Source organism: Phalangium opilio, unplaced genomic scaffold (genome assembly GCF_054372755.1).
Source record: "Phalangium opilio isolate 3A_F unplaced genomic scaffold, DU_Popi_V2 ptg000062l_1, whole genome shotgun sequence".
In the NCBI taxonomy this organism is placed as follows: Eukaryota; Metazoa; Arthropoda; class Arachnida; order Opiliones; family Phalangiidae; genus Phalangium; species Phalangium opilio.
Genome location: NW_028324179.1, coordinates 1,169,748 through 1,241,836, shown reverse-complemented (window position 1 = coordinate 1,241,836; position 72,089 = coordinate 1,169,748). Strand labels below are relative to the sequence as shown.

General features: G+C 38.1%; 2 protein-coding genes and 1 long non-coding RNA gene across 3 annotated transcripts; 2 read left to right on the top strand and 1 right to left on the bottom strand.

The window, feature by feature from the left end:
- Window positions 1-23,680: 23,680 nt before the first annotated feature.
- On the top strand, window positions 23,681-26,102 carry LOC149663454 (uncharacterized). Its single transcript, XR_016368530.1, has 2 exons — window positions 23,681-24,510; window positions 24,574-26,102. It is a non-coding gene; the product is annotated as an uncharacterized LOC149663454 (long non-coding RNA).
- A 30,500-nt stretch (window positions 26,103-56,602) lies between these two features.
- LOC149663453 (uncharacterized) lies at window positions 56,603-58,849 on the top strand. Its single transcript, XM_089842166.1, has 5 exons — window positions 56,603-57,006; window positions 57,074-57,297; window positions 57,352-57,482; window positions 57,549-58,012; window positions 58,071-58,849. Exons 1-5 carry the CDS (start codon window positions 56,628-56,630, stop codon window positions 58,847-58,849), a joined length of 1,977 nt encoding a protein of 658 aa, XP_089698292.1. The 5' UTR covers window positions 56,603-56,627.
- A 99-nt stretch (window positions 58,850-58,948) lies between these two features.
- Window positions 58,949-61,042, bottom strand: LOC149663452 (uncharacterized). The gene is made up of 3 exons (XM_089842167.1): window positions 60,368-61,042; window positions 59,826-60,286; window positions 58,949-59,768 (listed from the first exon to the last, which is right to left on the bottom strand). Exons 1-3 carry the CDS (start codon window positions 60,668-60,670, stop codon window positions 58,949-58,951), a joined length of 1,584 nt encoding a protein of 527 aa, XP_089698293.1. The 5' UTR covers window positions 60,671-61,042.
- Window positions 61,043-72,089: the final 11,047 nt, after the last annotated feature.

Sequence of the window (72,089 nt, the reverse complement as noted above, 5' to 3'; positions counted from 1 at the left end):
CATACGTCACTTTCTAGCACTGGTAGCCAGGCGGCGCTACTTTCGACTTGCGGCACTAGCCTACTTTTTAGTATAGGGAGTTGCACATCCTACAGAGCGTGGAATGTTTCATACGCGCATCCTTCATCCATGACTCCACGTTACACGTGGTCAGAAGAAAATCAGTTCTAAAATTACGTCATTGAATACTTGGGTATATTTGGCGATTTCATTGGATGTTAACTAGCAGGACCAATGACTGGCTGACTCCGATCGGGTATTATTAGCCCGATAAAATTCGTGTCTCAAAATTTAATTAATTTTAAATGAAGTTCATTAAAACACTAAATGTCACAAATAGTCTTTATATATTTTTTATTAAAACCAGAATTTAGTTTTTTCCAAAGGTACAAGAAGTGTAATGCTTTTTCTATACTCTAGTAAATGTCTCTTATCCCTTCTATAATACCCCTGCTTTGGAGAGACGTTTCTCACCTCTCGGCGTTGCTCAGCTATTTTCAGTTCTTCGCCGAGCTTTTATTTTTTTGAGGAACGCTGAGCAGGGTGGTAGTTTGTTCTGACTGTGCCACTTACCATGGTTGAAATCGGGTTTTATGTCTAATGAAAGTGAGGTTAATTTAATTAAATTGAATTGAATTGAAGTGAAAGTTTAAAGTTCCGAGAGAAGTGCGGACTTCTCTGAGAAGCCTTAATGCGCTCTCGGAAAGAAAGTGCAGCTTTCGTAGTCAAAATACGGAAGCCTTTGTTAGTCGAATAATTCAAAATTATGTGTAAACGTACCAACTGCTGTAGGAAAGAATAGGAGGCAGCGAAACAAGGAAAGTTATTTTCGTAAGAATAACTTAAACCATTGATGTTAGGCCTCAATGTATTTTAAATTTTTCAATATCGGGGTATGTTAAGAGTGGCTTTGTAAGCCACTTCTGTTACTTCGTTTGAAAATTGTAAATTCTGATTTGAAATCTGTTTCATGGCAAGGTTTCGTAACAACAAGTTGAAAACTCTTTTTTTGGAGTTTGAAAACAACATGTTCTTGAGATATAAAGATTTGAATATTGCAAATAACTAGGAGTTTAATCTAGTCTTTAGTTTTGCATATGTCTTGTATTCTGAATCGGTTTTCCGAAGTGGTTATATCTGGGATTTGAAACCTGTGTTTCGGATATACTGGGAATATTTCTGGGTATAGTGGCTCTTTTATTGGTCAAAAATGCCTGGGAATTGAAACCTGTTTTTAGGGTATTGAAACCAGGTTTTTGGGGAAACTTGAGATATCGAGGATTTGAAACCAGGTTTTTTGGGAGACTTGAGATATCGAGGATTTGAAACCAGGTTTTTTGGGAGACTTGAAAAATCAGGGATTTGAAACCAAGTTTTTTGGGAGACTTGAAAAATCAGGGATTTGAAACCTGTTTTTTGGGAGGGAGGACTTGAAATATCAGGGTTTTGAAACCTGTTTTTGAGGGGGACTTGGAATATCAGGGGGTTTGAAATCCGGATTTGGGAGACAAGGAATATCAAGGATTTGAAAACCCGGTCTTTTTGGGAGACATGGAATGTGAAAGATTTGAAAACCCGGTCTTTTTGGGAGACATGGAATATGAAAGATTTGAAAACGAGGTCTTTTTGGGAGACATGGAATGTGAAAGATTTGAAAACCCGGTCTTTTTGGGAGACATGGAATATGAAAGATTTGAAACCCGGTCTTTTTGGGAGACTGGGAAGAAAGATTTGAACCCGGTCTTTTAGGGAGACATGGAATATGAAGGATTTGAAACCGAGTCTTTTTAGGAGACGTGGATATTGAAGGATTTGAAACCGGGTCTTTTTGGGAGACATGGAATATGAAAGATTTGAGACCGGATCTTTTTGGGAGAAATTTAATATGAAAGATTTGAAACCTGGTCTTTTTGGAAGACTGGGAATATGAAAGATTTGAAGCCCGGTCTTTTTGGGAGACTGGGAATATGAAAGATTTGAAACCCGGTCTTTTTGGGAGACTGGGAAGGAAAATTTGAAACCCGGTCTTTTTGGGAGACTGGGAATATGAAAGATTTGAAACCCGGTCTTTTTGGGAGACATGGAATATGAAAGATTTGAAACCCGGTCTTTTTGGGAGACATGGAATATGAAAGATTTGATACCCGGTCTTTTTGAGAGACATGGAATATCGCGGATTTGATACCTGCTTTTAGGGAAACTGGAAATATGGGGGACTTGTTACCTGTGTTTGGTTTTAAAATCTCGGATTTGAAACCCTTAATCTTCGACTGGGAATATTTCTGGGGATAGGGACTCTTTTATTGGTGTATTATTTTCATACCAACTGGGGTAAAATTGCCATTTAGAAAAAGCCTGCTGCTTATTGTGTTTCCACATCCCAAAATACCTTATCTTTCTATATTCTCTCAATATTCCTGTCTACATTTGTGCAGACACATAAATCAGCATACTCTGTTATAAAAAAAACTGTTTTTCTACTTGAGCAAATATGGTTTGAGCTTATAATTTGGACGCAGACAATATTGCGGGTTGGCTAGTCCTCCCTCATTTGAGAATATTTAACTAATTTAGTTGGCCGTGTTTTCCCGCTTGGGGGCGCTTTTATTATCGTAAAATAAAAATAAGTTCAGCCTCGTGACCCCGTAGACCGCTACAATATTAGGGCAAGGCATACACGTAGAGCGGTGAAGCCGAGGTCGCGGATAGTAAGAAAATGTTTTAGAAAATTTCCGAAGACCTTTAGATCATGTGGGTGAAGGTACGATATGATGTATACCTATAAGTCCTATAAATTAGAAAAATATCAATAACTGAAACTTCAATTGTAACAATTTACGGCTTTGAAAGCTCTCTTGGTGGGGTTCCATATCTCTTCAAATGAAACAAAGCTCGGTACGTACCTTACTCTTAAAAATACTATGAAGTGTGATACACGATATTCCAATGTCATTCTCATCATCAGTGGGTATCTTCCTCTTCATCACTTCCCCCAGCTAAAAACTCTTGCACTTGGGGGATTTGCTGACAACATATAATGCCATAATTTATGGCAGATTCAGTCACTAGATTTTTAAGACTTTGCCGCATTAATTCTTCACTTTCTCTCTCATTACCACCAGCCTCTTCATGCACCCAATTAGGCACACAATTGCCACAAGTACAATTTTCTTTCATGCCAGCAATGTTAATGGCAATAACATTTTCGGGCCGAGGCCTAGCCTCTTCATCTCTAGCCCTGGATCTTTCGGCCATCTGTTCATCGGTATACTCTGGTTCAAACTGATAAGGAAGCCCCCTAATACCCTCCATAGACTAATATTTATATAACAAAACACCAAAGAAACAAATTTAGTTTATTACAGCACAGAAATAGACTTACTGGAGTGAACTGTAGGAAAAATCTTCAGAATTCTCCATGGTTTCTGCTAGCCTACTGCTAGAAAAATCGAGCCTTACATATCGCTAGTATTTTGGCGAATGAGAGATGCGTGTCTAGGTTTTAGCCACGTGATTGAAAATATGGCGCGCTTCACTCTTCAATTTTGTGGTTAATTAATTGGAGATTAATCGTGATTGTAGTAAGTTAATTTTTAAAGCAAATATTTTGATAAGTCCATAACAAGGCCTTTCATTTAATATACAATGTTGGGTACCCTGAACTTTTCCTTTAAACAATCATGCCAAAGATGTAGAAAGTCGTTATTTATACTTTGCCATTAGGCCTAAAACCCACAATTTCCCTCAGCCAATCAGAGCGTGATTGGTCACGTGTTTTCCGTTAGGAGAAAACCCGTCTCCTTTTTCTTTCCTCACTCCTCCGAAAGATATCATACGATGTAGATCATTCAATCACCCGGTCCATATTTTGTATTGCTATTTTTGTTAATATACCTCAGAATAAAAGGAATTATGCAGTAAGCTAGACTTTTATTAATTAAATAACCACAACAAAAGAAGTAAAGGGTTAAATAACCACAACAAAAGCAGTAAAGGGTTAAAAAGCTAAGGTTAAAAAATGAAAGGTTATGAAGGAGTAAAAAAATTCCTCTTATGGCATAATAAAACTGAATTAGCAACTTGAAGGGGTAAAAAAATTCCTCTTATGGTATAATAAAACTGAATTAGCAACTTCAAGAAGTTTTGTTTTACTAAATAAACAACAATGTTAAAATCTTATAATTAGTTTTGTTGTCCACACAATCGTACAAAAAGGTGCAATAAAAAATAAAAAGCCCCTAAAACAATTACGTTAATTTAAGGGTGAAACCTTTCTCTTTCATAAAATTTTTATAATTGGCTCCTAAAATATCAACGACAATTTATGGAAGACCCCTTTCGCAACGGTAATAAAAGCGCCGTCTAGTACATATATTGGGTGAAAATATTTTCTCTATGAAACTGGATATTTCCCCACATAAAAATCGACACTCTTGGGCCTAGATATCTCGGAGGCTCCGATCAGGACTTAAAGCTTCAGGGACATGGTCACTTTGGTATTTAGCATCGATCTGAAAATATGCATTCCTTGTTCCATGACTGGATAATTTTTGGTGGCTTTCTTTTGTAGCTCGTTAAAAACAATTTCTGCATTAGAGTTCATGCAAGTTGGGCTTGAACTAGACAACTTAAGTATTTTTTGGCGGCTAAGGCTGACTCCAATTTTAGTTCACATACTGGGACATATACTACTTTGTTCATAGAAGGAACAGCCCAATATGCCTTTTTCTCAGTCACAGTTACCTTCTCACGGAGATCTATACCGTAATTAACGGAAAAATATAACGAGGTAATGTAGAAGCGTTTCATCTATACCAGCCATACAAGTTCAATTTGCTACATTTGGTTGCGCTATCACCCAAGGTTTTAAGGGGTCTCATTAAGTCGTTGAGAATGTAAAACCTTGAAACGGAATTTAAGAATTAGTGAATGCAATGAGTATTAAAAAGGTATCGGAGCTAGAGAGGTACTTAGTGCCTTTCACCAAAACATGATCCGAAAACGTCTTCATTAAAACGTCGCAGACCAAACCACTACTAATATTATTATAAGAACCCAAATCTTATAGTTCTTGAGCTTTTCCTTAGTGTATTGAGATTTTCTATAAAACAAATTATTACAAATATATCCATAACTTATATATTGGAAGAACTTCTACAGCTTTTATAAAAATTTCAGGTTTCACTCGCAAAAACCCCTTTACTTTTAGTATATTGTTAATAAATTTGAGTTTTCTTCATACCTTAGTTTTACGTTAACGGGTTAAGATTTTAACTATTCAGATAGGTCCATATTCAAGTATGTTAGCATTTTAGCAATGATGAGTGGTTTGACCGACTTAGAACTTCTGAAAACGGTAATAAGTTTGCAAGTTGTACATGTATGGGGTAAATTGCCTTGAACCGAACCTTTCTTACAAACAAATCTAATCAAATACTTCCATTTCCCTTCAATTTTGTTGGTATGATCACCGGTTTCATAGTTTTTAAAATATGCGGACTGATTCACCTTCATGTGTATAAAGTCGGGCATTTCATCATAGGCTTGCCTGCAATCACTGTAAATGGTTGTACTGGACACGATCCACTTTTTTATGATCGGAATCAAGGTGGCTGCACTGCGGTCTTCTACTGGTACCATCAAAAAATCTCCTGTGTCGCGCTGAATACGACCAAACACCCAGGTACCTTTTACACTGTAGCCTCGCAATGCCAAATGCCTCAGCTTCGGACGCTGGGCTTGCAAAGCTCTCTGGTGCCAAAAAAAAGCGGGAGCGCCACAAAAATTAAACCTTTCGTTTTCATCGTACCAAGTCACTTTTCATATAATCTGAATTCCGGTACATTGTTGTTTTAGCAGATTCTCTACGTCCTTCCGCCTTACAGGATTGACGACCCTTGACGGGTGTCCCGGTACTGGTAACCCATGAATGAAAGCACTTAATGTAGTTACCGTCACTTGCCTCGGGTCAGTAGTATTAGAATGTTGGTAATTAAATTCAGCGATGTATAATTGTCATTTATCAAAGCTTGCAATATGGGTAATTCGTAGGGAAGGAGAGATAGGTCCTTTTTTTATTCCCTTGCTGACTTATGTCACTGACTTGGTCAGGGGCAAAGAGAACCTCATGTATCTGTGTCATAAAACAACGAATACCTTAATATAAACGAAAAATGAAATTAGAGAGAAAGAGCTTTCTAAATATTTAATTTTACATACATAAACCTTTAAGTCTAAAATTCTTATTAATCAAAAATGTCTTGATTAGAATCAAGTCCTAAAAAGTATCGATAAGACTGAGCTTATCACTTGACTGAAGGATCAGATATTAATTTTTCTTTTTAATTGAAACTTAAAGGCATGCTTAAGAAAAAACAACGTTCCATTACCGTTTTCCGTTGAAATAACTTATTTTACAAGTAATCAATTTCAAAAATTTACTTATCTCGGGTTTTCGGGCACAATTCCATTCCCCCAAAATATTTTATCATTACATTAAATACTTTTGAGAGAGTACGTGTATGACATTGAGTTTTAAAAGGTTCCCCCATTTGTGCCCGGCATGCTTCGCAGTGGATAAGTTTTAAAACAATGGCGGAAAATTAAGTAAGGACAGTTAGATTTTTACTCGTGGTTATGCAAAATGATGTAATGTCTAGTGTACTTCAGTCAACAGTCATACTGTTCATTCTCATAGCTCAGGACATGATTAATGCTGCTCACTATTTTTCTCTCTAGTTTCAAACAATGGTTAGAGACCATTCAGTGCCGCAGGTCGCACATGAATATATTTCAACTACAGTTTACATAAATTCTCCGTGGTCGTACTATTAGCGTGTTAAGCACTAATTTGTTCAGAACATGTCTCGAAAGGGTGCTTGTTGTAAGTTTTTAAAGCAGTGTTGCCAATGTGTGGGTAATTTCCCACATCGTGGGAAATTTAGGTTTGGTTTTAGGCTCTGTGGGGAAAAAGTAATATTTTTCCGAGATCAATCAAATGTCGGAATTTTCCTGTTCAAGGGTTAATAGTTCAAAATTTTCAAAAATGTACTAATTTTAACTGCACAGTTAAAATTAGTGCATTTTCGAAAATTTTATCCGGTTTAATAATTTCAAGCGACATTTTGAAATAAATTCGGTGATTTTAAGTTTGGCACTGAAAAAAAAAGGAAGCATATTTTGAGAATTTTAAAGCTCTATAGCATTTGTACATATTGTCAAAACCATGCGGAGTGATATTCCATATTAAACTTAGTATGATAAAATAGTCCAGATAAATATGACTGTAAAAGAGGGGGTGTGGGAAATGCGGCAAATTTTTTAAATGGAAGTGGGAAAATCCACTTTCTAACATTAGCAACACTGATTTGAAGTTTTTGGTCATGACTAAACAGACCGCTCATTCAGGTTTTTATTGTTTTAAAGCTTTTTTGACACGTTATCTCTAAAAAGTAATTAATGTAATGATAAAATGTTTTGGGGGAATGGAATTCTGCACGAAAACCCGAGATAAGTAAATTTTTGAAATTGATTACTTGTAAAATAAGTTATTTCAACGGAAAACGGTAATGGAACGTTGTTTTTTCTTAAGCATGCCTTTAAGTTTCAATTAAAAAGAAAAATTAATATCTGATCCTTCAGTCAAGTGATAAGCTCAGTCTTATCGATACTTTTTAGGACTTGATTCTAATCTAGACATTTTTGATTAATATCTGTTCCTTCAGTCTTCATTTTAATTAAGGATGTTAAGAAACAGTTTTACATTTTCAAAATCTGCACTAAGCAGAAACATATATAATTATAAAGGGGACCATAACTTTAGCTCAATCAGACATTTATTTATAATGATACTTCAAAAAAAACGTAAATCACTAAAAGTTTGGGTAAGTACCCACAAGCACCCGGGGCAAGAACCCACAAGCACCCGGGGCAAGTACCCACAAGCACCCGGGGCAAGCACCCACTAGTACCTACAAACACCCACAAGTACCTACATGCACGCACAAGTACCTACAAGCACCCACAAGTACCTACAAACACCCACAAGTACCTACAAACACCCACAAGTACCTACAAACATCCACAAGTACCTACAAGTACCTACAAACATCCACAAGTACATACAAACACCCACAAGTACCTACAAACACCCACAAGTACCTACAAGCAGCCACAAGTACCTACAAACACCCAAAAGTACCTACAAGCACCCTCAAGTACCTACAAGCACCCTCAAGTACCTACAAGCACCCTCAAGTACCTACAAGCACCCTCAAGTACCTACAAACACCCACAAGTACCTGCAAACACCCACAAGTACCTGCAAACACCCACAAGTACCTACAAACACCCACATGTACCTACAAGCACCCACAAGTACCTACAAACATCCACAAGTACCTACAAGCACCCACAAGTACCTACAAACACCCACAAGTACCTACAAGCAGCCACAAGTACCTACAAACACCCAAAAGTACCTACAAGCACCCTCAAGTACCTACAAGCACCCTCAAGTACCTACAAACACCCACAAGTACCTGCAAACACCCACAAGTACCTACAAACACCCACATGTACCTACAAGCACCCTCAAGTACCTACAAACACCCTCAAGTACCTACAAGCACCCTCAAGTACCCACAAGTACCCACAAGTACCTACAAACACCCACAAGTACCTACAAACACCCACAAGTACCTACAAACACCCACAAGTACCTACAAACACCCACAAGTACCTACAAGAACCCACAAGTACCTACAAGCACCCACAAGTACCTACAAGCACCCACAAGTACCTACAAACACGCACAAGTACCTACAAACACGCACAAGTACCTATAAACACGCACAAGTACCTACAAACACGCACAAGTACCTACAAACACGCACAAATACCTACAAACACGCACAAGTACCTACAAACACGCACAAATACCTACAAACACGCACAAGTACCTACAAACACGCACAAGTACCTACAAACACGCACAAGTACCTACAAACACGCACAAGTACCTACAAGCACCCACAAGTACCTACAAGCACCCACAAGTACCTACAAGCACCCACAAGTACCTACAAGCACCCACAAGTACCTACAAGCACCCACAAGTACCTACAAGCACCCACAAGTACCTACAAGCACCCACAAGTACCTACAAGCACCCACAAGTACCTACAAGCACCCACAAGTACCTACAAGTAACTTCAAGCACCCACAAGTACCTACAAGCACCCACAAGTTCCTACAAGCACCCACAAGTTCCTACAAGCACCCACAAGTACCTACAAACACCCACAAGTACCTACAAGCACCCACAAGTACCTACAAACACCCACAAGTCGGTAATCTGGCTAATGACCAGTCGTCGGTAATCTGGCTTAATTACCAGCCGTCTGTAATCCAGCTTAATTGACAGCCGTCTGTAATCCAGCTTAATTGACAGCCGTCGGTAATCTACCTTAATTACCAGTCGTCGGTAATCTACCTTTATTACCAGTCGTCGGTAATCTACCTTAATTACCAGTCGTCGGTAATCTACCTTAATTACCAGTCATCGTAGCGGCCACATCAACGTCACGACGGCAATATTAAAACCGTCTTATCACACTATCGATAGGCCATTCCAACCAAAAGGCAATAAGAAGAAACAATCTGATTATTATGAGGCAACTATACGTTAAAAAAGGCCAATATTGGTCACGCTGATATTTCCCAATAAAACAGTGTATAAATGCTAAAATATCGCAGATTGGGGCAATTTTTAAAATTTAAATTAAACATACTTAAAACTAATTTTTCTTAATAACAAGAAAAATGGTCCTAGATTATAGTGTAAAGTTTCATTTAAGATCGTTCCCAAAACTAACCAACGTATAGTTTTTCTAAATCACGAGGAACCGATTTGTTTTTTTCCAAAAATTTCCCATGTTATTTCTATGGGAAAAATTCCTGTTTTTCATCAAAAGGTGTGATTAATTTTATGGAAATGAAAACCACCCTTAGCATCTTTATTTTTTATAAATTAGACTAATTAATGGATCTCTTTGAAATTTTAACCACATATTGAGGGCCCGAATTGTAGTTCTGTGGAATTTATTCAGAACAATTAATGCAATACAAAAAAAACTACATCCAAACAAAAACCTTCCTTATACATTAAAAGCAGTATGAAGTCTTATCTAAGAGAGCTACCGCTCTCTCAGAATTTAGAAAAAAATCCCAAGGCCTATAGAACCTCGGAAGTTTCAACGTTTATCTATTTAATTAGCACATAAATAAAAAGAAAATAAATATAAAAATAAATATAAAAACCCCAAACATACAAATTCAGAAGTATCCGACCCCACAGATAAAAATTAAAATGTATCCGGCCCCACAGATTAAGAGGTACCCCACCCCACCTCACCTCACCCCGACACTTTAGAGATTAAGCTAAACCATAAAAACTCAGATTTTCTACCAAGTTTCTATGGCTCAGTGGTAGAGTGTCTTACTTCTTTGAGAGCAACCCGGGTTCGATTCCCGGCTGCGACCTGAAAACATTTTAATTAATATAAAATCTCTAACCGACCTCAGTTATCCCTATTGGTGGGTTGATGTACTATAGAGTTTCTTTTAAGCTAAAATCTGACGATAACGAAAGGGACAACCCCGATCACTACTACTACTACGGCTCGGGTCAAACTAAGAGCCTCATCGTATACTACGATGTGGCTGAAAAGGGAGCTCTTAACAACCCTATAACCCTTGTCCGGTTGTCCCGCTCGTCGGAGCCTTATCTAAAAATCAATATATTCAGTATCTTTCTTTCTTCTAATTTTCAAGAATAGCGAAAGTAGTTTTACTATAATAAACGAGAAGCTAAATTACTATAGAGCATCCTGCATGTTTAGACGACATAGAAAGAGAGCAATTGAAGCACTACTTTCGCTGATTCACCGATCTGTGATTCAAACGAAATAGAAATATAATTTGGTAAAGTTGCATATCCGAACTTGAAGTTGAGGAAGTTTCAGTAATATATAAATAAAAATAATTCAATGTGTATTATTCGAGCCGCGTCTAGGTAAATGTCACATCCGATATTTCACTTCACAACTTAGTATCACTTTTAGAGGCTTCTTTCTTTAGTTTCAGTTTATTTTGCGCCTCGATTATGTAAAGCGGATCTTTACAAATCTGACCTTTCGGAATTTGTGGGTCCAGAATTTCAGGCAAAAGGCAATCGTTAAAAAAAGCACAAAGTTTAGGAAGCATTACGTTTTGCCATAAATGCCCATCTCTCTCTATCTCTTCCACAAAAATTGGGTTATTTTCGTTTATGTACACAACGAATAAACACTTGTTTTTATCAACGATATTTAATTGCCCCTGAATTTGATAAAAAAAGGCGTGTGATCTCTTCAGTGTAATGTTCGTTTTCTGGTCCTCATCGGTTGTTAGGTTTAAAAATATAATTTTTTTTCTTTTTTTATGGCCTCAGTTAAGTTTAGGCCTATTGCTGATGGTGCCGTTTTCACTTCAACCAAAGCTTGTTCATCGTCTATGACGCCTGTAAAACCGAGATATATTTTTAAAAACCCGCTGACCAACAAATATTCCTTAAAAATTAACATACCATTAGGACTCGCTGCTAGGTATCCGTGTTTCAAGTCAACGTACAGACCGCTTGGTCTAACAAAATAGCCCGTTTTGTCTATGAAACATCTAATTGCCACAGTTTCGTTGGGTTTTCCGTATTCCGTACACTCTGATGAAAACGTATGCTTATACAGTATGGTCTTGACAAGGTTGTGAAACCAGGGAGTAAGGAACGTTAGAACGATGTGGTCGCTTTACGTTTTTTAGCCATATCGTAGTATACGATAGGCTCTTAGTTTGACCCGAGCCGTAGTAGTAGTAGTAGTAGTACTAGTAGTAGTCGTGGCCGGAGTTTTCGCTTTCGTTATCGTCAGATTTTAGCTTAAAAGGAACTTTATATTACCACAACCCACCCATAGGGGTTACTGGGCTCGGTTAGAGATTTAATTTTAATTAAAATTTTTTTGAGATCGCAGCCGGGATTCGAACCCGGGTCCCTCACGCAGAAGACGGACACTCTACCATTGAGCTATAGAGACTTGATAGAAACCCCGAGTTTTTTATTATTTATTTTTATCTCTAAAATGTCGGGGTGATGTGGGGTGGGGTACCTCTTAATCTGTGGGGACGGATACTTTTGAATTTTTATCTGTGGGGTCGGATACTTAATGAATTTGTATTTTTGGGGTTTTTATATTTATTTCCTTTTTATTTATGTGCTAATTAAATAGATAACGATTTTCCCCGTTTCCTGTTTCATGTGTTTCGTTCTCGTTCGGTAGCTTTCGCCATCTATGTTATGTTTGACTGGAACGTTTTACGGTTAATTCAAATGTTGGTTTAGATAGAGCTAACATAGTGTTAAAAGAGCGTTATGCGTTTGATCATTTTAGCATTGCTAAAGGTAATTCGAGGGGATAGTCACTAAAATGGGTAATCACTATAACTAAACTTTCTCTTTCGAAAGTTTCTGGGCATAAGTCCTTGTTAGAAATTTATAAGATGCGATAAGTGTGCATCGGCATAAGTCTATGTTGTAAACTCATCAAGGGGATTATCACTAAAAACTATCTGTTCTTCGATTCGCCGGAATATTAGAATTACAGCATAAGTAAATTTATACGGTTATAATTTAATCACTGTTTAGAGTAGGGAATCGAGGGGCTATTCACTCTGATTTTATGCACGGTAATACATTTAAGCATTGAAAAAGATAGCGCTATTCACTCATTAGGGTAAGGTATAGAGGGGTTATCCACTCATTAGGGTAGGGTGTAGAGGGGCTATTCACTCGTACGATATGGCTACTATTACGAGCCCTTGGGCCGTCTTGTTTATTCTCAGAAGGGGCCTTAAGCCTAATTTTCTTCAGTTTAAATTAAGAAATGGACAATTGGGGCTTAGATTATAATCCAATCCGTCGGAGATAATGTTTAAATTTAATGTAAATTTATCTGTTAAGCGAAATTTAATAGTTTGTATAATAACGCGTGCGATTACCCATAATAATTTTACAAATTTACTTAAAAAGTGCCATGTTCAAATATAGATGTCATCGTGTTAAAGAGCGCATCCGCCATGTAGAAGGATAGGAAGACCTAAGCCCTGAAAGCGGGAAGACTTATTTTAAGGTTAAGCCTCATAGATTTCAGGATTTTCAAGCGCCCATAACTCGGGTTCTACGCATTGCAGCTTCATCGCGTTTTGTTTTTCTTAATTTAGAGTGTCATTGCTAGGACATCATCGACACCAGCAAAAATTATCAGGGTTGCCACGGGGTCAGGGAGAACCTGGAAAAGTCAGGGAATTTGAAAATCTGCCGAAAAGGTCAGGGAAAGGACAGGGAATTGTATTTTAGTGGGTAAAATGTCTGGGGATAAGTCTTTATTGAAAGAGTAATGAAAGTTTCTCCTCATCCTCTCTTAACACACAAAACTCTAGCGCAATCCTTAAAAATGTCTAAAATTGTTTTTCCAAAGTAAATGTTCTCTAAAAAATCTGTTAGACTGTTGTTTATAGTTAAAATGTTTCTTAATCATTTTGGTGCGAAAAATACATTGGAAAACTTATTGTAGAGACGTTATTTAATTATAAGCACTTAAAACGTGCTGTAAACATTTACACTTTCGGCCTAAAAGGTCAGGGAAAAATCTCAGAAAAAGGTCAGGGAAAACCGGAAAAGTCAGGGAATTTGGTTCTGAAAATTCCGTGGCAACCCTGATTATCCTTCCTGTTCTTAGTCCTATTATAACTGCCATACCCGACCTCGCATAGTAATTATGTCGCCCACAACAGGGATAAAACAAGTCTTTACATACAGGGCTTCGCAAAAATCTCCGGCTTCAGCCAGTAGTCGGTATTCTTCAGCTCCGTTGATTGTCTTATTTCCTTATATATTTCCCGAAACTTTATCAGAGCAAATCGCTAATTTCTCATCGCAATTTGGGCAACCATAAATAAACCGAGAGTATAGCCCCATCTTTTGTTCCTTTTGAAATAGGAAATTACTCTGGTTGGATCCATTTTGTTTCACTTTTTTATATTTGTGATAGTGAGAATCCATTGTCCGAATTTGTTCATTAAGATATACTGGATCAACTATTCGTTTACCCTCAACAACATTTTCTTTAAGACCGGGGTCATGAAAAGTTTTGACAAAACCATGTTCTTCTGCTTCAGTATTTTCGTCAAATATAGGATTGTCACTTACGATATTGCTGCACATGTATCGGTAGAATGACGAGAGACGTTATTTATATAAACAAAGAACTCTTTATTAGGGAAATTTAGGATATACCAACATTAAAAGAAACTAAAGGGCTGAACTGACCGCTCAGGTCGAGTGTGTACGAGAGAGAGGGGAGCCCCGAGGTTGTTCGGTCTTCGAACATCATGGAAAAGAAGGGGGAAGGAACGGTTGAGTTGTGGGGGGGGGGTAGGTGGGAGGGAGGAGGGGCTGTCCCCAAAAGGGGTAGGGAGAAAGAGCTCGTTGCAATATCAATATTTACCGTTTCAACACCGAAATCAATTCGCCTTGGTACAACTTTATCCATAGCTTGGTCTTTTCGGTGTAATTCCAAATTATGAATTATTCTTGGCGTAGACGTGGTGCGAATGCTATTTGTATTCGGTTTCGCCTTATTAGCATTATAATTTAGAAATTAAGATTTTCATTAGATTGGCAGGCTAGGATTTTTATATTATTCGTTGAACTCTTACCTCCCGCTATTTAGGGTTCCAAGTGTATTAAAATAATTTTTCCGATTAGCCTATTTCACGGATCCCGCACTCTTGAGCCGTGTTCCCTTAGTTTTAGGCATAATATTAATAGATATTTTAAAATCTATCGATTCTACTTTCCATACTGAGATTTGACAGTGCCTTTCATAGACTAAAGTAAAAACTCGATGTTTACAGGGTCTCGTGAAAACCAAAATGAAATGAGCAAGAACTCCGCTTTTAAGGAACTATCTTTTCGTTCTATTCATAAGCTTGCGAACGCGCAATGTCAAACATTTAACAACACTTGTTGGGATTCCAAGTAAATCCTAGATATTCTTGAAGTTTGCTTTTTCCTTATATTTCAGTACTATATATGACTGTCTACTAAACGTATTTCAACATTTTCGGACAAGAAAGACCTTTCCCCTCTTTAGCCGCATGGCACCGCTAGTGAAATAGTCAAACTCAATCGTCCAATTTTCTAAGACTAATTATATAGTATTTCACTAAATCGTAACTTACATTTGGAAATTGAAATGGTCGGATAATACAATGCACTGTATAAAAACACACTATGCTAAATATTCGTTGAAACCATGAAAAAATTATAAAAATTCTCCAACTATTTCTTTGTGATCATTTAACCTTAGGCTTAGAAAGACAAAAAATAGGCTCAAAAAGTTTAGAAAAATCACGTGAACTTAATTAGAGAATCAAAATGGTGAAATTGGGGTTGTTTTATGATTAATGGCCTCTACTCCTTGCGAATTATAACCCGAAAAGTTTAAATAAATCTGAAACACTGCTATTGACACAATTTTCTTTTCTTTTGGGTTTTTTTTAATTTTTTTGTGTTTTCCAATTTTGTTATTTTTTTGGGGTTTTTAAAGGTTTTTTCCTGCTTATACTTTGGCCCCAAAGGAAATGGACCGTTTTAGCATTAACCCTTTCCTCCCATTAAGCTTACTTCGGCCACAAACATATGGACCGTTTCAGCATTAAGCTTTTTAACCCACTTTATACAATGAAAAATCCCCTGAACTCCATTACGTTATCTCTGCAGCAGAGACATCGAGGTCCATTGTCAGAAAGTCTGTTGGCGCACCTTTGATAGCACGAAGCATGATTGCATGAATGCATTGCATGCAGAATGACTGTATCTATAGTATGTGCCGTCATATAAGTACGACCTGGCTTAGCTGCAGTTACCGCAGGAAACTTCAACAATAACTGTTTCAGTTCCTGGATTTGAATTGGTGTCATAGTACTTTCCGCTACCGCAGGACTGATGTCTTGCTGTTCACTAGCCGATTCAATGGTACCAATTGAGATCGGTGGTGCTGGTAACAAAGAATAGGGGTTGCCTAACAAAGTTACCGTTACACTAGGGAAGTCTATGATAGCTAAATTTCTCATAAGGAAATCCGCGCCTAAAATGATCTCACAGAACAGATCAGGGACAATGTGGAAATAGTGTGTGAATGAAGTACCACAAATAGTGAATTCTAATTCTACACTACCTCTAGTAAAGAAGTACTGCCCGTTTGGAAAAAACGTGCAATCTTCGGTATTTTGTGTGTCAGGGTCTGTGTCATGAAGGTCCATAAGCATGTCCGAGTATGCCTTAGTTGATATAAAACTATTATCAGAACCCTGATCTACTCCAGCTAGAATAATTCAAGCATGGGGAAATTTCAAAGGCAAGGCAAACGATAGGCTGGTATGAGGGGAAACACTAGAAGAAGCTAAAATATAGGAATTAGGAGGGGTTTTAAAATTGCAATAAAGGGACCCTCTTCTATCCTCCTTGCTATCTAGTTTCCCTTAGAGAAACTGTTTCTTTTTTTTTCTTATTCTGGTTTTTTATGGAGCTAGGGCGCAGGCCATAGCAGCTCCGTGAGGCATATTTAAAATTAGACTATAAGAGTATCGGGAGAAACAGTGACATAGTTGGTAGGTATGGGCCATATTAAAAATATAAATTAAAATATACATCAGGAAATTAGGGTTAAAAACAGTTACATATTCGAGAGGTGGTTTTTTTAGCTAAAATTTAAAATTTTTTAAAGAGGGCGAGTTTACAATGTCATTGGGTAGGGAATTCCATAAGGGAACGAGCCAGTAAAAAAAGACTGTTTAAGTTACTACGTTAAGTCGTGGATGCTTAATGTATAGCTTTCGAGAGTGACCGCGCGTGGAGGAATGGTTAGCCTCAAAGTAAGGTTGGGAGGGATCGAAAAGGATATTGAATAGGAGGATGAGGTCAACGGTATCCCAACGAGAGTGGATGGAAGGCCAGCCCAACTCTGCAAGTCGAAGTTCGTGGGGAACCCCACGCAGGGCTAGGAGGATCATGGTGGCACGAGATTGGATTGAGACTAGAGATGAGAAGTCCTTAACGAGATGAGGTCGCCAAATCGGGGAGCAATATTCAATTATGGGCTGCACAAATTGGTTGTAGAGGAGGGTAAGGGAGGACTGGTCGAGGTAGGAGAAAGGAGGATGATTGTTTTGGAAACATTCTGTTCTCGACGTCTGCATCTGTCTGTGTGTTTGTGTGTCTGTCTCCCTGTTGTTACACCCCAGGGGATCGCGTTCGCAGTTTCCTAATCTAAACAACAGGGTTCTCAATTTCCGGATCGTATTCACAGTTCACGGATATCTGAAAAACTGTACTGACCACAATTCTATTAACTGTCATCACCAATCTTACTTCACCATTTTAAGGTTTTTCAGACGCTCGCGAAAGTGGCATACTCTAGGAAAAACGTCTCTTAAAACGATACAACTTGAAGTATGATAAATAACTTCAGATAAAAATAATTAAAATCATATCATTTTATAAATTTTTTGAGAAAAACCTCTCTCAACCGAAAAATATGTAGTCAAAGTTTATAAAGGACGAGTAACGAAGATTGGTTATGAAGTCGATAGATGGCATACATTTTAAGCATGGGCGAATACTCGAGTAACACGAATAACTCGATCGAATATCGAGACGAATAACCGTCTCTATATTCGATAAGCCCCATTTCGGGTATTCGAACGAATATCGAATAGTGAATTTTACTATTCGGGCCTGCTATTCGTTAAATATTCGACTAACTATTCGTTAAATATTCGATTAAATATTCGATTAACTATTCGAGAAAAAAAAATATTAACCCTAAAAATGTAATGGCAGTTACACTTTTTAATGTATAAGTTTCTATGGGAAAATAGGCCTGAAGTGCTACTACTCTATAGCGCATCTAAATTCTAAATATAATTTAAATTGATTTTAATTAATCCTTCTATTTCTAGGACTATTCGATAAGGGCAATTTTAAGTTAAGCCTAATTATTAGATATTCGGTTCCCAAACAACTATTCGTCTCGGTATTTGATAAGAAAATTTTTCACTATTCAATATTCGTCTCGACAGTCAAAAACTGGTATTCACCCATGCTTAATACATTTATTAGTTTGTATATAGCTTAGTTTCCACTTGACCGAAAACACGACGGAAACACTGCGTAAGTACCTCTACGGTAAAACATCTTCCGCAGAACGGACAGAATCGGTGTTCTATTTTTGACACAGAGGCCGACGTAAAATTATTTTCATAACCAATCAAAATTCGTTTCGAGATGAAGCTTCTGTTGACGTCATATTAGGGGAGTTTTTATCGCCGCTTTGAGGTTTTTTCAACTCGCCAGTCGCCATTGCCACATTTGCATGTTATGAACTTTTCAGTCTGAATTCTCTAATCGGACTTCATCGCGAGTGTTTGTATGTAATAAACCATCGATTTGAATCTCTGATCTTCATTTGGTAGAAGCAAGCTCCCTAATTAAGATACCATCAAGGGAAAATCAACGGCCAAGGCTTAAGTTCTTCTGGCTCGGAGTCCCAATTCCAACTCGTGCCACGTGACTACCGCTCCACCGCCCTTTTTGGTCTAAATTGTGTCGTATGTGTGAACCGAACAAAAATCTTGCCTTCGAAGGGCTGCGTAAAACTCAATTTTATGACGCAGCGCTTAAGTTTTCGGTCGTCATTTTCGGTCTAGTGGGAACCTAGCTTAAAGCGAAAAATTGAGACTTTACTACATTGTACCATGAAACTCTTTCCAAATTAATACAGGATGATTATTGATATCGTTAGTTAAATAACGGAATAGAGAATTCGTTTAGAAGTAAATGATCATTGATCAAAAGATGTTTCAAGTCTGACTCTCTGAAATATAGTATACGGTAGGGACGAGTGGATTTTTACTTCTCCTGAGAGACAGGCTTTGTACCTAACATGTCTGTGTTTTGTTTCAACTTCGCACTGTTGGTGATCCTCAAAGATTGTTTCACTTCCCCTTTTCACCTTGACCCTTTTTTTTACACTAACCCCTCTTTGTTCGAGTCTAGGGCGTTTAAGTTAAGATAATATGGATGGGTTTCGCACCAAGAATCGATGGCATCCATTTTCGAATTAAAGCTAGCATTATCTATTATCCCCTTCTGATATTACACATTAATTGTTGTTGCTTTTATCGCCATTTCGACGATACGGTAAGCCAAAGTAGTTTTCGAACCCAGTAATCAAAGACGTTAAGTTCTTACACACTTAATTCAGTTTTCCCTCTAAAACCTGGGTAATTTTGCTACTAGTTTAAGGTGGTATCGCGTGATCCCTATGGCGAAAATGTCACAGATATAATCTTTTTGGTGTTTGGAGGAAATTTTATTGCTATACAGTCCACTAACGTAATAACTATGGCTTTTTGGAATTGGGTTTTATCGAAAAGATTGTAACAATAAGAGAGATTGGCGATCTGATCATAAATAACTGATACGGAGAAAAACGTATACATGTTAAATTCTAATAAAAAATAATAGTGACAATATTTTAGATGAATGTCTACTACAAATAAAATGATCTAGATATTTTTTACAAAGCTTAAATTACAAAATATTACGCTAAAAGTTAGACTTAAAAGCAAGTCAATTTTAACCGAACAAAGAGTACTACCCTTTTTTCTACATAATGTTTTTCCGAACATTTTGCAGATTGAATACATTTTTCGGTTAAAATCTTAATAACATTATTCAATCTCAAAAAATATCACCTAAAATTGTTGTTTCGTTTAAATGAATAAACTTCTAAATAGTTTTCGATTATTTGTATTTTGTAGTTATCCGTATTTTTCGAAAAACGCGATCAAAAAACCCCGAGCCCTAGTTCCAACACCTTCTAGAGGCTCAGTCAAAGTTTGGCAAAGGCCGAAGACCATTTCCTTCGTTAACCTAAAACTCCTCTTAAAGCGTAGGTCGTCAAGCTCCCATGCTTCATTACCATCTCGAAAGACCCGTTGGACTCGTAAATCACGACGCGCAGCTCGATTACGATCATTAAAACGCAAACGTTCAAGTTAAAGTTGGAAAAATAACGCAGCCATTTCAGTAAATAAAATAGAGGCTGTTGATAAAAAACCTTTAATTGGGTAAAATTGAGGGAATGGAATACAAACGCAAGGCGCGTCCTTCGAAAAAATATGAAATTCGTAAATTTGGACATTGCAGGCTACTATTATCAATTAAATAGTACATATAATTAATTTTATGAATTTAACTCGTTTCAAAACTAATCTTTTCCTAAAGGTTGTGAACCATTTTATTGAAATTTAGTTTAAATACTAGTGATGGCCGAAATTGTTAATTAGAGGATGTCAGTACAAGTTTTCTTGAACTCGATGCAATTCAAATACTGAGGTCAACCAATTATCTACATAAAAATATAACCTATTTTTAATCTATATTTCTCTCATGAAGGTAAATTTTATTATTTTCTGACCCAAAAATTGGGAGTTTTCCCTTAATTCCCGAAGCTTTTTCTACAGAAATTTAAAGATTTATGATATTAGTGGACCAATGTAAACTTCAACTAGTTCTTCGTTCTTTTGATCTAGTTCTTATAGAGGAACACAATCTAGTTCTTATAGAGGAACACAATCTAGTTCTTATAGAGGAACACAATCAAGTATCGATAAAAGTAACCTTTCCGATAATAGATTTTACTAATAGAGACAATTGCTGAGTAATAATATTAGGTTAATGCTCCATAAATAATTTAAACGCTACTCGCAAATTTCGTTTCAAAAGCCCGACACGGCCCGGCTTGATAAATTTTTCAAATGTGGAGAGCCCGGCTTGGTCCAACCCGGCCAGACCGGGCTTAAGCCCACCCGTGCAGGACTCTGTGTCATCCTCGTCGAAATCCTCAATCTACTCGGGACAAACGCTGATTTCTGCGATGAACATCCAACAAAATCCAAACACACCAACAGCTAGCCAGAACTAGTCACTATTATCCACTGCTGCGAATACCACGAGCGTCACGTCGATTCAAGCCATCCCATCGAATCAAGCCGCTATAAACGTCCCAGCGAACCTCCGCTTTCCAACAAACGCAGTCATTCCGCCCAGCGGGACGGCGATTCCAGTCACCCCAACGGGTCAAGCTACCGCAAACTCCTCCGCTAATCTACCTTGCTGCGCGCTCATTCCTCCCCCTCCCAATTCCACTCGCGTATACGGGCATCCCGAAATTCGTCTACCACCGATAGCCATTGTGAAATTTAATGGAGACTACGCAAAATGGTCCGACTTTTGGGGAAGTCTGCACGCAACAATAGACTGTAATAATCATCTCTCAAAGGTAGAAAAATCTATCTACAGGGAGCTAACATCTAGCTAGGGGTGATGACGTAGAATAATTTTTTCAGTTTGATTTTAGCGTCAATGTTATGATTCGTATTATTTTTAAAAAGAAGTTCGTCACTCATATTGGTTAAAATTTTTTAACCGCCGGTAGGGGTAGGCCTAGGAAAAAGAAATCAGAGCTTCCTGACAATTATTTTCATAGGTCATGTAAAAAACCTATTTTAAAAAAATTAAACTAATTGACAATTTAGACCCGTATGCGCTAGTACCGAGTGATTTTAAAGAATCTAGTGGGGAAAGGGACTTTCAAAACTTGCCTCCGACAGAATTTGGACAACTTTATTTATATTTAATAAACATTAAATCGCCATATACTGAAAAGCAGTTAAGAAACTACAAAAGCTTAATGGCTTACAACCAATTTGTTACTGGTTTAGAACGTAACGTTCGAGAACAAAAAGTAAGCAACAATTTCCGACATTTCGACATCTGCGTCATTTTCGACAGCACCATCTTCTACGAAAGAGGTACATATTGTTTACTGATAAACAGTATGCAAAGAAAGTAACAAGCAATCTCACATACCATTATCCTCAGGCAAGGGTGTCTTATTCGCCAAACACATGTTGTGAAGAATGCAACAAGCTGTTATAATGCGGCATACCGAGGTAGCAAAAACCTGTGATTTACACGTCTTAAAGCGGTGTACGGTAAACCTAATTATGAACGTGTAAAAAACCCATACCATGTCACCTCTAAACACCGCCTTATTCACGTTAACAAATAGTGAAGATCACGTTGTTTTTATTAAATATGTGAACAATATTTGCACTTCAAATTCACGTGGAAATATTTAAGGTAATTAAATGTTCGTAACGTGCAATTTACGTGGGTAGCACGTGTACCCAACGTTTTTCGGGTACCCAAAAGCCGTGATTTACACGTCTAAAAGCGATGTACGGTAAACCTAATTATGAACGTGTAAAAAACCCATACCATGTCACCTCTAAACACCGTCTTATTCACGTTAACAAATAGTGAAGATCACGCTGCTTTTATTAAATATGTAAACAATATTTGCACTTAAAATTCACGTGAAAATAATGTAAGGTAATTAAATGTTCATAACGTGCAATTTACGTGGGTAGCACGTGTAGCACGTGTAGCCAACTCTTCTCGGTTACCCAAAACCCGTGATTAACACGTCTAGAAGCGGTGTACGGTAAACCTAATTATGAACGTGTAAAAAACCCATACCACGTCACCTCTAAACACCGCCTTATTCACGTTAACAAATAGTGAAGATCACGTTGTTTTTATTAAATATGTGAACAATATTTGCACTTCAAATTCACGTGGAAATAAATTAAGGTAATCAAATGTTCATAACGTGCAATTTACGTGTATAGCACGTGTAGCCAACTCTTCTCGGTTACCCAAAACCCGTGATTAACACGTCTAAAAGCGGTGTACGGTAAACCTAATTATGAACGTGTAAAACACCCATACCATGTCACCTCTAAATACCGTCTTATTCACGTTAACCAACAGTGAAGATCACGTTGTTTTTATTAAATACGTAAACAATATTTACACTAAAAATTAACGTGGAAATAATGTAAGGTAATTTAGTGTTCGTAACGTGCAATTTACGTGGATAGAACGTGTAACCCAATGATTCTCAGGTACCCAAAACCAGTGATTTACACGTCTAGAAGCGGTGTACGGTAAACCTAATTTTGAACGTGTAAAACACCCATACCATGTCACCTCTAAGCACCGTCTTATTCACGTTAACCAACAGTGAAGATCACGTTGTTGTTACTAATAAATATCATAAGATTAACTTTAAATGCGTGAAAATGAATGGCACATGATCATTTAACTTGCTGTTATATGTTGAAGTCCAAAATATATCCAGGTTAAATTTTAAACGCAAAGCTGGAAACTAACCTCCAGTTAGCCGACCGAAAACCAAATGGTTAAAACATTGTGATAGATAAGGAAATCTAATATTTTTTAGACCTTGATTTAAAATGAAAGATTTAAAAAAGCGAACGGCCGAACACCCTACCTATTTTTTAGGAGCACTATACTGAAGGAGACGTAGCTGTATTTAAAGCACTTATAAGGCAACGTTAATTTTTACTTTTCGCGCTCTTTAGAGCTGAAAAGTATTGTTCCGACCTCTGTTGGCTGGACGGCTGGCTGGATATGTTGTGACTGGAAATGTTGTGACCTGATGAATTTTGACATAAATGAATATTTCGAATTTTAAATTTCCCGCGAATTTTCAACTCGAAATTCACCCGTAGTTCACGTTACACCTCATAGGTGGCGTAACGTATTTAATTTCAATTGAAATTATTTTCCCGTCGGCGCCGGGCTTCGAACCCGCGATATCCCAATCCATACGAGACGTCAGTGAAGACGCCCGGCCGCGCGCTCTACCACGAAGCCACGCTTGCTTGTAATACAAAGCGAGATAAATTCTAGTCAAGAGAAGAGGAAGGTAGAACGATATGGACCCCCCACCCCCACCTCCCCGACGCCCGCCACGAGACGAGAGAGACAGAGAGCTGTCTGGCTATAGATATGGACCCCCCACCTCCCCGACGCCCGCCACTGGATGCTGTCGAATATATATTGTATCGCGCTAGAGGAAGAGAGACAGTTGCTTGCAATTTTTTTTTGCAATTTATAATTATTATATATCTTTTTAATCCTAGGCAAGATTAGATTTCTACTTGGGAACTTAAACATTACAATTAATATTATCATATTAATCAAAAAAGAAATTAAAGTTCTCCCCGACAGAAGGCGCGCTAAGCAGAGAGAGTTTTCTAATTTTGCCAATGATATCGTTTTTGAAGACTCGTCTGCTTAAAAGTTAGGGAGGTTGATTTAGTATTAAAATTAAATGTATTAACAAAATGAAACTCGAGTCAGCGTTTTAAAACTATAACTAGTTTGGGACGGAGGTACCATTGCTCACTATTTGTTTGGCAAGTTTAAAATTAAATGATCACTTAACGAAACTGACATAAAATAATAGGTAGAGTTTGCAGAATTAAATTGCAGATTCTTTGCAAAATTAACTAATCATTTTGGCAGTTTCCGCTCTCGCTGGGTTCATCTACTAATAACAGTTACGTAAGTGATAATTATAAAAATAAAATCAACAACTCAAAGATATAAAATGAAATTTATGATCAAATTGAAACTAATTTCAATCAACGACAAACGGAATCAACTAATCATTTTGGCAGTTTCCGCTCTCGCTGGGTTCATCTCCTAATAACAGTTACGTAAGTGATAATTATAAAAATAAAATCAACAATCTCATAAAATCAACAACTCAAAATATAAAATGAAATTTATGATCAAAATGAATCTAATTTCAATCAACGACAAACGGAATCAACGTGTTCATCTCTCCATCCACGGAAATATGAAATTTCTACATGAAACATGAAAGTGCTATCAACCTAACAATTTTTAGAAATGTAATTTTAATCAATGAAACATACTCATTTAAAGTTAACTAATTATAAGTCGCTAATTTGATTATTATATTTAAAAAAACTATATTATTTAAGTAATAAATTTAACGATGGTGTTGATAGTACCAATAGAGTATTCAAGGATTGATTACGTTAATATCATCGTATCAAACAAAAAGTATTTAATTACAATTTGGAATTTCAATTTAAATTTATACAGTTTTTTAAATGACCATTGAGATTCAGAGTCTGTCACTGAATGTTGAAGATCTCCAGTCTCTGCCAAGTGATTTAAACTTTCAGACCCTCTCTGTGGGAAAGGGGGAATTAAATTAACGAGACTTACAAACTGACATCATCCTTAAATTAAATAAGGATTATAAATGAAAAGTTAAATCAAGGTATTGAAGGTTTAATTCTAAGGTTAGGAAAGGATTTGTTTACAAGTCCCAAACCAGTTTATTAATTGCTCGGACCAGTTTATTTATTCCAAAGTTGGGGTCAGTGGTATCAGGGAGCACTTTATTAATTATGGTTTTTGGAAAAAATAGACGGTGGGACCAGTTTATAAATTCGGGGTTCCTTATTAGAATTTTTCTAGCTCAACACACTTTCTACCAATTCTACTCCTAGGTAGTTAGTACTCCTTGGCTACAACTTCCCTACAAAAGTTTTGTAGTCCATTGACTATTGATCTTGTCTAGCGTCTATACTCTAGAATGAGTCTCTTGTAGTCGACAGTCTAGACCATAGCCAGTACTAGTTGTCAGTAGTCGTATTTCTCAGTAGTGTATGGTCACATTACAAGATTTTGATCTGGCTTACTGATGGCGAGAGAAGATATTGCCACCGAATTTATGTAAAATGCAATAAGGAATAAGGATAGTTCAGAAAAGTGTTAGCTCTATCTATCTATCTAAACGCATATTTGAATGAGGCGCCAAAACATTCGAAACATAGATGGCGATAGCTATGCTATCGCCGATCAATAACGAAACACGAGGTTAGCCAGTAAACGGCGAGAGAGAGGCATTCGGGTTTTTCGCGTGAACATGTAAAGAACGATTAATAAACGTAACTCTTTTTATCTTTTTCTATAACCGCAAGTCTTAATAATAATCATTAATTACACGCCTGAATCAACGACAATTAACAAAAGGATTAAGAACTTCAAATATCATTAGACATGTTGATTGATATTTAGTGGCAACTAGTTGAAAAATTGTGATAAGAAATAAAAGTTAACAGTTATGGATGGTTATATCATGGACAAAGCAATACTAATTGCTTAGTCCATGGTTATATGCTACTTTTTCCTTCAGTAAAAAATTCAAATTCAATTAGAATTTTCAGCTTCTTTACTTTTGTGTCTTTACGTGCTTTTTATTCTCACCATTTTAGAAATTTAATTTATAGTGGGACCGGTAAAATAATAATTAATGCGAGGGTCACTGGTCCCAAGGACCACCACCACATCCGCGACACCAATTCACCGCCGCCCACTCCGAAACAGACGAGCGCCTGAAAGGCTCAACCTATGAGACAGCAGCTAAACAAAGTTTTCACCATAATAACAATAACCTCATGAAGGACAGTATAAATAATGAGTTTAAACAAACTTTTCACCATAATAACAATAACCTCATAAAGGACAGTATAAATAATGACTTTAAAAAAACTTTTCACCACAATAACAATAACCTCATAAAGGACAGTATAAAATAGTGACTTAAACGAAGTTAAATCTGAATTACAATCTACCTCATTAAGCTCAACCAAACTGTTACAAATGCATAGCGCAATATTACAAGTTGCCAATGATCTTCCCTAATTAATCCACCAAGACTTGAACACTACAGTTAATTACTTATTTAATTAAACTGTAAACCAAATTCTTACTAGATTGGTTTTATTCATAATCGGAATGCTATTTTATAAACAATGGAAAAAAACCTGAAAATTTTAAATTTGTCGGGGTCAATGAATATAGTAATACTAATTCTAGTCACTAGAGGGCGCGAAAAGCGTAATCTGGCCGGGGCCATCTTGTTAATCCTTAAATATTACTCCAGGGAAAATGTCAATAGAAAACGGTACTAGATGGTAGGTGTCATTGCCATATTGGAGAAAGAAAATGTGGACTTCAAGAATTTGCTGTGAATGACGGCCGGTCTTAACGACGATGAAGTCTATACAATAATAATTTATCTATTTGTACCCATACATATCACCTGTGCTTGCCTTTCTAAAAATTATATTAATACAATTGTATGTGTGGAAATTTGATTTACTATAAGTTTAAAGTAAAATACATTGTGATACTATAAATTAACAAATAGTTTCATATATTAGAAATAGTATATATTTCAACTACTTTGTTAGAATCAACTTCAATCACACGTATATCTTTTTCTTTTCAAACCCCATTGTCACGTGATTTAGGCATATTGAGTAACTGTTAAATTCAACTTCATGTTCACGTGTATTACAAGTCCTAAATCACCACCAAACTTAGTGTGATATTTTCCACCAATTCTCCACGTGTATTAAACGCTTTAAATCCTCACCAAATTAACGTGATGAGTTCAACCAAATCTCCACGTCTTTACACGTCTAAATATACACCACAATTAATGTGATAGTTTCAACCTATTCCCCACGTGTTTTACAAGCCCTAAATCATGACCAAAATTAGCGTGATATTTTCAACCTATACTCCACGTGTTGTACACGCTTTACATAGGCACCAAATTAACGTGATGTGTTCAACCAAAACTCCACGTGTTTTACACGTCTAAATATACTCCACAATTAACGTGATAGTTTCAACCTATTCCCCACGTGTTTTACACTCCCTAAATCAACACCACAATTAACGTAATATTATTCACCTATACTTCACGTGTTTTACACGTCCTAAATCATCAGCTCTATTAACGTGATATATTCAACCTACACTCCACGTGTTTTACACTTATGAAAAACCCAAACACGTTATATACACTAGGAACACTCAACATACACGTAATTTACATGGTGAATATTTAGACGTGTAAAACACGTTAAGTTTTGGTTGAACACATCACGTTAATTTGGTGGCGATATAAAGCGTGTACAACACGTGGAGTGAAGGTTGAATATACCAGTGACATTGTTGGTGATGATTTAAGGCGTGTAAAACACGTGGGGAATAGGTTGAAACTATCACATTAATTGTGGTGTATATTTAGACGTGTAAAACACGTGGAGTTTTAGTTGAACTCATCACGTTAATTTTTGGTGGGGATTTAAAGCGTTTAACACAAGTGGAGAATTGGTGGAAAATATCACATGAAGTTTGGTGGTGATTTAGGCCGTGTAATACACGTGAACATTAAGTTGAATTTAACAGTTACTCAATATGCCTAAACCACGTGACAATGAGGTTGAAAAGAACAAGATATTTGTACGTGTGATTGAAGTTGATTCTAACATAGTAGTTGAAATATATACTTTTTTCTAATATATGAAATTATTTGTTAATTTATAGTATCACAATGTATTTAACTTTAAACTCATAGTAAATCAAATTTCCACACATACAATTGTATTAATATAATTTTTAGAAAGGCAAGCACAGGTGATATGTATGGGTACAAATAAATAAGTGATTATTGTATAGACTTCATCGTTGTTAAGACCGACCGTCATTCACAGCAATTTGTTGAAGCCCACATTTTCTTTCTCCAAAATGGCAATGGCACCTACCATCTAGTACCGTTTCTATTGACATTTTCCCTGGAGTATTATTTAAGGATTAAAAATTAACGTTGCCTTATAAGTACTTTAAAATACAGCTACGTCTCCTTCTGTACAGTGCTCCTAAAAAATAGGTAGGGTGTTCGGCCGTTAGCTTTTTTAAATCTTTCATTTTAAATCGAGATCTAAAAAATATTAGACCTCCTTATCTATCGCAATGTTTTAACCATTTGGTTTTCGGTCGGCTAACTGGAGGTTAGTTTCCAGCTTTGCGTTTAAAATTTAACCTGGATACATTTTGGACTTCAACATTTAACAGTTACATTATGATGTGCCAATCATTTTCACGCATTTAAAGTTAATCTTATACTATTTATTAGTAACAACAACCTGATCTTCACTGTTGGTTAACGTGAATAAGAAGGTGCTTAGAGTGACATGGTATGGGTATTTTACACGTTCATAATTAGGTTAACGGTACACCGCTTCTAGACGTGTAAATCACGGGTTTTGGGTACCTGAGAAACGTTGGCTACACGTGCTACCCACGTAAATTGCACGTTGCGAACATTTAATTACCTTACATTATTTTCACGTGAATTTTGAGTGCAAATATTGTTTACATATTTAATAAAAACAACGTGATCTTCACTATTTGTTAACGTGAATAAGACGGTGTTTAGAGGTGACATGGTATGGGTGTTTTACACGTTCATAATTAGGTTTACCGTACACCGCTTTTAGATGTGTAAATAACGAGTTTTGGGTACCCGAGAAACGTTGGCTACACGTGCTACCCACGTAAATTGCACGTTACGAACATTTAATTACCTTACATTATTCTCGTGTGGATTTTAAGTGCAAATTTTTTTACATATTTAATAAAAACAACGTGATCTTCACTATTTGTTAACGTGAATAAGACGGTGTTTAGAGGTGACATGGTATGGGTGTTTTACACGTTCATAGTCAGGTTTACCGTACACCGCTTTTAGATGTGTAAATAACGGGTTTTGGGTACCCGAGAAACGTTGGCTACACGTGCTACCCACGTAAATTGCACGTTACGAACATTTAATTACCTTACATTATTTTCACGTGAATTTTGAGTGCAAATATTGTTTACATATTTAATAAAAACAACGTGATCTTCACTATTTGTTAACGTGAATAAGACGGTGTTTAGAGGTGACATGGTATGGGTTTTTTTAAACTCAATGTAATATGCTTCCCAGTGCTAAGATGAAACCTATAGTGGCACAAGCGTCAACTTTTCACTGTTTTCAAACATCCCGCCATTTCGGGTGCTGCTATCCTCACCGCTTGTGGCGCTGCGATTTCGCAAGTTTGAGTTCAAATATCCCGCCATTTATGGTGCTGTTCTACTCTCCGTTTTGCCGCTAGTGAGCCTAACATGATAGCCAGATATCACGTGACCCACTAATACGCCGAGGGGGCGTGGTCGTATTAGTCAGTTTTCAGCTGAATACGGCTGCAGAAAACTTTCCAAAAGGATGACGCGACAAGTTTACTACAAAAAATTTTAAGGTTACAACAAGATGGCCCCGGCCAGATTACGCTTTCGCTGCGCCCTCTAGCGACTAAAACTGATACGACCCCGGAAATGTTATTTTGCGTTATTCTTTTCTTATTTATTAAATATCCTTTCGATTATGAATGAAATTAATTTAGTGTGATATTGTTTTCACATAAACATTAATGATAACTTTGTTTTTAAAACAAATGTTTTAAGAAAACTAATTAAGTACAGTTATTTTTTTTATATTCGCATTATATTTTATTGCCGTTTGAAAAACGTATTGATAATTTTGACCAAACACTTTCCAAGATTATTTTCAGTTACAATTTTGGATAAACAAAAAGATAATTATAAGTATACGCTATAAAATATTTCTATTCTCGTTTAATTACTTAAATAACCCATGATAACAAATTTTACCAAGCACTTTTTAAGGTTATTTTCAGTTGCAATTTTTGACAAAAACGATAAAAATAATTGGTTTACCTCTTAATTTTAACTTATAATAAGAGTAATCAATTACTAACCACCACTAATCTTAATAGTTTCTTAAATAACAAAAATACAGTGGAGGTTGCAAAGCCACCTAGGTATGGTTCTAGGTACTATTTAGTACATTCTCAAGGACATTAAGAAATAACAACTTTATCAAGTTGCTTACATGTTTGCGGGATCCATACCAATTTATGACGCCACACACTACCGTTAAGTTCCAGTTACATCTGCGAGGTCGAAAAATAAATCTCGACTTGATCATCGTGGTCGAGTGGCGTGGGCCTCTCTCTGCTCGATTCAAGCATAGCCTTCTGGATCACGCGACTGCAGGCTATAGCGCGATGCGCTAGCAGCTTGTTTAAAATTATTAAAATTATGGTATTATTTAAAATTATTTCTATTAACGGGCTTCTATAGCGCGAGAAACTTCCGTGATCGAGTGGGCTATGGCTGTGTGCGGGCTCAAAACGACATGGGTGATGGGGGAATAGTAATAAGCAAAAATGGGGGTGGAATACTCGGAAATAAAGGCGGGTAGTCTACGTCAGATCTAGGCTATATTTAGCGCCATCATGTCGGCCTAATTTTAAATGCATATGGCAATGTTAATTTAAACTTTTTTGCTCATACTTAAAATTTACAGTTAAAAAAAAATAAATTTAATATAGAGTTAACAATTAATAATTATTGCTTCGAAGTTATTGCTAAAATAGTAGTGTACGTACGTAGATGACACAACGGCGTAATTATTATATTACCAATGCTTATTTTTATTGAGATAAGATTATTTATAAAAATAATATTGAACTTTTTTCTTAAGATTAGTGATGAATATTAATTTATTACTCTTATTAGTTATTAAAATTAAGAGTTAATTAAATAAAATATCATTAACATTTATAGGCAAATTTAAACTTGAAATTATAATTTTCTTTGTCCGAACTTGTTACTGAAATGTGAAAAGAACCTTAGAAAGTGCGTGTGCTTGGTAAAATTTATTATTAGGATTATTTGAGTAATTAAACTTTAATAGAAATATTTTATTGCGAATGCCAATACTTAAAATTAAACATCAAATTATCATTTTTGTTTGTCCAAAACTGTAACGTAAGAAAGTTTTCAGGCTTTAGCTTATCTAATCCCAACACCCAAATTCCCAAATTAAATGTGCAGGTATAGTTAACCCCAAAAATGTGACTATCTGGAAGCACTTGCAAGTTAATTTAAGTAACTTAAAATATAAACACTTACATAGATGGTAATATCATAAACTTGCTTAGTTACAGAAGTTACCCTGATACACTTTCTAGAGACTACGGTATAAACTTCGTTTGGTTTACAAATCAAATATCTCTTACGTTAAAAATGTGTTTAGTTTTTATTAGATTTTAGACTTTTCGACGAGTAGAATCCCTAAAATAATTTTGTAAACCCTCTAATGCTAAAAACGCGACATACTTTACCGCTAATCTACCATTCGCGAATTCAGAGGCGCTGCGTATACGCGCGCTACCGCGGAAACGGCCCACCCCCAACTTAACGAGAGACGAGAGTAACGCGCCCGCCGCTCTAGTAACGAGAGTCACGTGGTCCCCCTCCTCTCTCTCTCTTTCTGGCAAAAAAAAAATAGCTAGCCCGTCGAGGGAAGAGTGAGATACTGTTGGTGAAAATCGCAGATAGGTACTAAGCCTCAATAGCTCAGTCTGTAAGGCGTTGTACTCTGGTGCCTGTGTGGATACAGACATGGCGGGTTCAAATCCCGGTCGTGCCAAAAAATTAATTCTTCAATAGTGAAATATTTACGGGACTTCGTATAGATGTCGCTGAAGTTCGTATTTCTAGCGGGAAGTTTGAAATGAAAGTAACTTTATTTATGATGGATTCTCCCAGGTCACATGAAAAATTGGGGGCAGAAAGGGGGGGAAGAAGGCGCCCAGCCGTAAGGGGTAATTGCAATGCTTCCGCAGTCTATAGACAGCGAAAGCAAAAACCGAGCCTGGTCCTATAATACGGTGGTTGACTACCGGCCACGACTGGAGAAAAATCGCAAATAACTAAAACTTTTTAATCGGTGTTTGTTTTCACGTCGGTTTTCGAAGAAGAACAAAAAAGGCGAGGGGTTATGAGGAGGCGATAAGGACGGCGGCTGACTGAACATAACCAAAAGGGCTCTGCCCAGCCAATCGTCGTCTGCAACGGCTTCTGACTAAACCGTTGCAAGGTCTTTGAACTTTTCTGCACTTCCAAAATAGATGTCTTGAAATACGGTTAGCAGAGTTCCGATTATTTTTGGGGCCATCGGTCGGCCAGTCTGGAAAAAGTCAGTGGCTATTTTCAGAGGCCGAAACAACTCCAAGAGTTCTTTGGCTTCTTCCACGTCATCTTCTATCGGAGGTTCGATGTCAATTTTGCCTGCATTTTTCGAGTCCTTTTTGGACTTGTTAATGACATACACCAGTTCATCCAGTATGTTGTCCTGTTTAATGAGAAACACAATAGAGAAAGTCATTGCATGCTTTAGTCCATAATACTATTCACTGATACAAAATTAATGTAATCATATTATTAAATATTTAATTCAAAATGATACTCGCTTTGAAGAAATGTGTACTAAATTGAAATATTCGGGATCTAAGCGTTCTAAATATTTTAATTGAATCAATTTATTTGAAAGAAACTTTTCATGGTCATAGTTCAATTTTTAGTCAATATAACTAAACTACCTACAGGTTACAGGAGGAAAAATTTTACTTATCCCAAAAACTGAACATTCTAAATATTGAAAATGGGGGTAAATATTTTCAACAAGATTTATTAAATCCATTACCATTGGCCGGGGCGCTTCGTCTGCTTAGCAAAAGAAGTCGATACTTTAAATATTTGAGTTAATGTCTGAATACTGGTTACCTATGAATTTTCTCAGTGGTCCCGTGGACCACTGACCCCCCTCCGATTTAATTTAAACTGAACCAGGCAATTTTGAAACTGGTAATTTGCCTTGTGCCACCGCCTTATTTCGCACGCTGACATGCACCCGTGCAGCCAAAGCGTGATCGAGTGGGCTGTGTTTGATTTTTTGTTCGCGCTGCTGTCTTTTAAAGCTTCAATTTAAGTTTTCAAATTTTAGGCATATATCTTTTAGGATGAAGAAAGGTAAATTACTTTACTCTCGTAACTTTAATGCTGATATTAGAGTTGTATTTTGAAGATATGTATAGCAATGTCCAATTATGAATTAACTCTAAAATTTTAAAAGCGATTGGCAAGGCTTACTTTTCGCTGCTACAAAGGCCTTTGGCCATATACGTTAAGACCTGCGTTAATGGTTAAATACGCCCTAGTTATGGTTTTCTCTGAGGGATTACTTGTCCACATGTTTAAAGTGTAAACAGACGACAATCGAGTTCTACTGTTGCTGTGTGTTCGGGGCTTTTCATCCCTATCATTCCGATTTCGATTTTTATTTTTGCATACGCCAGATGGCGTTTGCAAAACTTTTAGTCTCTATGCGGGACAATTGACGAGGGGCAAGCCACCCTGTATTAAAGTCTTCCTGGGGGTGTACACTGGGAAATGTATTACGCGGTATAACGCGGAAATACACTAGAAATTACTTTTTTACAATTTTTATTTCAATATTATAACGGATTGTAGGCATATCGCCCGAATTTACGGCATTAAAACCATCAAAGAGGTAATACCGGGAGAAAACGCTAGTGCCTGATCCCTCGACGCGTTGTTCGCTTTCCCCGCAGCCTGCAGGGACGCCATATTGGGCTGCTTCTCTAGAATATTGGCAGGAAATAGGGTTGTCTGTTTGCTTAAATAAAAAGGTTTCATTTTGTTTTGGGTTTTAAAAAGGGCTTCAGTGTGTAATATGCATTGAAATTTCTATAAGAAAAACTAATTCCAAATTTTTGATTTGTTTGGGCTTCTTTTCGAAATACCGATTGGCTTTTTTTGGCTTGTTTCTAATACGTAAGGAACGGTGGGAAACTGGGAACCTCCACCTCGTGTTTTCAGTTTGGTTTAGTAAGCAAAGGCCTAGAGCCGATTTAAATTGAATGATCGTGGAACAAGGTGGAAATGGATTCGTGCCGTGTAGGTGCCCCGCTCTCACGGCGACTCGATATTATGTGCGGTGGGACCCTAGAGCCGTTCGTGGATTCGTGCCGGGATTCCCGGGAAGTATTGTGATGTGATTATATAATTTTGTGATCTAATTGAAACCCTTTCTGTTCGTTTTTTGGGCTTGTTTCCAATACGTAGGGAACGGTATTTTCAGTTTGGTTTAGTAAGCAAAGGCTTAGAGCCAATTGAAATTGAATGATCGTGGATTCGTACCGTGTGGGGCCCCGCTCTCACGGTAACTCGATCGAGGATTCGTACCGGGATTCCCGGGGAGTATTGTGATGTGATTATATAGTTTTTGTGATGTAATTGAGACTATTTTTGTTCATATTATATTCCTTTATTAACACCTCCTTAGAAGATTGCGTCAAGTGTTGTTTAATTACTACTTTAAGAGGAATTTTAGTTTGACCATTGACGACGATAGTCAAGCAAAGCTGTATGGTATGAAGCCTTTGCCCCACGTTGACTGATCCGCTTCGTCACATTATCTTACATTATCACATATAATGATAATTTTAACCACGGATATCCTGTTGAGATTGTTTTAAAGTTGCTAACTCTCGATTTTGAAGTTATATACTGTCTATTGACACTTGAAGTTCCGATTTAATGTTATAAACAGATAAGCATCGTTAGCCGATATCGTAAATTAACCGATGTCAATATCAAAGCTTTGCTGAAACACGGATACTAATTTTTTTAACTCATTAATCTGAGATAAAAATATAATCTTTCATATTTAAAAAATATTCAGGTAGTATTTATAAAATATTAATTAAAAGACGCAATAATTGTCTAGATTAGTAAAATCCATTATCGGTAATTGTACTCATAAGTAATGTAAAAGTGACAGTTTCGATTCGCGGGGTGCACAGCACCCATAGGAATAACATGGGGTTATCACCTCGACGGCTTTTTCAGGAGCATTTTATGCCGCGAAGCGAGGGACTAAGCGCGGGTGAGGGTATTTCGCCTCCCGTCGAATTTCGATAGGTGGGGTGAACGGGGTGTACAAATCCCCTAGAAATAATGGTATTTTTACGACGATACCCCCGAAACCCCAAACCGTGAATTTATATATGGAAAATAAAAAATTTCAACGCCGTGATAATTCTTCGCAAATACCGATGGCATTTTATCAGCCAACAACATAAAATCACCCCCCAATTCGAACTAAGAACCCAAGAGAGCGAAAATTTCCCCGGGAATTTGGTGTATCCATAAGCGGGAGCGTGAAAAGTTTAGTTCTCGAGTTTATAAATCGATTGTTTATCTATTGAAATGGAACTAATGCAGTAAAGGGTGGAAGAATGGTTTGCGGATATTGCGATGGGGTTCTGTAAAATTGCAGACTTATGCGAAAAATCTTATTGACCCCTTTGAATGTAAAGTAAACAACCGGGGGTATAAAAAGACATGCCATTGAAATTTGAATTCATTCTCTGGACTTGTAAAGAATTAAAAATGTACGTATACGCTATGTATTTAATAAAAGTTTGACGTTTGTATTGTTTTAACTCGGAATTTCTATGCAGGCACACCGCCAAGATATTTCCAATTTCTACACTTAAAGGAATTAACGTGACTCCGGACTGTAAAATTCAGTTGGGCTATCTGAATGGAGGTCCCTTAATTACTTTGACCGATCGTGAATTCGGTGAACTCTACCAGGAGCGTGGGGAAATTTCAAAGTTCTTCGACGGCGAAACAATCTTTCCATCTGCCTTGTTTTTCGAGGGATCACAAACGAAACGAGTTGACTTGTCCGAATTTCAAGATACCAGAATCATTAACATCCGAGAAATGCGATTGGGTAGCGGTGTGAACTACGGTAAACACTATCCTACGAAGGTCGGTTTTGCCATCTCAAATCCTCTCTGGCTTGCTTTATTGGATAAATACGACGAGGTTACCGCGTTCTTGGGTGAGGCCAAGCGAGTCTACGAGAAAATACAGAAATTCATACTGATGCAGTTAACGGAAGCAATCTCAAAGGCGTGCTATGGGTGTGAAACCGACAATCCTTCCCAAATAAAACACGACTGTATAATGTACGACTGGAATACCCGCGTAGAAATGAACTTTACATCCGCCGTTGGTAAATTAGGGTATTCGGGGGTTACACCCACCATTGACTCAGACACATTTCTCGATGAGCGATTCTGTAAATATATGTTTTCTCATATTGTCTGTATTTCGAAGAAATTACTATTAAAATCTGAAGACGTCACACCCTAATAAATCATGATTGGTCAAATCGTATGTAATGTCAAAGAATATTTGTAATAAAAAACAACTTGATTCTTAAAAGTGATTCATTCCTTAAAATGGACTTCAGCTTACAACATCCATTTAATGGTCTCATAGCCGGGGCGACACAATCGGGAAAATCATACTTTGTAGCTAACCTTATAAAGTATAAAGATATATGTATATCACCCTCTCCAGATAGGATAATATGGTGTTACACTGAATATCAACCGAAATTATTTAATTCGGTATTAGATCACACGCCTTCCATAGAATTTCACGAGGGTATATTAAATGTGAATATATTAGACCCCAATATCAAGAATTTTGTTATACTTGACGATTTACTTTGTGAAATATCTAATAACAAGGATGTAACTAATTTGTTCATACGGGGATCGCACCATAAAAACACCTCTGTTTTTATTTTGATGCAAAATTTATATTACCCCGGGAAGGAAATTAGAACATTAAATTTAAACGCCCACTACTTGATAATATTCAAATCTCCTCGAGATAAATCGGCTATATTTCATTTAGCCAAACAGATTTGTCCCACTAATAGTAAATACGTCATCGACGCGTTCCATCAGGCAATTGCTAGAGATTTTGGTATTTATTGGTTGATTTAAAGCCAACGACGTCAGATGATCACAGACTACGGACGGGACTCATACCGGGCGAAGAAGCCGCAGTCTATATCCCAAAATGAAAAGGGTGCATACGCATCATTATTTTTTAAAGTATCTGACTACTTGTAATGCGTGTCAGAGAAAATACGCTATCAAACACGCTAGTAATGACTCTATCAAGGCTATAGTGGAATGTTGTATAAATGTCCTACGCGGTAACGTGAAGTTATCAGATGACCAGAAGAAACGATTGAAGAAGCACTGTCTAATGTTACGGAAGTTATCTAAACAAAGCACTGTAGCAAAACGAAAAAAGATCCTTATTCAAAAAGGGGGCTTTTTACCTCTTTTGTTAGCCCCCCTCTTATCACTTGTTAGCAGTGCTGCTGGTGCGGCTATAAGCAGAGCAATTAAAAATGGCTAGAAAGATGATTTTGGTACCTGAAGAAGTTTACCGTCGATTAAACTCGCAACCAAAAGTTGAAATTGGTGAATATTTGGATACGAAGACTGTATTGGATGATAGCAAATTAAACCAGACGCAAAAAGTTAACATGTACAACCATATATTAACAAGTGCTATTAACAAAAGAAAAAAGAAGAAGAAACCCGTTAAACAACCGAAGAAGAAAGATTGGTATTCAGAAATAGCCCTGACAATCCCAGATACACACCTCAAGCCGGCCGTCGCTTTATATAAGTGGATTAATAGTAACACTAACATTTATTGGTATGCCAATGGTGAACTCATGTATAAAGGTCAACCAATCATCGGGTCAAATATTATGGATATTTTACACCAAACTGTTAAAGCATATAAAAGCAAATCGAGATACAGTGTCACTGGATTAGACAAATTTTGCGATCTGCTTATAAAAGAAAATATACCCAAAACTCTTGTTAAAAATAAGTTCCCATTTGAATACTCTACCAGTGCTGTACCTCTGGATGTATCAAGTACCTCCCTAGATGTACCAAACATCGATTACACACCCCCAACCCCGGAATCTATGTATGGTAATGGGTTTCGTAATTGGATAAAGTTAAAATAAAGAATAACAAGACGGCCCAAGGGCTCGTAATAGTAGCCATATCGTACGAGTGAATAGCCCCTCTATACCCTACCCTAATGAGTGGATAACCCCTCTATACCTTACCCTAATGAGTGAATAGCGCTATCTTTTTCAATGCTTAAATGATTTACCGTGCATAAAATCAGAGTGAATAGCCCCTCGATTCCCTACTCTCTAAACAGTGATTAAATTATAACCGTATAAATTTACTTATGGTTTAATTCTAATATTCCGGCGAATCGAAGAACAGATAGTTTTTAGTGATAATCCCCTCGATGAGCTTACAACATAGACTTATGCCGAATTTGCCGATGCACACTTACCGCATCTTATAAATTTCTAACAAGGACTTATGCCCAGAAACTTTTGAAAGAGAAAGTTTAGTTATAGTGATTACGCATTTTAGTGATTATCCCCTCGAATTACCTTTAGTAATGCTAAATGATCAAACGCATAACGCTCATTTAGCACTATGTTAGCTCTATCTAAACCCACATTTGAATTAACCGCCAAAACGTTCCAGTCAAACATAACATAGATGACGATAGCTACCGAACGAGAACGAAACACATGAGGAGCACGGTAGGAAACGGGGAAAATCGTTATCTATTTAATTAGCACATACATAAAAAGAAAATAAATATAAAAACCCCAAACATACAAATTCATAAGTATCCGACCCCACAGATAAAAATTCAAAAGTATCCGACCCCACAGATTAAGAGGTACCTCACCCCACATCACCCCGACATTTTAGAGATAAAAATAAATAATAAAAAACTAGAGGTTTCTATCAAGTCTCTATGGTTTAGTGGTTAGAATGTTTGTCTACTGCGCCAGCGTCCCGGGTTCGATTCCCGGGTCTAACCTAAAAAAATTTTAATTGAAATTAAATCTCTAACCGAGCCCAGTAACCCCCATGGGTGGGTTGTGGTAAAATAAAGTTCCTTTTAAGCTAAAATCTGACGATAACGAAAGCGAAAACTCCGGCCACAAGTACTACTACTACTACTACTACTATTACTACTACGGCTCGGGTCAAACTAAGAGCCTATCGTATACTACGATATGGCTAAAAACCAACACCCAGTTTCATTTCTCTCACAAATTACTTTAGAGTTATCATGGAAGATTGTAACGACCCTTCCCCCACAGGGTTTCTAGCCTCCCCATCCATTTCATACTTAAGTAATCCCAAAGTTATTACAGCGCTTTTGATATTATTTCTTATTATAATTATCGAACTATCTGATTTCGCTTACTGGTATACTCAAAAAACCTTAAACTGCACGACTAATGGATAAACTAGAAGAAATATACTTCAATGAAAAAAAGTTTTAAAACTCCATATAAGGAGATATTTTTTGGAGAAAGCGAAAGGCTGGGTGTACCTAGCGCTTGACTGAGAGAGTCTCGCATTCCTGGCCACCGAGGAGCCAGAGTCCTCTCTCCTAAAGCGGTAAACCCCACGAAAACCGGTGACTCACTTTAAAGTGTACAGCGTATTCAGAATAAATAAATTTCAAATATAAAGAATGAAAACGTTTACAAAATATAGATACATTGAAAACAAAATACAAGCAAATTAGATTTAAACAAATTTAGAGATTATTAAAACATAGATTTAGTGAAAATATCTTTCTACATTAGCTGATCCTGAAGCTTCCACTTTTGCCATGAAAATGCTCTTTTAAGCTCATTTGAATTGTTGAGCAGTTGGATTGTTATTCCATCCACTTTTCCCACGTAGGGTGCAAAAAAAAGCTCCAAATGGTCTTGCGAAAGTTTGTATGTGGCAAATGGAAAGGTTTAGTATTTAATTTTCAAGATATAGTTAGTGCATTTCACGTTAATGGTGCTCCAGGCTTGACGTATGTTTCAGCCAGAAATAAAACACTAGTAATGGCAACAGCTAATCCAAGAGGGCCAGTTTTTCTGTTTGATTCGCAGATCAAATTTCCGTCGTCGTCAGTTAGGTTCATCATCAGATTTTTGGCTTTTAAAAGACTTGCACGTTTGATGTTGTAGTTGTTGTTATTGATTGGTGCTTTAAATCCTTTAGCATATGGGTTTTTTGAATTAAGAAGGTCAAAAGCCCTGGAAAACAATTCAATTTTATCTTTGTTGGGTCTATTAAATCATTATTTATTACATATCAGTTGTATAGATAAAGTTGACAGTTACATCGCAGTTTTGAAACTCTTATTTTCATTGATTGTAAAAGCTTCAGTGCTGTTGCTACTGAAGTGCTTAGAGTTTGCACTGCGAACTTCACCTTCATTTTCTAGGTATGAAACCTTACGTGGAATCGACTGAGCTTATTGGTGAGGTTCAGACCTTCTTCTTGCACAAGCTCCAGTAGCACAATCAACGACCAAAATAAATCCTAAAAGTTATATATTTCATTTTTAGATGTGTTTCATCATAATTTTGATCATATATACTACGCCATTTTGACGATCAATAAGCATATTGAAATGTTCCCACGAGTTTCGTTGAAGTTTAATCATGTGGCAAACATCCAAGATAAAAGCAACACTTTCATTAGGATCAACTATGTATTATATGTAATCTAGATATTAACTCCTGAGTATCACAAAAAAGGTCTTTGGCTTTTTTACCAGGATTTGGGAAAATTGATTTAATTTCGTTGGCATTCATGACCACTCCAAGCCTTTGCGTCACTCCAATGTTCGATAATAGCCCATCGGAAACGGGTAGTAGCTACAGAGTTTTTATTCTCTTTATGGTGCATCCAGCTACAATTTAGCTTTGGTGTTATTTAACGTTAACACTCATGTTGGCAAACTAAGAATATTTTTGAGGTGAGACGAGACGATAGTGTTTACACTGATGTTTTTACTTCAAAAAAGAGAAATAATTCCATATCTAGGTAAATAAGTTTGTAGTAGTAGACCTCTTGACTCGGAGAGGTAATATTTTAGTTTTCCCAACTTGTTTCAATTAATTTAGATGGAATAAATCGATTAACAATTAAATCAGTTGAATGAAGGATTAAATAAAGAAAAATTGCAATATTGGAACTTCAGGCAATTGATAAATGTCACTCTCATAGTTTGTTTTTTCTGTCTTGGTCCAAACGAAGACCTTTTTTAAGTAGGCTGTGCCTTCCGCTAGCTGGAGTAGTGGCTTAAATGAAGAGCCGCAATATATAATATATAGACTATTAGATCTGGAAGAGTGATTTTGAAACATGTTTAGAACTATTTTTTTGTGTTTTTTACTGTTTTTTCTACTTGTTTATAAAAGTTTAAAACAACAAATCGTGTTTTAAAACAGTAAAAAACACAACTTCAAAAAAGAATTTGCCAACCCCGCTACACAAGTGTGTTCCAGGCGGAAATTTCCGCGATCTCTTATTGCGCGGACTACTGCATCAATAAAGGGTATAACGGACGGACTGTAAGAATTTAACTATGATAGTCAGGCCTCCTTGAAAGCGCTGAACCAGTGTCAGATAACTTCTCAACTGGTGCGCATTTGCCTTGATTTGCTTGCGCGACGCCAGTCGCGCAACAGGATCTAGTTTCACTGAGTGCCGGGGCATAGCGGACATCATGGAAATGACCAAGCCGATACGTTTGCTAATAGGGGGGTGGAGGCCAAGTTCTTGGGACCGGCGCCGGTCGTCCCCATCCCCTACGGGTACGCTAGACGAACCCTGCATGACAGGTTGACTGCCATTCAATATCATCTCTGGCATATTATGGAGGGCCAGAGACAGGCGAAACAGTTTGTCAATGGCCCCTGGAGGTCTCGGGCTAGGGACCTTATTACGCTCAGCAGATGGGATATTAGGCTGGCCACCGGTCATTGACCGGACACTGTCGGTTAAATAGACATCTCCATCTGATGGGCCTTGCACCAACTCGTGGGAAATCGCCCTACTATTTCCACGTTTCCAAGTGCTCGCGCAGTCTTACAAATGTGTGAGGTATGAAAATCGGGCTCTAAAACCAAATTAGAGTTACAACGCGAATCGTTTTTGAAATAATATCTAGAGCTGAGTAACATATCTTCACTTCGAACTGTTGTCCCTGTTCTTACGAAAATTAAAAAACGTTGTAAGACATTCCAAAGGTTTTTGATCCGTCCGCGACCATCTAAAAATCAAAATATAGAAATAATTTGTAAAACAAAACAACCGCCAAAATTAACATACTCCTTGTTTTTGATTTAGTTGGACAAGTCTCGTATTCCCTCTTTGTTTTGTAAATATTTAACGTCCAATGTATCCGAAATGGTATTGGTAGCCAAAAAAAAGGAAAAGCTTAGCCATATGACGTACCATGTTTCCGCGGGCCCATAAAAAATTATGTTAGTTTTTTATATTACTTTCGAAATTAAAAGTTACTTTTACTTTCATGTTGTTCGTCGTTACGCATATATAAATCAAATCTTCGTAAAACAAGATTTGTGTCAGGAAATGCTTTGTACAAACCGGCATTGTGTAAAAAAGGCCTTGACCCCCTTTTCCCACTGCACCGCGTTGACGGAAGAGACAAATTGGTCAGAAGGCAAGTATGGTTCGTTAGGCAAGATTTGCAACGATGGTTCGTTAGGCACGATTTGCAACGATGGTTCGTTAGGCACGATTTGCAACGATGGTTCGTTAGGCACGATTTGCAACGATGGTTCGTTAGGCACGATTTGCAACGATGGTTCGTTAGGCACGATTTGCAACGATGGTTCGTTAGGCACGGTTTGCAAAGATGGTTCGTTAGGCACGGTTTGCAAAGATGGTTCAGTAAGTACGTAAAGCATGGATGCTTTAGTTGTTACGGATGGAACAGAAAGCGCAATTGGCTCTGTAAAAACACAGTCTAAAATAACGTAAATAAATAATTTTTTGTTAATAATTTCATTTAAAAGCACAATAATTTAAAATACTTAGCATTATTCCTTCCTGTTCGTAATTCCCAATGAAAATCATCATCGGATGAACGCTCAAATAGCTCGCTGAGAAGGCTTTTTTGGTTTTCTTCATTGAAACTGGCGTAATGACTTCTTCGTCTGAATCGCCGGTAAAGTACATGATTCGAACTCGATTACGTTGAGTTTCTATTATTACGCGCAACAAAAAGGCCTGGCCATGGGCAATCCCTTATCAGCACCCATTGCAAACATAGTTATGGAGCATATCGAAAACAGCATTCTGAAAAAAAAAATATAATTAAAAAACATGTGAAACTATGGAGAAGGTTTATGGACGACATCTTTAACATTAAAAGTAAATCATTAGAGGTCGGGGAATTATTGGATACAGTAAATAAAATTCAAAAAGACATACAATTCACGTACGAAGGGGAAGAAAATAAATGTTTACCTTTCCTGGATATTTTAGTAAAACAAAATAATGGACAAATAACCTGCTCCATGTATCAGAAACCCACCCATGCCAAAATGTTTCTAAATTACCAATCATCACACAACAATAAAATTAAATTAGGTATTATAAAATCGTTCAAGGGAAGAATTGAAACATTATCGGATGAACCGCAGAAAGACAAAAATACATTTAAAAAACAATTTATAGACAGTGGCTATCCAAAAGATTTAGTTAATCAAATATTTGACGATAATGTAATTCGGAATAATGTAAAAAAAGAAAAACCGGAAAATATCATATCATTACCATATTAATCAAAAATGTCTTGATTAGAATCAAGACCTAAAAAGTATCGATAAGACTGAGGTTATCACTTGTCTGAAGGATCAGATATTAATTTTTCTTTTTAATTGAAACTTAAATGCATGCTTAAGAAAAAACAACGTTCCATTACCGTTTTCCGTTGAAATAAATTATTTTACTGGTAATCAATTTCAAAAATTTACTTATCTCGGCTTTTCGACCACAATTCCATTCCCCGAAAACATTTTATCATTACATTAATTACTTTTGGGAGAGTACGTGTATGGTTTTTGCGTTTTAAAAGGTTCCTAAAGACGTTACATCTCCATTCGTGACCAGCACGCTTCGCAGTGGAACATTTTAATTATTCTAAAACCAATGGCGCCAAATTCAATAGGGACAGTAACATTTTTACTCGCGGTTTTGCAAAATGATGTAATATCAAGTGTACTTTAGTCAACCGTCGTATTGTTCTTTCTCATAGTTCAGGGCATGATCAGTGTTACTGCCCAATTTCTCTCTCTAGTTTCTAACAATGGTTAGAGACTATTTGATAAGGCGCGGCACAACGTTATATTCTAAGTAGCACAAAAGGAAAATGAATCCATTTTTTTATATTTTGGTTTGAAATTAATAAACTCATGATAGTAGTTATAACGAACAGAAAGTCAAGGGAATGGCACCGGTAATGAGCAGCAAAAAGAGAGGAAATTTTGCTTCAAGGTAGCAGAGGGACATGGTAGTGAAAATAGTAATCTAGAATTTTGTTCGTTCAAACCTTAATATATCATGAAATATTCAAGTGAGGAGGCGGCACTACCTAGAAAGATTGATTTTGGCAGATAACAGCGAAAAAAATTATGTTCTACACACACTGGAACTATGGGAGAGTTTCTGGGCCACAGGTCGCACATGATGAAATTTCAACTCCAGTTTACATCTGTTCGTACTAGTAGCAGGTTAAGCTATAGTTTGCTCAGGTCCTGTTAGTCTCGAAAGGGTTATATAGTCCTCGTAACCAGTGGCGTCGCTAGGCCTTTTTGGGGGGGACTATAGCCCCCCCAAATTCCAAACTTAGCCCCCCCCCCCCAAAAATAATCAGTAAACCCTACCAAAAAATTGCTGTTAGCAACCTAAAATTCTGTAGCAATATATAAAAAATTTTCAATATCAAACAGTAAAATTTTGAAGAAAAAAACAGATGGAAACAAGTAAAATGTTTCATGTTCTTTCGAAGGGAGTCCCAATAGTGTGGACTAAAAGCTAACCAAAACTAAAAATAAACCTAAGACGAGTGAAAATCCTTCATAATCGGTTCCGTAGTCTTTATCAATAAAAGGTTGTATATCTTCAAAATACGAATAATTTCATGTTGACACAAATTAATTACGGATAGTTTTAAAGGTCTACACATTTTCCAAAGAACCAATTATGCAATTTTCAGCCGCATTGTAGTTACGATAGGCTCTTAGTTTGACCCGAGCCGTAGTATATGGCCGGGGTTTTCGCTTTCGTTATCGTCAGATTTTAGCTTAAATGGAACCAATAGTGGTAGCTGAGCTCAGTTCGAGATTTTATTTTAATTAATAATTTTTCACACCGCACCCGGGAATTGAACCCGGCTGGCTGGCGCAGCAGTAAGACACGCTACCACTGTGGGGTCGGACATTTCTGATTTTTTGTTTAGGGTCTTTGAATTTTTTTCTTTTTATTCATGTGCTAATTAAATAGATAACGATGTGGCTACTATTAAGTCCCAGCCCTTGGGCCATCTTGTTTATATTAAGTTCTTATAATAACTTTAAAATAGTTTGCCCAGATTTAGCCCCCCCCCCCAAATTTCAAACCCTAGCGACGCTACTGCTTGTAACTTTTAAAAGGTTGTTGTCATGGCTTAACAGACCGCTATTACAGTTTTTTATTGTTTTATAGTTTATTTTGACACGTTATCTCCCAAAAGTAATTAATGTAATGATAAAATGTTTTCGGGGAATGGAATTGTGGTCGAAAAGCCGAGATAAGTAAATTTTTGAAATTGATTACCAGTAAAATAATTTATTTCAACGGAAAACGGTAATGGAACGTTGTTTTTTCTTAAGCATGCATTTAAGTTTCAATTAAAAAGAAAAATTAATATCTGATCCTTCAGACAAGTGATAACCTCAGTCTTATCGATACTTTTTAGGTCTTGATTCTAATCAAGACATTTTTGATTAATATCTGTTCCTTCAGTCTTCATTTTAATTAAGAATGTTAAGAAACTGTTTTACATTTTCAAAATCTGCACTAAGCAGAAACAAATATATATAGGGGACCATAACTTTCGCTCAATCAGACATTTATTTATTATGATACTTCAAAAAAAAACGTAAATCAATAAAAGTTTGTATTCTTATTGTAATTAACATAATACAATTTTTTACAATCATTCATTGAAACGCGAGGCGCCCCCTAAAAATTCCAGAAATAGGACCAAATTGACAATTTTACAAAATTTTTAAAAATGCTGATTATGTCCGTTTATCATTTAGCTCAAAATTGTCATAAGCCCAATATGAAATTCGGATATCCTTAAAACTTCATAAAGACGATCCGAGATTTTCAATTTCACACTTTTTTTGTAGCATAAACTAACGTCTGTTTGATATGAAGCTTAAAACCTTAAACAAAATATAGTCAGGGCTACCCTAAAAGTTCACCAAGATGATCCAAGATTGTTAATACGCCTAAAAAGTGCCATCTTCAAAATATGTAGCCGGGGAAAAGAGAGCGTGATCGAGTGGGCTATGCTAGTGGTTGGAAGTCGTGGGGGTTGGGACAGTGATAAGGAAGTTGAGATGGATTGGAAATAATGATGGGCGACCTGCGGCACCGTATCTCTCCCTATGTACCTCGCGCACGCCCCTACCCTTCGGTAGGCGATTGCTAAGTGCTGCCGCGGAGCGCCATTTTATTTGTATGAGAACTAGCTTCTATTTTGAAGATAGAGGGAGCGCCCTTTGCAATTTAGTCCAGTACGACCCTACCTAACCGCTGAGGATGCTGAGAGGACTATGTTGCCGTAGGTGGGGGTACACAGGCAACGCTATAGTTGTGGGGGTTTCTACTCCATTCCTCTCTCCTTCAAGGTTGGGACTCCAGGCATAGCCAACTCCATCACGCACTCGACAACGCAAAACAACTCGCGCCAGCGTGGGAAATAAGGCGGTGACACAGGGCAAATGACCAGTTTAAAAATTCCCTGGTCCAGTTCAAAAATTAAATCGGAGGGGGGTCAGTGGTCCACGAGACTACTAAGAAAGTTCAAGGGTAATCAGACTCCACACATTAAAATTCTCATATTTTAATTATCCACTTCTTTAGTTTAGCAGACGACGTGCTCTGGTCAATGGTAACGGACCAGTTTATTTATTCCAAGTCAGGAAAGTCACTGGCCTAATGTCCAGTTTAAAAAATGCTTATTTGGTCACGGACCAGAAAACTCACGTAAACGCGACGCGAATGACGAAAACTACGTATTTTCCGACTGCCGAGAGGCGAAATAGCCCGGCCTCCTTTTACGTCCCCCCTTGTATTTTGAAAGTGGGACTGGGACTATGGGGCGCGAATACTTAGGCATCTAATACCTTCTCTCTAGTAAACTAGATATCGCTTCTTGGTAAAACTTTATATAACTAAAACCATGAGTTTATAACATATGTTCCAAAACAAGCTTCATACAACTTTTCGAAAACAAATTTCCCTGAGATTTCCAGGCTTTTCCCCATATACTTCCCTGAGTTTTCCATGTTTTTCCCGTATATGGAGTATCCCATGGAGCAAATGTTAACAAAGGAGGGAAGGGGCAAATAGGACTATTACATAATCAAAGGATATCCCCGTATCTCTAATAAAACCAGAGTTACGAGCTTCCAAAATTTAGTGTAATGTTAATCCTATGGAGGAGGCAAAGTACCTACAAGTACCCGGGGCAAGTACCTACAAGCACGCGGATCAAGTACCTACAATCACCCGGAGCAAGTAGCTACAATCACCTGGAGAAAGAACCTACAAGCACCCGGGGCAAGTACCTACAAGCACCCGGGGTAAGCACCCAGGAGCACCCGGGGCAAGTACCTACAAGCACCCGGGGTAAGCACCCAGGAGCACCCGGGGCAAGTACCTACAAGCACCCGGGGTAAGCACCCAGGAGCAACCGGGGCAAGTACCTGCAAGCACCCAGAGGCACCCGTGGCAAGTAACCACAAGCACCCACAAGTAACCACAAGCACCCACAAGTACCTAAAAGTACCTTCAAGCACCCACAAGTAACCACAAGCACCCACAAGTAACCACAAGCACCCAGAATTACCTACAAGTACCTTCAAGCACCCACAAGTAACCACAAGCACCCACAAGTACCTACAAGTACCTACAAGCACCCACAAGTACCTACAAGTACCTTCAATCACCCACAAGTAACCACAAGCACCCACAAGTAACCACAAGTACCTACAAGTACCCAGAAGCACCTACAAGTATCCACAAGCACCTACAAGTATCCACAAGCACCTACAAGCATCCACAAGCACCTACAAGCACCCACAAGCACCCACAAGCACCCACAAGCACCCACAAGTACCTACAAACACCCACAAGTACCCGGGGCAAGTACCCACAAGTACCTTCAAGCAACCACAAGTACCCGGGGCCAGTACCCACAAGCACCCACAAGTAACCACAAGCACCCACAAGTACCTACAAGTACCCACAAGTACCTACAAGTACCTTCAAGCACCCTCAAGTACCTACAAGTACCTTCAAGCACCCTCAAGTAACCACAAGCACCTACAAGTACCCACAAGTACCTACAAGCACCCACAAGTACCTACAAACACCCACAAGTACCTACAAACACCCACAAGTACCCGGGGAAAGTACCCACAAGTACCTTCAAGCACCCACAAGTACCTACAAACACCCACAAGTACCTACAAACACCCACAAGTACCCGGGGAAAGTACCCACAAGTACCTTCAAGCACCCACAAGTACCTTCAAGCACCCACAAGAACCCACAAGTACCCACAAGAACCCACAAGAACCCACAAGTACCTACAAGTACCCACAAGTACCTACAAGTACCCACAAGTACCTACAAGCACCCACAAGTACCTACAAGCACCCATAAGTACCTACAAGCACCCACAAGTACCTACAAGCACCCACAAGTACCCACAAGCACCCACAAGCACCCAAAAGTACCCACAAGAACCCACAAGTACCCTCAAGAACCCACAAGTACCCTCAAGAACCCACAAGTACCTACAAGCACCCACAAGTACCTACAAGCACCCACAAGTACCTACAAGCACCCACAAGTACCTACAAGCACCCACAAGTACCTACAAGCACCCACAAGTAACCACAAGCACCCACAAGTAACCACAAGTACCTACAAGTACCCAGAAGCACCTACAAGTATCCACAAGCACCTACAAGTATCCACAAGCACCTACAAGCATCCACAAGCACCTACAAGCACCCACAAGCACCTACAAGCACCCACAAGTACCTACAAACACCCACAAGTACCCGGGGCAAGTACCCACAAGTACCTTCAAGCACCCACAAGTACCCGGGGCAAGTACCCACAAGCACCCACAAGTAACCACAAGCACCCACAAGTACCTACAAGTACCTTCAAGCACCCTCAAGTACCTACAAGTACCTTCAAGCACCCTCAAGTAACCACAAGCACCTACAAGTACCCACAAGTACCTACAAGCACCCACAAGTACCTACAAACACCCACAAGTACCTACAAACACCCACAAGTACCCGGGGAAAGTACCCACAAGTACCTTCAAGCACCCACAAGTACCTTCAAGCACCCACAAGAACCCACAAGTACCCACAAGAACCCACAAGTTCCTACAAGTACCCACAAGTACCTACAAGTACCCACAAGTACCTACAAGCACCCACAAGTACCTACAAGCACCCACAAGTACCTACAAGCACCCACAAGTACCTACAAGCACCCACAAGTACCTACAAGCACCCACAAGTACCTACAAGCACCCACAAGTACCCACAAGTACCTTCAAGCACCCTCAAGTAACCACAAGCACCTACAAGTAACCACAAGCACCTACAAGTACCCACAAGTACCTACAAGCACCCACAAGTACCTACAAACACCCACAAGTACCTACAAACACCCACAAGTACCCGGGGAAAGTACCCACAAGTACCTTCAAGCACCCACAAGTACCTTCAAGCACCCACAAGTACCTTCAAGCACCCACAAGAACCCACAAGTACCCACAAGAACCCACAAGAACCCACAAGTACCTACAAGTACCTACAAGTACCCACAAGTACCTACAAGTACCCACAAGTACCTACAAGCACCCATAAGTACCTACAAGCACCCATAAGTACCTACAAGCACCCATAAGTACCTACAAGCACCCACAAGTACCTACAAGCACCCACAAGCACCCACAAGTACCTACAAGTACCCACAAGCACCCACAAGCACCCACAATTACCCACAAGTACCCATAAGTACCTAAAAGTACCCATAAGTACCTACAAGCACCCACAAGTACCTACAAGCACCCACAAGTACCCACAAGCACCCACAAGTACCCACAAGCACCCACAAGTACCCACAAGCACCCACAAGTACCCACAAGTACCTACAAGTACCCACAAGTACCTACAAGTACCCACAAGTACCTACAAGTACCCACAAGTACCTACAAGTACCTACAAGTACCCATAAGTACCTACAAGCACCCATAAGTACCTACAAGCACCCATAAGTACCTACAAGCACCCACAAGTACCCACAAGAACCCACAAGTACCTACAAGTACCCACAAGAACCCACAAGTACCTACAAGTACCTACAAGCACCCACAAGTACCTACAAGCACCCACAAGTACCTACAAGCACCCACAAGAACCCACAAGTACCTACAAGTACCCACAAGAACCCACAAGTACCTACAAGAACCCACAAGTACCTACAAGCACCCACAAGTACCTACAAGCACCCACAAGTACCTACAAGCACCCACAAGTACCCACAAGTACCTACAAGCACCCACAAGTACCTACAAGCACCCACAAGTACCCACAAGTACCCACAAGCACCTACAAGCACCCACAAGTACCCACAAGAACCCACAAGTACCCACAAGAACCCACAAGTACCCACAAGAACCCACAAGTACCTACAAGTACCTACAAGCACCCACAAGAACCCGCAAGTACCTACAAGTACCCACAAGAACCCACAAGTACCCACAAGAACCCACAAGTACCCACAACAACCCACAAGTACCCACAAGAACCCACAAGTACCTACAAGCACCCACAACAACCCACAAGTACCCACAAGAACCCACAAGTACCTACAAGCACCCACAAGTACCTACAAGCACCCACAAGTACCTACAAGCACCCACAAGTACCTACAAGCACCCACAAGTACCCACAAGTACCTACAAGCACCCACAAGAACCCACAAGTACCCACAAGAACCCACAAGTACCTACAAGTACCTACAAGCACCCACAAGAACCCACAAGTACCTACAAGTACCCACAAGAACCCACAAGTACCCACAAGAACCCACAAGTACCCACAAGAACCCACAAGTACCTACAAGTACCTACAAGCACCCACAAGAACCCACAAGTACCTACAAGTACCCACAAGAACCCACAAGTACCCACAAGAACCCACAAGAACCCACAAGTACCCACAACAACCCACAAGTACCCACAAGAACCCACAAGTACCTACAAGCACCCACAACAACCCACAAGTACCCACAAGAACCCACAAGTACCTACAAGCACCCACAAGTACCTACAAGCACCCACAAGTACCTACAAGCACCCACAAGTACCTACAAGCACCCACAAGTACCTACAAGCACCCACAAGTACCTACAAGCACCCACAAGTACCCACAAGTACCTACAAGCACCCACAAGAACCCACAAGTACCCACAAGAACCCACAAGTACCCACAAGTACCTACAAGCACCCACAAGAACCCGGGCAAACCACCTACAAGAGCTCAAACGCAATGTTTTTCTTGCTTAATATCCCTCTAACGGCGTGAATCACGACAAAAACGCCGTAAGTCCAATATAAAAAATTAGGGCTAAAATGCGTGTCTCTAACAGTGGTAAAACGCCGTAAATCCAATACCCAAAACAACGTAAGTCAAAGTATGTGTTAATAATGATAAAAATCGATACTTAAACTTAATTGATCTTAATGAAACTAAGAAAAGGCACATCTATGGACTGTTATCTTTCATTTAAGATGGTTCCCAAACGTAACGAATGATTAGTTTTCTTTATACACGATCCCAATTAAGGTCATTTTTCAAAAAAATCCCATGTTATGTCTATGGAAGAATATTGTATCTTTCACCAAATGTCTGATTAATTTTATGGATTCTAAAACCACCCTTAACAACTTTTTTCTTTATAGAACTAACTATTAGTTGGATCTCTTTGAAATTTTAACCACATATTTAGGGCCCAAATTTTAGTTCACTGGCAAAATTTCAAAGCAGCAAACACAATACGAAAAAAGTTACGGCCAATCAGAGAACCCTCCTTTAGCATTAGAGGCAGTATCAAGTCTTATCTAAGAGAGCGACCGCTCTCCTAGAATATAAATGGGATAACGGAAAAAACCATTAGACAGTTAAAGCAATTCAATGTAACATTAGTGAGTAGGAATAGCAATACCTTAAAATCACAATTAATAAAGAACAAACCGAAGATAGAAGAATTGAAAAAAACAGGGGTAGTCTATGAAATTAAATGTAATTGTCATTTAACTTACGTAGGACAAACAAAAAGACAAGTAAAAAAAGACAGACAGAACATAAAAACTGTAAAAAAGGGAGATGTAAACAATGGTTTAGCCGTGCATGTAAAATCTGAAAACAATCATGAGATAAATTGGGATACGACGAAAGTTATATGCCAAGAAACAAACTGGTATAGAAGAGGGTTCAAGGAAGCAGTTTATATTAGAGATAGGGGGAGATTGAACTTAGATAAAGGGCAAATATCTATAGGAGGATGGGGGGGGGATAATTTTAAGTCAGATAGTTCTGAGGATCATTTTGGACAGGGGGAGGACTATAATATCCTTCCTGATGGGGGTTGTTAATGTTCCCATGCGGGATGTCCATGTTAGTATGAGTTCCTATGTTCGGGATGTACCCTTGATTCGTTCCCGTCTGGGAATAACCAGTTGTAGGGGAAGCTATTGGTTGTACGCCTGAAGACTGAGGAACTACTTGTTGAGATTTTACTTTAGGTTTGGGAGCTATACACCGCAGGGCCTGTTGTATAGGTGTTTCTCTCACATTCATATTTTGTTGCGCGACAGGATTGGGGTTGTCTTGGGATGAGAGGGGTTGATCTAACTCAAAAGTTTGTTCTATCTGTAGGCAAACATCGTGCAAGTCTGATAACTTTTGCGCGGGGAGAACCATAAGTAACCCCTTATATTCCATCCTTAAATTTTGTTTAATTATGAGGAGTAGTTCATCTTCCGGTATTGGGGGATGTAAATTCTGATTTACCCTCACAAAATAGCCAAAAAACTCATCGATGGATTCATTTTGTTGTTGTCGTCTATTATATAAAGCTATTCGGGCCTTAGCTCCCTCATCCTTTATTCTATAATGACGCTTTATTCGTCCCTTAAATTCTGCCCAATCTACTCCTTGGGGGAGGGAACGATACCAATATAGGGCATTGTCCCTTAACAGGAGCGCCATGAAAAGCATTTTATCATCGTCACTGAGTTTATGGAAGCTCGCATATTCTTCGAATTGTTTAAGAAACTTAGGGACACTTTCATGTTTTCTACCATAAAAAGCTAATCTCTCAGGGGGCTCTAAACCTTTCGCGCTACCCTGATTAGACACCGCCAGGTTCGAAAAGGACTGCAAGACTGACGCTAGGAAGGCTGCCTGCTGGGCACCTCCCGTATTTGGATTACTCTGTGGGTGAGGGTTTGATGTCCCGTGGGGTTGACTGGCACCTTGTGTAGCTTGAGGTTGTACTCTAGGTGGGGACTGAGGAATGCCCTGAGGAATATGTCCTGTAGGGTTCTGGGTTTGTCCAGGGTTTATTGGATTGGGTCTATTTGGCCTACTAGGGGCACTTGTATATACGACCGAACTTCTACGTGGAAATATCCCACTGGGGGCGGTAGTAGTTACTGTGACTGGCGAAATATTTGCAGTTGACGTGGCTTTTGGTATATTTTGCCTTGAGGAAACCCAACTATTCAGAGAATGCTTTGCCCTTGCATATGAATTTAATTCAACCTCTACCTTTTGTTTAGGTGGGTCTGGTTTGAGTGGACTGGGTATAGATATCCCACTTAACTTGACTAAATCTGGGGTACTTCCCTTGTGTCTGGCTCTAACTAGGCTATTCCCCTGGGGGTAATAACTTTGACTCATGCTATCAAATAGGGCCAAATTATTCTCATGTCTAGTTCTTTCTTCCTTTGTATTTAAATATGGGGTTAAATCCAGATTATCGTCCCATGGGGAATCGTCATTTGGGTTTTGGGCATCGGCCATATTTAAATCACTTAATCTAGGGGGGCGTATAATATCCGCGGCCGCGAGAGTAGGCTTAGTTAACGGTAAGGTTGACTCTGAGGATTCCGAATTATTGTCTGGAGCCGAAGAGGACTCTGTATCGTGTCTTTCACGGTATAACGTTGAATTTGGGAACGATTCGGGAGTGTTAATTAAATTTATAAAATAATTTAAATCAAAAATATTTATCCCGGAAAATAATTTATTTATCGCAAGATAACTCAAAATAATTACGTTCAATTTAAATCAATAAAAATAAAAATCGGGAAATCCGTCTCGAACTTGTATCAACCTGTAGCTAAGCTCGCGAATCGGGCCCGAGCACCCCGACGGAAAAAAGAAACCGAGGCTCAGAAAAAAAGGGCACGGCACCATTTGTAACGGTTCCCCCTAGTTAAAAGAACATCGGGCCGGTCGTTGGGGGTTCGCGATACAAGTCCCTTAGGTACAATAGCGAGGGGAGTTTTGTAGGCCTAACTTAAAGCCGTCACTATCGTCCCGTAAGGGAATTTAATCCAAAGAAAATAAACATACCTTGTGTTGCTCTTTGAATAAATTTTATTAATTCGACGTATCTTTTAACTTTCAAAAATTTTAACAAGATCCAAATCTGGAATCGCGACAATTCGCGAAGTACAAAAATCGTTCTTAACTTTCCGAAATAAAAACACGTTCTATTGACTGAATACTGACCGTGCCTGGTCAAGTGGGGAAACAAAAAGCGAACTAACTTTTAGAAAACCAACCGGCGTTCCTTTTCGCCTCGGTTTTGTAGGTCGGGGGTGATAGATAAGAAAAGAAGGAGGAGCTTAGATGGCGACGGGCTGAACATAGTCCCAAAGTTGGACAAAGGTTCTCAGCCCTCCGTCATCGTCTGCAACGGCTTCCGTAGTGAGGCCGCTGCAAGATATAGGGAGCTAACAACTGGCTAAGGGGAAGAGATAGTCTGACCTCACGCAGCCCCCCCCCTCTGGTTGGCATTTTTGCGAGTATAATACTATTTCCAACCGTTAGGGGGATGAAACTCCAGTAAGAAATAGAAGGGTGTGACGTTTTAGGCTCAGAACTGTTATTTCCCTATTAAAAATGACTTCTTACCATTCTTCTTCGTACTAGAAGATTGATCTATTCATTTTGGCTAATTTATTTTTCAACAATCGCAGATTGGAATTGGCGACGAAACATAGTTCCGACGCAATAGCACGTTTAATTTCAGGTTGTCCATTGCCCTATAACGAAAAGTAAAATAAAAGAAAACATTTATTGCGAATTATTTGTTGTAGAAAAAAAACGAAAACATTTTTGTTAAGGCCATAAGTTTATAAGATATGTTCCATAAGTATGACACTTCCTACACTTCGTAACGTCTAGAGACTTACAGCTCGAGCTAGTTAGAGAACGACAAGCGAGAATTCACTACACACGGTTAATAAGCCACTTCGAGGTAAAGTTTGGCGCATGCGCGGATTGAGTGCTGGGTCCAAAACAACGAAAATGGAGTTAGAAACGCATAGAAACACCCTAGTCAAGCTAAATATTAAGAAATTAAAGGTGTTATGCAGCAATTTATCTATCAATTGTAAGAGTAAGTGGCGAAAACATGATTATATTGAGGCAATAGAAAAAACCCTTTCCCAAAAAAGTCAAAATCAGAACGTTGAGCAGGCATGTAGTTTAAGCCTTGGCGATAATTTGGTCGGTGAGGACCGTGAGGTTCAGGTCTCAATCTTAAACAATTTCCAAGCACCTTTGTGTTCGTCAACGCCCATTGTTGATCGCAGTAAGAAAAGGAAGGGCCAGCTATTGTTGAATAGTGGGTGTAATAAATATTTCAGAGGTAAGCTCATCGTGTCTAGACTCCACATACTTGGATACGTGTTACTTCATAAATGATTTTGTTTCAGATTTATGCGGTAAAGATGGTCCTGAGCCAGATGAAATTCAAGATTGGACATTAAATCCTGATCCCACAGCTTTACCAAAAATAACATCAGTTGACGTTTATAATTATCTGGTTCAACAGAAGTCAAACATTGATAATGCTAGCAAAAGACATTATAAGGGTTTCAATCGAGCTGTAGCACATCATGTTGCTAATGATGTTATAAATGGAATCGAAACTAGTCTAGTAAGGAAACAGTATATTATTTTAAGAGTTTTAAATTAACTATTATTGTCAAAGGTCTGTGATCAACTTCTCTATGTGAAGTCTCGCTGTTATCCCTCAATGAGATCGGAAAGTTATCGTGTATTTGTAGTACTAGACCAAATAGACTGTACCATATGCGGTGGCGGATGCGAGTGCGCAGTTGGGTACTTTAAAACAGATAAATTATAATATTTTATGTAATGAAATTGTAATGAACCAACTTCATTTAGCAAATCTGGCGGGTGCTCTCATGTTGGTGCTTTACTGCTGTTTTTGGAAAGGTACGGTGAAATGACACCTGGAGATATCGAGATAGCATGTACTTCTACTATCTGCGGCTGGAAAGCTCCAAGAATAAGAAATATAGATCCAAAACCCTTGAAGGAAATTTCTTTAAATCGGCCAAAACTATATTCCAAGAACTTAAACGAATCAACAGAAATCGATAAATGGGAATCCTTTGATCCAAGACACCCTGCTGACCGAGCAAAAGACCCTGAGAGGATTAAACGTCATGTTAGAGCTCTTGTGGAAATTTACCCCCAGACTGGTGTCAAACATTTTTGGGACCTTGACATTCTACCTAATAGCAGCAACGAGGTGGAAATATCAACCTCTGGGAATGAATCTTCTAATTTGGTTAACGACAACTCAGATTTGGTTTCACTATCTATGAATCTTATTTTTCATCCAGGTAAGTATTTAAATTAGTAGGTAAACAACATTAAAATTAACATAATCTTTTTTTATAGCTTTGGCTTTCCAAACAGTGAGTGAGTCTGCGTTAGAAGAATTTGTCGTTAATCAAAACATTTCTCAAGAATTAGTGAACTATATAGAGATGGAAACGAGGAATCAATCTTCTAGTAGATTATGGAAACGTCTGAGAATCGGGCGACTAACAAGCTCCATGTTTGGGCAAATTTTAGGATGTAGAGAAAAAAAATTCCCAACATCAATTGTAGATTCAATCTTGCATCCCTCGAAACTGGATAACTATGCTAGACTTCCACCTGCTGTTTTACGCGGGAGAAATTTAGAGCCTTTAGCTAGAGAAAAATATGAAAAATTATACAATCTAAAGGTAGAACCCAGTGGATTATCTCTGATGGCAGAGTACTCTTTTATTGGTGCTAGCGGAGATGGGCTGATAACGGATCCGATGGAAAGTACTCAAGGGGTTTTAGAAATAAAATGTCCAGCGTCAATTAAAGGAACAGATATTAGTAAACTTGAAATTGCAACCATTGTTGATAACTTTCCAACATTTTGCTTGAAAAAAAATAACGGTGTAATTGAGCTTGATAGTAAGTCCCATTATTACGCGCAGGTGCAGGGAGAGATGGCAGTTAAGAAGATAACTTGGGCAGATTTTGTGGTATTCACTGAATCTGCGGAAGGTGGATTATTTCGGGAACGAATTTTCTTTGACGATAAATTCTGGACCACTAAACTTCTTCCTAAGCTGAAATACTTTTTCACTAAATACATTGTCCCATTTTTGATCAACAGTCCAAAAGAAGTGCCTTAAATTTTTTGTGATATTTTAATGTTATTCATTTTTTGTGATATTTACAAAAAATGTGATAGACAACTTTTTAAACAAGGAGTTGATTAAAAGTACAAATTTTTACAAAAGTGGTTCATATATATTTGTTATGTAAGAACAAACGGCAAAAATACTGCTTGACATTTTTGCTATTGTTAAAGGCATAATTCCATCAAAAATATGAAATTTCTTAACCCTTCCTATTGCCCTCTCTACGTGAATTCTCAATTCTGCAATTCTTCGCGTTTCAATAATTTCTTTTTCCGAAAACTGAGGCTTATTTTTCAAAAAAGGGGGCAAATTCAAGGTACAGTTTTTCTCTTTTAGTAAATCTTCAATTAAAAAGCCTTTATCAGCAACCACATTATCGTATTCATCCAGTAACATTATTAGTTTGGAATCATTTGTTATAGCTTTATCAGATACTCTTCCTCCCCATCCTTCTGATACAAAAGATATTACACCACCAGGAGTAATGCCTACTAGAAATTTCACCGTATTGTGCTGTTTGTAGTTAGAGAAAGTAAGATTTTGAGCTGTTAAGGAGGTCGACCGTTCTATGAATAACTCGGTACAGTCAATTATTATTCGCGTGTTAGGATACTTTAGATAGCATTGCGGCATGTACTTGTCAACTAAAGCTTTAGATGGAAAAGGAAACATTTCTTTTAATTCTAGTTCCATTAATTTAATCCATGTTTGAAACATATCGGAAAATGACGAAGGTGATATGTTGAAGCGATCAGCGATGTCATGAGCAAATAAGCCCACTTTGAGCCTCATCATCACTGCTAAGAACTGGTCAATTAAGGGAAGTTTAAAGGACCTTCTTCTTTTCCCTGGATTTGGCACCTTTTTTCCTCTTTTAAACATCATTCTCTCAGCTTTCTCTTGAAAAAAACTAAAAATAAAGATCAATTAACAGAAGAACCTTAAATCTTTATCCAAAATGTCACACCTGAAAAGCCACAAGAATACTGCGTAAGTTGGCAAACCAGTATAAAACTTTGTCATCTCATTATTATCTTTTAACTTTTCCGCATTCCAAGTACGTTGTTTCAAGCAGTCTTCTAGTTCTGATATTTTTTGACGCAAATTTCTATTTTCCATTTCTAATTCATGGTAGTCTGTCTGTGTTCCTTCACTAACTCGACTTGAAAGCACAGGCACAGTTTCTGTGATATTTTGGTCAGGGGTTTGGTTAGTCGTTTCATCAGCAATTTGGACAGACATTTCTTTTCCTTCAGACGTTGAAGTTTGAGAGGGGATTTGGACAAGCGTTTCGTTTGCCACAAAATTCACAGTTTCACAAATTTCTTTCGTGCTTATACTGCTTCCCACGTAATCATGAAAACCCAGAGAAACAACAAGCCTTCTTTCATTTACCAGTTTACTCCTAAATTCTTTATACCTTTCATCCTTAAAACAAATTGTAATCCAAGGCTTAGCAAAACTATTGGAATTTTACAACCAAATAGGACTAATAAAACTATATTTTACCTTAATTTTGTTTCTTTCTTCGTTTCTTACTTTCCTTTTAAGTGCTAATTGAAGTTTCGCTTCTGAAATCTTTCTAGGTTTACGCAAGTTTAAAGTTGGAACCCAATCCGGATCACTAGGCTCCCAGCCTGGATATCCCGATACAAAATGTTTACTACATATACGCGAGTTCTGCGTGGGAGTATAGTTTTTTCTATTTACTATTCTTCCCCATAGTTTAACTCTAGCGGCCGGAAATCTATGCAGTCTAATATTTGGCATTCCCGTCCTGCTTTTACAACCGACGACACTACAGCAAACCATTTCTTAATTTTAATGTTGGTGATTTAATCGAGACAAAACAAACTTCCTATTAGGATAGCCTTACGGGAAAAATGCAATGGCGCCCGTTGGACCCACGCTCCCTTCTGCGCATGCGCGACTGAGTCCCCCTTTTCCCCCCCAATTTTACATCGAAGTGGCTTATTTTGCAGGACTTTTATCTCCCTATTTTGTCTGCATTACTAAGCCTTTGACAGCGCCTGACCGGGCGTCGCTTTAAAGGGGCTAACCGGCGCTGTTGGGGTGAAGTCCGCCCTTAGTTCAGGGGGAAAACACCCAGCTCTTTGGCCATAAGGAATGGCACCACCGTCGAGGTGGGCGGGTAAGCAATATGCTAAGCAACAGTTTGACCCCCCTCCCCCACCCTTCACCCCAACAGCTCCGGCCAGCCCCTTTAAGAGAACCTACGACCTACTTCAATCATTTTGTGACAAGCTTACGAAACATTTTTTATCAACTTTTGGTAAGCGCTTGTTAAGGTGGAAGTTCCCGATTGTACTCCAAAAAAGAGTAAACTAGTTCCCATTTTATTTCAAAAGCAAAGAAGCTATCGACAAACTGTTTTCTCGATAATTTTTAGTGAAACCTTACCTTGTTCCCAATATAAAATTGAGAGTTGGACTTGCTTCAGTTAATTAATTAAAATTATTTTATTAACTATAATAAAATGAGATTCAGTTCCCGTTTAGTTTCGTTTCCAGTGAGGCAATTTTCGAAATTGAAATTTCAAATAATATAGCATAAATACATTCGTTTCTTGCAACAAAAACTATAAATTTATATTTAATACTTAATTATTTATTGACGTAAAACCACTTTTTGGTGATGAAATAATAGGTGGCACCATGGTCGCGATTTTATATTTTGGTTAAGTAATATTTCTTGGGGCGTGGACTTGGGTCCAGGCCCAGCCTCACCCTACAATAACGTTGGTGTTGCCTGTCACCACATTAAGGGTACCAAAGATCTTTTCTTTGAAAGGAATAAAGAATAGGACAAACCGATACCTTTCCCAGTTTGCCTTATTCTTTCCCACTAAAAAGAAATACGGGTTGAAGTTGTATGATCTCCCCCTCCCCCTCTTAAATAGAAGAAGTTCAGGCAACAAAATTTGTAGGCATACAAAATAGGACTCGTTTCAAGATCAGTGGCATCGTTCGGTCCCCATTTCCAATAACGAAACCCCTTACCACCCCAACCTAATGGGTTCGCGCCCCGAGGCAAAAGAAATATTCATTCTCAGGTCGTAAAAGCTATTGCAGTCTCTGTATGTTTAGCCTGTATACATGCTTTTGCCATACATGGTTTTCAGAATAGGAGGGTTGATACCATTTACACCAGTAGGCCCGGGTACTTGGAGGACAAAGTGAAGTACCGAGTAGACTGGCCTCCTGGTGTTAATGGTATCAATCCTCCTAGTCTGAAAACTATTAAATGAATAGTATAAGTTGAGTTAACAGTTCTATACTCCTTCGAATCATAACCCGCGATGACTCTTTTCTTTGTCAAAGAGTGACAAATGTTCAAGATATCGCAAAATACAATTATTCAGAAAAACACTGTTTCGAGAAAAATTCTAGACCCACACATTTCGAAAAGTAAATTGTGTAAAGATCCCTCGTACATCATCAAAGTTAAAAAAAACTGAAACTAGACGCCTCTAAAAATCGCACTAACTGGCGTGAAATAACGACACTGAGTAGCCAACATGCGGCTCGAATAATACATATCGAATTATATTAATTACATTACTTAAAATTGCTCAGATTCAATTTTCGGTCTGCAACATATGACAAATATTTCTAGCTTTTCCAATCAGAATATCAATTAGTGGCTGTTTTTTTCGTTTGAATTTATTTCTAAAGAGGTACTTTTCTTGAAACTTTGAGGGAGTATAGATACTGATTCTACCGGGACAATAGGTCGCGGCATTTAGAAAGCTCTCTTTTTATTAGCCTTCTCTCCCCACTCACTTCTACGAAAAAGTGAACTGCGAGGGCTCCCCAGAGTCCCCAATAAAGAGAAGCTAGCTTCTTTACCTACTCTTCGTTCCTGAACTATATGTCAGTGAGAGGTTTTTCCGAGGGGCAGTCATTCAGCGTATTCGGTGTATAATACCGCTGCCCTTTGCAGTGCTAAAATGATTACTCGTAAACCGTACAAAGAATCTAAGAGTGACTAGCCCCTCATAGGGGCCAAAAATCGCGAGCTAGTATAGCATATGAGCCACAGAAAATGTTCAAGTTGGACATTTTCTACACACCCTGCCCATGCAAAGGACTGTTATTTTTGAATTTGCAATACCCCTGGAGCATAATGTTTTTCTATGCTTAAAATTAGTCAATCGCTTCAGGCGAAAAAATCATTCACATCCCCAGCTTTTCTATTACGAGGCCTGAATAGTAGGATAGACAGTATAGTATTGTTATATTTTTCCAAGATAACCTGGTATTTACCCTTATATTCCTTTCGTTAAAGCGAGATTTTCTTGGTAGTTAGCAAAAGCTATAGCAACTTAGCAGGGAGTGACCACGCCTTTTTTTTTAGACTTCTCCCTATTAAAGGTGACGATGTTAAAATTATAAATAGACTCGAGGCACTTTTACAGTACATTGGTCGGATTGTGATTTTTATGGTTTGAAAAAGGACGGTACTTTTCATAATTATTTGCATTTATAATGAGCATTCCGGTGGCCCTCCAGCGCCATCTAGTTTTCAAAAACGACGGATTTAAGAGGCGACCTTCCACCTTAATTTAATTCACCATTGGTACGCATGGTAACTTAACCTGAAGTGTTTCGACAATGTTTGAAAACGTAGTTTGTAACCATTTTTAGATTTAAAACATGAAATCAATAGGGAAATACTTTTATAACATTTATTCAATTGAATGTTAACCGAATAAAAAGTTTCGTTGGAAAAACATTTATTCGAAGTAGTGCAAGTTTGAAAAAATATTAAGCCTAATTCAGATTTCGGACCATTTCCCACGTGACTTATATGCCACCACTTTAATTTGTCTCCGATAGATAGCTTTTTATACGGCTACCCCAAGGAAATAGTGGCTGTCTGCTAGCTGTCCCTTCCGCGTTTTTTTCGTTAAGCCTAAGCCAACAAAGTGGATCTAGTTCTAAACCTATAAAACTAGAAAGGGTCTAGGTAATGTGTCTTATAAATAAATAAATAAATAAATAAATAAAAGCTTTATTCGGATATACCTATCAGACCGAGGTCTGGTTTACATAGGGGTCCTTTCAAATAAATTACAGTTGTTTTAAAATATAATTCTTTACATCTATTTTAAAGGTAGTAAAAGAGTTTTGATTCTTAATATCGATAGTCAGTGAGTTCCATAGTTTTACACCAAGAGTTTTTATACTTCTATTACTGAAGTGATTGGTTGCTCTCTGAGAGGGTGGGTTTAGATTATGGAATCTTGTGTTATGGTGGTGGTTTTGTGTTATCGTTGTTGCAAATAAGTCTTGAATATAGGTGTGCATTTTATTGGCACGAATTTTATACATTAGTATGAGTATGTGATAACTGTGGCGTTGCTTTAAATTCATCCAACCTAGTTCTTGTCTTGCATTGCTTGCTGATGATCTGGCTGGTTTTTTCAAAATTGACCTTGCGCAGTTATTTTGCAGCGTCTGAAGCTTTTTAGTTTTGGCGTTTGATGTATTGTTGTAAAAGATGTTGGCATAATCGAATAGAGGCTGTATAAGCGCATTGTATAATAAGTGAGATGTTTTCTGATCAATGGTGGATAGAAAGGATTTAAGGAGCCAGTTCTTTTGCCGGATCTTACTATATGTATAGTCTATATGAGAAGTCCAGTTTAAGAGTTCGTCGAAATGGAAGCCAAGATATTTACAGGAGGACACGCGCGTTATATTCAGTGTCAATAGTCGAGTTTTACATTCTGCTTGGATTCTTTTTGTCTTAGTTGGGCTAAAAATCATGAAGACAGATTTTTTCTCATTTAGCACTAGGCCTTTTATACGCAAGGTTTCCCGAAGTGATATAATATCACGCTCTAGGTCAGATAACAGTGTGTCTAAATCTTTGTTCGAATTTAAGACGGCTGTGTCATCAGCATATTCTATACAGTCAGAGGTGGTTAAGGATGTATTGTTGTCACTAGTATATAAATTAAATAAGATAGGTCCCAGTACGCTGCCTTGCGGAACACCCGCTCGGATTTGAAGGAATGTTGAGCTAGAACCATTGACCGTTACTAACTGTTTACGGTTAGTTAAGTATGATTGTATCCATTTTAGGGAGTTGTCACTGAAGCCTTTGGATCGTAGGATTTCCAGCAGTATATCATGTCTGACACTATCGAACGCTTTTGATAGGTCGAGGAAAGTGACTGCTACGTATTTACCTTCTTGCAGGTTGTTGATAATGCGTTCGTGGAGATTTAAAATACATGTCATTGTTGAATGGCCAGGAAGGAAACCCGCCTGCATCCGGTAGAATAATTGGTTTTCCTGACAATATTCTATAAGTTGGGTGTGAACACACCGCTCAAGGATTTTGGATAAGGATTGTAAGAGCGATATGCCTCTATAATTTCCTGGATCGGTATGGTCACCAGCTTTATATAAAGGCACTACTTTTGCTTCCTTCCAAACGGAATGAAAAACACCTGATTTGAATGACATGTTAATTATCTGTGTGAGCACTGGGGCAATTACGATTGCAAGGGCCTTTATAAGGGAGATCTGGAGTCCATCTGTGCCAGCGGCTCGACTATCAGCAAGCGATTTGAGCAAGCCAAATACTGTTTGAGTATTAAAGTCTTTTAGGATGAATTTAGAGTCAACGTTGGTACAAGGTGTGTACGGGAGTATGCTTATGTTTGTCAGAGAGGCAGCCTGGTTGTTTATAAAGTGGTCATTAAGGTGGGTGGCTATTTCCAGAGAACTTGATAGTAGGTTCCCATTTACACGTAGTGACTTAATTATTTTAGTCTCTTGTTTTAGATACGGTTTTAATAATTTCCAGACTTTGCTAGGGTTGGTTTTATTAAGGTTTTTCCGAAAATACTGGCTTTTGGCATTTTTCACCATGACGTTGACTTTGTTGCGAAGGTGTCGATAATTGTCCAAGAGTTCCGGTCTATTGTGACTCTTTCTTTTTGTTGTATCTCGCATATGCATCCAATATTTTATCTCGTTCCCAATCCATGGGGATGAATTAACAGCTTTTCGTTTTTGTATGTATGGGGCGAATTGATTCAAATTTTTCATTATGGCACGGTGAAGGTGGTCGATCCCTTGATCAACATTTTCAACTTTGATGCTGTCAAGGGCTTGCGTAAGTGAGCCAATAAATAGGTCGGTATTCATGTTCTTGTAATCTCGTACTTTCGTAATGACTTTTCGAACCCTGGGACATCGCTTTTTCCTGATGCAGTAAATAATATCGTGGTCTGATGCCCCACATGGGGTCACGCCACTTGATATGATTTGTTGCGGGTGTGTTGTATAAATATGATCTATTAACGAAGTCGTTGTCAAAGTTATCCGAGTCGGATTCACGATCAGTTGTTTAAATGATGAGAGGCCTTTATTTAATGCTTTCGTTTTTGCAGATAAAGGAAGTTGGAGAAGGTCACAGTTGAAATCACCAAGGATGATTACTTCATGACTTAAATCTGCAGATGTGATGCAAGGTGTTTAATCTCTTTAGATAATGTAGTACTGTTTTGATTAGGATCTGGTGGATTGTAGCATACGCAGATGTGAACCGGTTTCGAGTTGGTTTCAAACAAAGTGCAGATTAAATGTTCGAGGGATATGTCTTCAGGAGTCAGCAGCTGTTGTGTTATGGTTAGGTCTTGACGATAGTATAAACAAACACCACCTCCTCGTCTGTTAGTGCGGTCACATCGATATAATTCAAAGCCATTTATTTTTATCATGACATCTGGTGTTAAAGGTTTCAGCCATGTTTCGGTTATTGCTAATATGTCCAGGTTATGTTTGGAGACTGCTATGCGCATATCATCAATGTGTGGCAGGAGGCTTCTAATATTTACATGGGCTATTTTTAGTCCTTTATTAGGGTTCTTCTCTTGTATGGAGTTATTGTGGGACAGTCAGACAGTCGCTGGATCATCTAAGTCTTCATTATTTGTGGGTTTAGTGGTTTCCCTATATCGACGAATGACAAAAGGGCTTGGCCAATTGTCAAGATTTAATATGTATTTGTCGTATTTTTGCGTGCTTTCGATGATGAATGATTTTTTCCATTTTGACGAGGATTCAAGTTCCTTAACTGTAGCATTAGAACATTCAAATCCTTTAGGTGCATGTCAACATCTTCAGCGTTCGAGCTTGTCGTGCAGTTTGATAGCAAGTATTTGAGCGTAGGGGAGTTAGATAGTACTGTCCCCTTTGGATCTTCATTTGTGCCCCATATACGTACTGGACCTTGTGATTGGCCACTAGTTAATTTATGACAAGATATTCCTGTAGGCCATACGTCTGGCGTTAGAATATTTGTAATGGGAGTTGATGATTGCAGTACAAAGCAGTTGTATTTGGCTGATTCATCTTCGGAGCGTCTGGTTAATTTAATATTCGTTACCTCTATGTTACTATTAGCAATGTAGGTTTTCATTTGTTCTAAGGTTGCATTCCGCGAGCAGTTGCCGATGAAGTAATCATTATGTGTCAGTACTGATTTAAAACGGGAATTTTCTATCCTTTCAGCTGACATTTGTCCGAGTGGTTTGGTTGAACGTGATGGTGCTTTGGCCTGATGTGTACTCTTTAGAACTTTAGGCTGCTGTTTTTTTAGTAATGTCCATGTTTTCTTTGTTAGATAAATGGTTACGGTTATTGAACAAGTCGGTGTATAGTTGTTTTGTAAACGTTGGCCGGTTGTTCAGCAATCTTGTTTCACCACTAATGTTTAGAGGAATTGTTGGGTCATTGATTCGTGTCGAGGGGCCTACTGTTGTGTATTTCTCTTCCAGTGTTTTGACTTGCACTTTTGTGGATTCCCGGAATGTTTTGAATTCAGCATCAAGAGCTTTGACTTGCTTATGTATTGGTTCCAATGTATGGGATTTAATTAGTTGATAGTCCTGAATCATTTCTTTGATTTGCGAGTTCTGAGCTTCGATAGAAGACTCGAGCGCCGATAATTGATCAGAGAAATTGTCTAGTGATTCTTCTATTGACGTTTTGGTTACCTTGAATTCTTTCTCGAATTGCCTAAAGGTACGTCCGCACTAGGCGTAAATTTTCGCTCGCCACGCTACGTACGCTACGCTCGCCACGCACGCCGAGAAAAACCACTGTCCGCACTTGGCAAATTTTCGCGCCAACCGCGCTGGGCGAAGGAAGCGTAGAGAGAAAAAATGTTCGCCAAGTTGAACTTTTTACGTCGGTCTCGCCAGCGTTGGTGGCGTACATCCAATCAGCGAGCGTCTCTGGCTCACGTGCGAATGTCGTCTGCTTGAAAAAATATATACGGTGCTTATTTGAATAGTCTATCGTCGTGAATGACTTAAAAATGGCCATGTCCTTAATTACCGTCGATATTAATGACAAATAGTCAAATTGGGTTGGTGTATATCGACAGTATTCCACAAAAAGATAATCCCTGTATCTTTGGAAATTAGGTTTTTAAAATTGCCATCTATTCCCTATCCTTAAAAACTTCTCTAATCCGTATTCTTCGTTTATTTACGTTTTGTTTACGTTTCTGAATTAAAAGCAGTGAAACTATTTAATTAACTGCGTGAGCTAATCGTTCTACTTTGCTACAAACAGGCGCTATTTTAATATAGAAGGCAGACAACATTCTCACGTGAGCCAGAGACGCTCGCTGATTGGATGTACGCCACCAACGCCGGCGAGACCGACGTAAAAAGTTCAACTTGGCGAACATTTTTTCTCTCTACGCTTCCTTCGCCCAGCGCGGTTGGCGCGAAAATTTGCCAAGTGCGGACAGTGGTTTTTCTCGGCGTGCGTGGCGAGCGTAGCGTACGTAGCGTGGCGAGCGAAAATTTACGCCTAGTGCGGACGTACCTTAAGATTTAGCATGGCTTGAACACATGATGTACACATCCAGAACGATCCAGCGACAGCTTCTTTTAACTCTATGCATATTAAATGGAACCATTCGTCGCACATGCCACAATGGATCATGGTTCCATGTCTCTGATTTCCTCGGTTAAATTTGCAATATTCACCGCAATATTTAGGCATACTGATACTTTATGCTTTCGTCAAATTAAATAAAAATAAACTAATAGTACTTAATTAATACTAGGCAAGCACGCTGACAAATCGCCTTTCCCCGATTCTCGCCTCTCACTATCTAGTCTCTACGTTACTCAGCAATAAGTATAAGCCTTTACCTACCTTTCTTCATTTGTTGTTTATGGGGGTGGGGTTGGGTGCAGGGTGGCAAATAAGGATTTTTTTTAAAACTGGACATTGGGCCAGCGACCCCTCTCGCCTGGAATAAATAAACTGGTCCATGACCACTGACCAGGGCGCGTCGTCTGCTAAATTGAAGAAGTGGATAATTAAAATATATTAGCTAATGTCTTTACTCTGGAAACCCTTGAATTTTCTTAGTGGTCCTGTGGACCACTGACCCCCTCCGATTTAATTTTTAAACTGGTCATTTGCCCTGTGCCACCGCCTTATTTCTCACGCTGGTTGCGTGTTCGACGCCTTACGAGAGGGGTGAAGATGGAAGACAAACACCTACCTCTTTTCACTTATGATTCAACCTCGCTAACGCTAGATAAGATGTTAGAATGCAGTCAGTTGTGGAGAGTTAAGGCCTTTTAACGGGAACGAGGGGCTCATGAAATTTCTGAATCAAAAGTGACCGCGTTTGATGGTATGTGTCAATTGAGAGTCAAAATAGATTCTAATCCAATTTTTAATATTCAACATAATATTCAATCTTATTCAAAAATTTTCACACACTTTTATAAGGGTCAAAATAAAAAAATTAAACAAAAAGTAAAATTGATATCTAAGGGAGGTTTGCAATTTTATAACCTCTATGGAATGCCTCCTTTAAGTTTCAAATTTAGGTTTTAGCATAAGGACATCATCTCTCTAAGGGCCCAAGCGCATCTATTAGCAAAAACATCTAGTTCTGCTAGATGTGACGTAGATTTTGTATAGGGGCTCCTTCCGAATTTTTCGTGAAATTCGCGGGAGAGAAAAATAATTTTCAAAATCAGCCACGACCGATATCCTAAGCCGGTCGTGGTCTAGACGCGAGCTCTGAGATAACGCTCCCAAGCGGTTGGGAATCAAACTAAAACAGGCTGGGAGGCGAGAGAGGAAGGACTGAGGGGAAAAAATAAGTAAGAGAATTTCCAGAACCCCCAGCTCTCTCAGACGCAAGAGGTAAATTCGCGCTTAGTAAAAATCACGAGCTGTCGTGAGAAATCTTTGAAGGAGGGAAAAATGTTCAATGCTGGGTTACTCTGCAGCAATGCGCTCGGCCTCTGTTTAGGCTATACAATTATTATACCACTTGAGATGAGACGGATGGCTGACCAAATCGGACATAAATACATTTCAACCGTAACATAGAATCTTGGGCCCTTAGAGAGATGATGTCCTTATGGTTTTAGGGGTGTTTGGGTTAAAATCGTGCAGTTATGCACTAAAATAATAATGTTCAAAAATAGAAAGTTAAGATTTAAAAAAAATGGATCAATCCGTCGACCATAATCTAAGTTCTTTAACCATAGTTTCAAGTCAGTTTATCAAAATAGTTTCAAGTTTTTAATTTCTTACGACAAGATGTTCCTCTTCCATATTCTTCTTAAGGGTTAAGGGGTCTTTTTTTTTACTTTTTTCTCGATTTAAGAGATAATTATGATTTTTTTTCTTTTCTCACGATTTAAGGGTTAATTATAGTTTTTCTTTTAATATTTCGCGCACTCGCGCTCCTTCTCTTCTTTTTATGGGTTAAAAAAAGTCTATGAGTTTCTTTTCCGAAAAATTAAGGATTCAAATTGATGAAAAATAAAGGTATCAAAATGAATAAAATAAAAATATCGAATAAAAATAAAGGTTTCGATTTAAAATAAAATCTCCGTACTTCTTAGGATTTCTTAAGGGTGAGCCGACAGGGTTTCGTTTAGACAGTTCAGGTGTCGACTGAGGGTGGGACAGGAGGGACTTCGTATATATAACTTCTAGTTTCTCGCAAGGATCTCTGGGACGATGACGTTTGTTGATTGACTTTGGTTTGGCGAATAGTGGACCATATTTATTACGTAGCCGGGCGGATTCATGTTATCAACGAATAGGCAAAACTTTTAAATCTGGGACCAAATGGGGATTGGTTAGTTTAGGGTTAAAAAAATGTACTAGAAGTTCCTCGGGCCACGTACCAGGATAGTGACTCAAGGTCTTCTTGCTTGGGGGTCTAAATAAGCGTAGTATTTCTCTGGTTTCTTGGAAAAACTTTTCGTTGCTAGTTATTTCATTTTGCACTGTGGATATAGGGGTATAGGATAGTTCTAGAAAGTTCTGTGTCAACATTGATAGGCTAGTTCCTTTTCTATTGTACGAAATAATTTCTTTTCAGTTTATTTTAAAGGATAGGTTTAAGTTTAAAGGGCTAGTATTATCTTTATAATGTTAATTTAAGGTATTTCGTTATTAATTTAATGATTAATTGTAAATTTAATTTGGTTTTTGAGTTAAGATGGTTACATAAGTTCTTCATTTTCATTTCTTCGAGGATCGCGGGGTAGCGTGGTACTCGATAGTCACTGGGCCGCTTAACCTGGGTTGAAATTAAGTTATATTGTAATGAGAGTGACTTTAAGTTGATTAAATTCTATTGAAGTAAAAGTATGAAGTTCCGAGAGAAGTGCGGACTTCTCTGAGGAGCCTTAATGCGCTCTCGGAACGTAAATACGGCTTTCTTAGTTAGAACACGGAAAACTTTGTTACTCGAATATGTCGATGGAAGTTTAAATAATTCAATATTATGTGTAGAACGAATAGGAGGAAATGTAACAAGGAAAGTATTTTCGTAAGATCTTAATATTTCAATATCGTGGTATGGTAGATTTGGCTTTGTAAGCCACGCCAGTCGTAACTTCTCCCTTCCAATTTGATTGAAAAATATAAATTGCGATTTAAAAATCTTTGCTTCATGGCAATGTTTTTAATGAGTAGACTTGTTTGAGATATAAGGATTAGAATAGTTTCTGATATTGCAAATAAATAGGAATTTAATCTAGTTTAGATATGTCTTGAATTGCAAATAATAGAAATATCTTGGACTGGAAATCTGTTTTGAAAAAAGTAAATATCTGGGATATGAAACCTGCCGTTGGGGGCCGAGAATATGTGGAATTTGATACCTGCCGTTGGGGGCCGAGAATTCC

Excerpts from the sequence above, each read along its gene's own strand:
- LOC149663453 (XM_089842166.1), top strand. The coding sequence starts at position 56,628 with ATGCGCGGATTGAGTGCTGGGTCCAAAACAACGAAAATGGAGTTAGAA. Across the intron at positions 57,298-57,351 it reads ATGGAATCGAAACTAGTCTA|GTCTGTGATCAACTTCTCTA; the intron begins GTAAGGAAACAG and ends TTATTGTCAAAG. Across the intron at positions 57,483-57,548 it reads GGATGCGAGTGCGCAGTTGG|CAAATCTGGCGGGTGCTCTC; the intron begins GTACTTTAAAAC and ends AACTTCATTTAG.
- LOC149663452 (XM_089842167.1), bottom strand. The coding sequence starts at position 60,670 with ATGGTTTGCTGTAGTGTCGTCGGTTGTAAAAGCAGGACGGGAATGCCA. Across the intron at positions 60,287-60,367 it reads AAGAAAGAAACAAAATTAAG|GATGAAAGGTATAAAGAATT; the intron begins GTAAAATATAGT and ends ATTTGTTTTAAG. Across the intron at positions 59,769-59,825 it reads GTATTCTTGTGGCTTTTCAG|TTTTTTTCAAGAGAAAGCTG; the intron begins GTGTGACATTTT and ends CTTTATTTTTAG.